Here is a 72,089-nt window from a genome sequence, read left to right as displayed (position 1 = left end):
TGACAACTTTAATTAAAAATTTTGTAGCTTCGCAGTTGTCAATATCAGGAAGGACTTTTGTAACTGCAGCAATTATATATCATGACGGTCCTTCAATAACATCAGGACATTACACAGCTTATTTAAAGTCTGGAAATGGCTGGTCATTCTGCAACGATTCTGTTTTAATTTTCAAAAAAAAATTGCCGTATGACCTTAAAAACTCTTACCTGGTGTTTTTAAAACCAAAATTTTAGGGAAATAATCTCGGGATGTGCTCTGTGGAATTTCAAGAAGTTCTAATGGCTCCTACACAATTTGGCCTTGAGGATAAGTGTAGTTCAGAGACATAACTTCTAACCATAAGACTGGACGTCATGGAGAAATAAGTGCACTTTGAATGAGTTCAGAAAAACTATTTCTTTTTATAAGCTAATTGAAGCAGCCAATCAAAACATAAAGTAGAGGGAATGTAAGTCTGCAATGCTGTCTACTGTTTTACATTGCTTTGTGATTAAAAGTGATGTAGAGAATTAAATAATTGTAGTAGTCATAGAGGTAGTGTAAGTCTGCTTCATAGTAAGCAGTATCAGTGTCATAGGAAATGTAGAACATGACTGAGCAAGAAGGGGAAGATATTACTATTCCAGGATTGTGAAAATGATCTTCAACATTTTAATTCTGAAAGTTGCGGAAATGCCAAATGACGGGATTGGCTTACAAGAAATCTGTGGAAAAGTAAATTTTGCCATGTTCTGTGTCCCTACGCCTCATCCATCATATGTTATGTGTGCATGACCAATATGCATATGTTATTCCCCATGTCCGATTAATGACGCAATTCCAGTTGTGTCCACCTCTAGTATGCTAGTTTCCAGTCCTCGTGAATACTACGAATATCAGGCCTATGTAAAGCTACGTTGCCACGTTTCCCAGTGTGCACGTTATTCCATAATAAAGTCCCCGTTTCCAGGCCTCAAAAGGGCCCGGACAACAGATTCAGCTCCTGTCTCCTGAAGCCCTCGCTGAGGAGCGATACAGCCCCCACCTGTATCTTCGACCCTTCACTTACTTCCTGCCTCGCAGTGCCCGGTGCAGCTTGGCTCTGCCTCTGAGTCTGCCAAAAGTATGTTATAGTTCCAGTTATCAGTTCAGTCCTCCTTCTCTGCATTCCTGAGCTACTGAACTGCATCAATAGTTTCCGTCATTGTCTAGCCTATTCGGCTCCACGTTAGAGAAATACTGTATTAATGGTCATTTAATATTCTTCATCACGCACTACATGTAGAATAATGCATGATCCAGTCTTAGAGTCAAGTTAGCTTTTCCCCTCATGACTTCTAGTTTATATCAACATGTTCCCTAAACATCAGATACCAGATAGGGTTTAGGTACATGTCGCTCCGACCCTCCAGACTCTAGTCTCTGCTCCTAGCACAGAGTTCATAGCCCCCAGCTTCTCCTAGTAATACGTCATTGCCAGTTTTCGCGCACCATCAGGTTAGAGGTCCCGGCTCCTTAGGTAGCCCCCTCCTATGTTTCCGCCCATTCATGACATATTCTGTTACGTTTGCATCACATGTCTATGTATACTCCCAGTTACACCTACTTTTACTGTTATCTCTCGCGACTGCTACACGTCACGCCTTCTGCTCCACCCACTGTTACGCCTACTGCAATGTAATGCTATGTGTTTGCGCTATGTATATAAGTTGATGTATTGTTATTAAAAGTTAGCGCGCTCATCCCAGATCAAGCCCCGGCAGCTGCTGGGCCCCGGTTGTCCTGCCGGGCCCTGTTACCCCTGTTCTATGCAGGTTGTCCTGATCCTGTCCTTATGCTGTAATAAACCTGCAGAAACTCCTACTACCTCGAATCTTGACTCTTATTTTATTGAGCTATCTGTTATTCATTCATTCATTCAAAAATAGATCCGGTATTATTTATTTATATACCACATAATGGCGCCCGAACAGGGACTTGCCCTTTCCCCACGCGTCGGTGAAGCCACGCCGACCCCCTGACCCTCTGCAGTCGTGACGGAACCATACCGTGCACTGGCAGATATTTCTGCTCCAAGTATCCCTCAGGCCCACGGAGGAGACGGAGGAGGCGGTCCAGCATCCGAACGAGACGGTGGAGGAACGCGGCGAGTCCCGACCAGAGCCCAAGCCGAGAGTCCAAGGTCCGAGGTATCCGGAGGCCCACCTGTAACTGAAGTCCGAAGTTCGTCGTCCGTCGTCCAGTCCAGTCCGAGGCCTTCCGTTCCGTGCTGCCCGGTGAGTACCATTGCTGGGGTAGTATCTAGACAGGACCAATCTAAATTGACTCCTGGTCCGTGGGTTGGTGGTGCCCAGACTCACAAACGAAGTGTTCACCTAGGTGGATACGGGTCTTGATGCGTCCCTTTATGGGACCGGTATGTTCCGTACTGTTTCAGCAGTGCATCCAGTAATTCTAGTCTGTTCCGTTCTCGAGAAATTCTGTTCTGTTTCTGTTCTCAGTATTTCAGGTAATATTCTGTTCGAACTGTTATTTATAATGTTCTTTATGTATTTTACTGTTGTGGTATGAGTGTGATGTGATTTCGTGTTTTTATTGTGTATTGTATTGTGTCCAGATTACAGTTCAGTCATGCCGCTCTTTTCCAAGTTACGTCAGTTAAAAACTAGAAAGGGTCTGTTAGAAGAAGCAGTTCCTGTCCCACCCAGGGACAGTCCAGGTCACTTTATGTATCAGAAACATGGCATAAGCGCCATATTGTATCTAGATTTATGGGTAGAGTATACCAAACAGTTAGAAGAAAAGTATAGATGGCCCGTATCGGGTACATGGGATGCCGAATGTATCATGCGAGTAGAAGAAGCATTATGGAAAAAGAAAGCCAGACAGTCACAGAAAGATGCCATCGAGTTATGGCGTAAGGAAGCGCATAGAAGAACTGAAAAGGAAGTCAGAAAGTCAGAGTTAAGTAGAGAATCCCAGGAACGAGCCCAAGAAAGAGAATTAATCGAGATAGGTGAACAAGTCAAAACCGAACAGTCAGACAGACAGAGGCATGCCCTCATTAAGGGTATGTATCCTCTTCTTGCCGAAGGTGTGCCAAAAGCGACCCCAGAGGCATCCAGTAATTTCCCGCCACCATTAGTTCCGACTAAGCTACGTCACAAACCGACCGCAGCTGATATTTTTATTTCGTCCTATTTGGACGACACAGTCCCCGAATATGCAAATCCTGTTCGCGCTCCGCCAGTCCCTGTAAATCAGGCACTTCCTGCTCCTTCAGACACCGGGGTGCCCTTAACAGCTCCCCCGGTCCAGTCCGCCATACAAGTTCAGCCCACGTTACAACTACCGACCCTGTCAGCACGAAGAATGTCAATCGACGATTCCAGTTTAGGGGCCGCAGGAGGAGGTCTTCCTCAAACCCCGCCGCCACACAAGCGTTTAACATTACTCGAATTACATGCTCAAGCGTTACAGCGCACGCCCAAACATCAGTCTGTTACAGAAATCAGGCAAACCCTTAACGAATGTGTCTATGATCCAGTTCCAGGCGAATATAATATGGTTTTATATTCCTTACGTGTAAGGAGGGTGACCGAGTATCTAGTCACCTTGCCGAATATGAAAGAAGATCTAGACAGAATATATCGTTTCATCCGTACAGGAGATGATCCAGAGAGTATTGGCGAGATTATGTCTCAAAGGAAAGCCGAGATCCAGCTCATGATATTAAAGTTCCTGATCAATTGTCTAATAAGAGAACAAGATTACCCGTCTAAAGATTCCGCCGAAATGAGAATCCTGACAAGGTGGAGTGATAATATAGCCGAGGGTAAGCACAAGACCGTCGGTGCTATGGAGAGTATGTACAAGAAAATCCGTAAAGAAATAATAAAGATACACGACCAGCGTAAAGCAGCACAAGTAAGCGAGAAAGAAAGTATCTCTGATCCTGAAGAGGAAGACGAGAATTCCGCCAGAATAGCGTATGTAGGAAAATCTAGATTTCCAGATCGCCATTTACGTCTAGAACCCAAGTCTACTTTCCATCATCCAGCACCAGAACAAGGTTCTCTAGAACAAGTATTTCAAGCTACCGATCACATTCTGAAATCACGAATCGGTTATAGTGAGTTAAGTACCATGCATGAACAAGAACTAGCCCGATCAGCAGTCCGATGGATTACTGATTCTACCACTTTTCCGGACGAAATAGTGGCACAAATGTTTCTGAAACTGCCCCCAGCCGAGCAACGACTGGTGGGTATGTATATGATCCAGCACCTCATTACTCTGTATGAGGGTCAACATTCTGATCCAGGTCCGTTGCATGATATCCTGAACGAGTTACTCCAGTATAAATGGAGAGGTCCAGGTACCGATTTAATTAGTGTCATTCTAGAACAGCGCCACAAATATAGAACGTCCCTGAATCCGCATTTTGTTCATGTCTCACCCCCAGAAAGTAAATCATTTTACATAGACAGACAGAATCCGTTACGAGAAGTCCACCCAGTCAGAGGGACGGGTGGCGAAATGCAACGAGTGTTTGTATACACTCCGATTTCAAAGATGGAACTTCTTGAAATGAAGAAATTAATTCCCTGTCATGACAAAGATCCAGCAGGGTTCCATAGAGAATTAAAAGACATGCTCCGTATGGGAGAATACACTTACCCAGATATCATTAAAATGTTAAAGGTCCTGTTACCCGCAGGGGTGTATGAAAAGCTAAAGGAAAAAGAATGGGAGGTGGGAGAGAAAAAGATCGATTGGGCAGCTCTAGAAGCTGAAGACAAGGCACGAGTACCAGGTACCGGTCTTGGAGATAAATGTAAAGAATTACCAGAATTACTGATTCAAGTTTTACCCAGATTATTGACAACGAGAAAAGAAGACTGGGATGCAATCTCAGCCTGTAAACAGAAACAAGATGAAGATATTAGTGATTTTTATTCTAGATTTGAAAAATGTTTTAGTATTAACAGTGGTCTCAAGACAAGTAGTGAGTCATACCCTCACCTTTTTGTTACCAAATTAGTCGAGAATTCAAGCCCACAAATTAAAAACCGAGTTTTGAAAGTCGAAAGCACCTGGCAAGCAAATACTCCGTCCCAAATGCTCCAGATGCTCCAGTATCACCAGAATAGAATTAGGGAAGAGCAAGAACACGAGAGAAAACGTATGAAAGACACGAAAATGAAAGTGCTAGTTGCACAATCTGTTCTTCAAGACAGTCAGAAGAGGGGTCCGAATCAAGCCAGTCATCCTGCAGCTCCCGTTAAAGGGAACTGCAATTATTGTAAACAGCCAGGTCATTTTATAAACGAGTGTGCAGTTCTGAAACATAATATAGCTACTGGTAAGACTAAAGAAAGACCACGTCCGCCTAGACAAGAACAAGTTTCACAGATTCCTCAGTCACAGAATGCACAACAGACAGTTTCCGCACCGCAGCCTATTGCTGCAACACAGCACGTTACATCGCAGATGTACCAGTATGCACAGTCTGAGTATCCAGAGTACCAGCCATATTCATGAAACAGCCTAGAGAGGGAGGTAGGCTTGCCTCTCATCGAGATACCTGTAGATCAAGAGGGTCCCTATGTTCACAGTCAAGTATTAGGGAAAGACAGAAAGTTTTTGATCGATACAGGGGCAAGTAGGACCACAATTAGTCACGCCGAAGTTCCAGGGGCTCCGCTCTCAGGCTCAAGAAATGTTTCCCTTGGATTTTCAGGAAAGCCAATAGTTAATGAGATATCAAAGCCAGTCACTCTAGAAGTAGGTCCATTGTCCCGTACTACTGATCTGTTACTTACTAAGTCATGTCCAGAAAACCTATTAGGTATTAAGACACTGAAAGAATTAGGTGCAGTTATTTGCTGTTCCCCAGAGGGAATACGTCTGTTCCTACGTGACTTTAAGGGTCACTATGTATTACGAGATTTTGATTCAAGATTGTCTAATGTTCCACAGCACTTATGGGCGCAAGGTCCAACTGATGTTGGTTACATGAAAATCACACCCCATCGTGTGACTCTCAAACCAGGTGTAGTGTTACCCCGAATCAGACAGTACAGATTGCCACCTGAGGCTGTAGCAGCCTTATCCAAAATTATTGACGAGCTCATGGCTCAAGGAGTAGTTGTAGAAACTGACTCCAATATATGCAATTCTCCGATCATTCCAGTCATGAAACGTACTGATCCAAATGCACCCCCAGTATATCGATTAGTGATTGATTTACGAGAGCTTAATAAATGTATTATTCCTCAGTACCCAGTTGTCCCAGATATTTCTTCCCTGTTAACCGCTATTGATTCCGAAGCCATGTTCTTCACTGTCATAGACCTCAAGAATGCATTTTTTAGTGTTCCAATTCATCCAGACAGCCAGTTTCTTTTCGGATTTTGTTTGAATGGAAGGAGCTATATGTTTACACGCGCTCCTCAAGGTTTCACAGAAAGCCCTAGTATTTACAGTCAAGCACTCAAGAGACAATTAGACAACATTCACATGCCAACTGACACCGCCCTGCTCCAGTATGTCGATGATCTACTGATCACAGCCCGTTCTGAACGTGACTGCGAACGAGCGTCACTTACAGTCTTGTATTTCCTTGCCGAGATGGGGCACAAGGTGTCACCTTCGAAGCTTCAATTCTGTGTCCAGCAAGTGGTATACTTAGGACACTTGCTGTCCAAGAGGGGTAGGCAGTTGACACCCGACCGTATCCAGTTAATAGCGAGTCTTCCCCAGCCCAGAACCCAGAAGGAGGTACGTGCCTTTATCGGCCTTACTTCTTATTGTAGACAATGGATTCCCCAGTATGCATTTCTAGCCAAGCCACTGATACAGTTAACGACACAGGAGGCAGCCGTATCGACTGTCCTCCCTTGGACATCTGACCATACACTTAGTTTCAATGAGTTAAAGAAAGCCCTATGTCAAGCTCCAGTTCTAGCTACACCGAACTACAGTAAGCCTTTTACACTTTTCGTTACTGAACGCGAAGGTACAGCATTATCTGTTCTTACACAAGATCAAGCAGGACAATACAAGCCCTGTGCTTATTTTTCTAGCACATTAGATCCAGTCGCCCAGGCGTTGCCTGCGTGCCTCAAGTCAGTTGCAGCCACAGCACTAGCAATCAGACAAAGTGATTCCATAGTTTTAGGACATTCCCTGACAGTACAAGTTCCACATTCAGTAGAAGTTCTTTTAAACCGAACACAAACACAGCACTTGACAATTGCACGTTTAACAGGTTATGAATTGACTCTGTTCCAGCCACACATAGAAATTAGACGCTGCAACGTTCTGAATCCTGCTACACTGTTACCATCTGTTAATTCAAATCCAGACACACATGACTGTGTGGAAGTAGTTAACATTACGACAAAGCCAAGACAAGACCTGACAGACATTCCGTTACCAGATCCCGACCTGACACTTTATGTGGATGGTTCATGTATGAGAACTAGTACAGGAGAACTAGTCGCCGCGTATGCCGTGACTACTGACACCGAAGTTATTGAAACACACCGTATTGACACCCTGTCCGCTCAAGCAGCAGAGCTAGTCGCTCTGACACAAGCCTGTATACATGCCAAGAACCTGAAAGTTAATGTTTACACAGATTCACGTTACGCATTCGGAGTTGTACACGACTTCGGAGTGCTCTGGCAGGAGAGAGGTTTCATGACTTCTCATGGAACCAAGATTCAGCATGGTCTCCTTATTCAAGCTCTGTTAGATGCCATACATTTACCGACATCTATTGCTATCATGAAGTGCAAAGCACATACGAAAGTTACTGACATTATTTCCCAAGGTAATGATCTAGCAGATCGCACAGCCAAGCTTACAGCACAGACTCCAGACATTCCAGTCAATCAGACACACACTCCAGATCCGACTATATGTATGACAGTTAAGGACCCTACTCAAGATGTCATAGATATCCAGTTACATGCTACTCCCGATGAAATCAAGAAATGGTCTGAACAAGGAGGGGTCCAGACAGATCAAGGATGGTTAACGAAGGGTAGAGCCACATGGTTTCTCCCCGATTCTATGGTTCAAGTCATTATCAATACCGCACATAGTCCAGCACATTTAGGAGAAAAAGCTATGTTAGACAGTATCCAGAACATTTGGTTCAACAAGCATTTACGAGCTGCAGCCAAGCAGAAAGTCCGTACCTGTATGATATGTTGTCAGTTTAATCCAGGTAAAAGTGTCCCGGTGGAACAAGGTGGTTTCCAGCCCCCTGACCACCCTTTTGAGGTCCTCCAGATGGATTATATTCAGATGGAGCGATGTCGAGGTTTCAAGTATGTCCTTGTAGTTGTATGCGCTTTGTCCAGGTGGACAGAAGCATATCCAGTTCCAGATTACACAGCCGCGACCACTGCCAAGCAGTTGGTTCGTGAATTTTTCCCTAGATATGGACTCCCTAGAGTCGTATATTCTGATAACGGCCAGCCATTCTCATCTGAACTGATGAAGCACGTTTCCCTTTTGTTAGGGTACCAGTGGAAGTTCCATTGTGTACGCCATCCTGAAGCAGCCGGTCTAGTCGAGAGACATAATCAGACTCTGAAAATCCGCATAGCCAAAGTCTGTAAAGAAAAAGGTGTGGACTGGCTAGTAGCTCTGCCAGTCGCTCTGTTTTATATGCGCATGGTCGCACATTCCAGATCAGGTCTGTCCCCGTATGAGGTCGTATTCGGCCGCCCCCCTAACATGTGGGGTACTCCTAGACCCCGAAGTATTACCGATGTTTCATGTAATATGCTGACAGATTACCTAGCTTCCTTGATGTCTGCCCTCAACTCATGTCGTTCACAGGTTGCCGCCGCATTTCCAGACAATACCGAGGTGGCACCGCACGAGATCGTTCCAGGTTCCTTGGTGATGATCAGAAATTTCGACAGATCAAGTCCGCTGGAACCACGTTGGAAGGAGCCACGTCAGGTCCTCTTGACCACCCGTACCGCCGTCAAGTTGGAAGGCAGAAAAGGATGGATCCACCTTTCTCATGTTAAACTTTTCAATGGATTAAAACCGGTTTCTAAAAACATTTCCCAGGATTCCCAGGATTTTAAAAACTGTCAAGACATTGTTTTAAAGGACTGTCCCGCAAAAGACATTACTACAACCCCTTCCTTGTTAGAGAAAACTCCGCAACAGGAGTATAAGTTAAAGCTCAGGTCTAGTAAAATAAGTCAGTCAGTTTGATTGTATAAGTCCTCCCCTAGGTGAAACGGTTAGACTGTTTCTGACATGTATAAAATAGACCCCCATAGTGAGAGAGTCAGTAATAATTCAATTCAATGTATCGCTTTTCTGAGTTTCATATTATTCATCAGCATTTTGATTTCCTGCACCAGCTATGCATTCTATCTGTATTTTCCAGTTCCTCATACTAATATGTCTGCTAATGCTACAGTAGAGCACACGTTTAGTGATCTGCCTCCTCACGAATATTCATACCGCCTTGCTATGCGCAACAACTCATTTATCCGTATGTTACATTACTCACACCAGACCAGCAATGCCACTAATTGTTGGGTGTGTGGTCGACTTCCCCCTTTCCAGACACCGAAGGGAGTCCTGCCACTTTTTCCTTATCCATTCTCACACAATGGTTCGTGTGGAGCATGGTCCACGTTAACGTCATCCTCAACAGATATGTCTTTTCTTAACAGTATATGTTTTCCAGACAAGCAAGGTTTCCCCCACAGAACAGGTTTAGATCTAGAAAATGAAGTATATAATTTAGGTAATTATTCGTCGAATTTCATGGTCCTGAATGTTCAGTCTGATACTACTCCAGACTTACCTGCTATTTCAGTACTACCAGTCAAAGGCGAATTATGTGTTCGTAGTTATGGTTCCATACATGTAGGTCATAGTGAATGTACTACTGTTATCCAGTACAGTGACAGTGGGAAATCTGTTTTCAAAGCTTCACGTCATTCTTATTTTATTTGTGGTCAAACTGCATATGTCCGTCTGCCCCTCAATTGGGAGGGAATCTGTTACATTGCTTTCCTACTGCCACCTGTTTTCCTAGCTCCATCTGATTATCACAGAAACACACATCTAGTACACATTAGACATAGAAGGGAGTCCCCAATTGTCGATTATACTGAAACTACTCTAGAACAGTATACAGATTTCAATAAAGGTTTCTTCTTCTTTGTAGGACCTGTCCAGAATAGTAAACTGATCCGTAGGTTAACAAGAACCCTTGAAGCTGTAGTAAATGAGACTGCCTCTGCTCTAGGTAACTTAACCGAAGAACAATCTGCTATGAGATTTGTCGTTTTGCAAAATCGTCTCGTCCTTGACGTCATACTGGCCGATAGGGGCGGGGCCTGTAGAGTCATCGGATCTAGTTGCTGTATTTTCATTCCAAATAACGCGCCGTCTGTTTATTCCGCTATAACCAGACTCCATAAAATTGCCCATCTGTTACACCAAGATCCAGGCACCTGGACATGGTCAGGTTGGTTCTGGAATATAATTTCCGCCTGGGGATGGAAAGTCCTGTCCTTTCTAGGTATTGCAGTAGCGATCATATTTAGCTGCTGCCTCTGTATACAATGTGGCCCTGCGATTTGCAGCATGTGTGCTACCTCTTGTATTCCTAGTCCCAAACCCCGTTCTAAATCCCGTTCCAAGACAATTCGAGACGAACAAATGATATTGTATGAAATGATAGACGGTATCATGAAAATTGATGTTTCCTGATGGAAACGTAGTGACAAGGAGGGAATGTGGAAAAGTAAATTTTGCCATGTTCTGTGTCCCTACGCCTCATCCATCATATGTTATGTGTGCATGACCAATATGCATATGTTATTCCCCATGTCCGATTAATGACGCAATTCCAGTTGTGTCCACCTCTAGTATGCTAGTTTCCAGTCCTCGTGAATACTACGAATATCAGGCCTATGTAAAGCTACGTTGCCACGTTTCCCAGTGTGCACGTTATTCCATAATAAAGTCCCCGTTTCCAGGCCTCAAAAGGGCCCGGACAACAGATTCAGCTCCTGTCTCCTGAAGCCCTCGCTGAGGAGCGATACAGCCCCCACCTGTATCTTCGACCCTTCACTTACTTCCTGCCTCGCAGTGCCCGGTGCAGCTTGGCTCTGCCTCTGAGTCTGCCAAAAGTATGTTATAGTTCCAGTTATCAGTTCAGTCCTCCTTCTCTGCATTCCTGAGCTACTGAACTGCATCAATAGTTTCCGTCATTGTCTAGCCTATTCGGCTCCACGTTAGAGAAATACTGTATTAATGGTCATTTAATATTCTTCATCACGCACTACATGTAGAATAATGCATGATCCAGTCTTAGAGTCAAGTTAGCTTTTCCCCTCATGACTTCTAGTTTATATCAACATGTTCCCTAAACATCAGATACCAGATAGGGTTTAGGTACATGTCGCTCCGACCCTCCAGACTCTAGTCTCTGCTCCTAGCACAGAGTTCATAGCCCCCAGCTTCTCCTAGTAATACGTCATTGCCAGTTTTCGCGCACCATCAGGTTAGAGGTCCCGGCTCCTTAGGTAGCCCCCTCCTATGTTTCCGCCCATTCATGACATATTCTGTTACGTTTGCATCACATGTCTATGTATACTCCCAGTTACACCTACTTTTACTGTTATCTCTCGCGACTGCTACACGTCACGCCTTCTGCTCCACCCACTGTTACGCCTACTGCAATGTAATGCTATGTGTTTGCGCTATGTATATAAGTTGATGTATTGTTATTAAAAGTTAGCGCGCTCATCCCAGATCAAGCCCCGGCAGCTGCTGGGCCCCGGTTGTCCTGCCGGGCCCTGTTACCCCTGTTCTATGCAGGTTGTCCTGATCCTGTCCTTATGCTGTAATAAACCTGCAGAAACTCCTACTACCTCGAATCTTGACTCTTATTTTATTGAGCTATCTGTTATTCATTCATTCATTCAAAAATAGATCCGGTATTATTTATTTATATACCACAAATCAAAGAGTTATAAATGGGTCTGACAAGATTTGGCCTTGTGGAAACTTGTGGTAGAGAGCAAGAAGTCATTTATTGCATGTAACATGTTTTTAAAAACGATGGAGATTTTCTTTCAGAAAGTGGCGGGCTGAAAGTAATAACAGCACAACAGAGTGTAAGCTGTTCATAGGACATCCTTTGACGTCATGGAAAGTAAGTTAACTTTAAGGAGTTCTGAATTCTGATTTGTTATGTTGTATGGGTTTTTTAAACACAATCATTTTGATTGTGTTTTTTTTTCCCCGCTGTTATATGATGAATACCTTCAAGTCACTGTTTTTAGTGAATTTTGATACATTCTGAGAACAGCAAAAATATAATTAATTCTGTACTGTTTGCATTTATGATGTATATGTAGAACTGTGTAGGAGGCATGGAGAAGGTGAGGCTTCTGTAAGTGTCAAAGTTGTTGCATGCAGTGCTGCACTTCTGCGTATTCTTTCATATGCTGGACTACATCTGCACAATGAGATACCTAAGCAAAGGAAACACAAGTGATGTGATTGTGAAATGAGCAAAATAAATTGCACGTATTTCATTTACATCACCTGTGTTTCCTATCATTATGAATCACATTGTGCAGATCAAGTTTAGGTCTGTCCAGGGAAACATAGGAGGTTTGGACTTTGTTCAAGAGTGCAGTGGACATGACTCACTTCATTGGTAGACCTTCACATGTATTATGTCCTCTGTTCTCTTCAACAACTCGAAATTTCATCTGCAACCCTGAGTAGGCCTCACCTCAAACAAACCTCTGGATAGGACACATCTTATTGGCATCCTGAAGTAATCATTTAAAATTTTAGTGTCTTGCGACACTTTTCTGAGACAACAGCAATGCAAAAGATGCACCATGTTTTAAGATAGGCCTCACTTCATCTGCATCAAGATACTGTTAGTTTAAAATGTATATCTTTAGGACTGTGTAGGGGGCCTGGAGAAGCAGAAGCTTCTGTAAGTGTCAAAGTTGTTGAAAAACTGTTTGTCCTTCAATCTTTTCCCTTGTCTTTTGTAATTTTTAAATACATGTTTTAATATTTTTCAAATGTTTGTTCTCTCTTTCACAGATTGAAAGTATAAAAACAAAAAGTGAGTAATTTAACGACAATTATAAGGTAAATGTTTTGTACTCTTTTCATTACATTTCTATCACATTTAACTTCTATTAGTTCCACTGCTTCATTTCTTTAACCCTCAGTTTCCTGCCTTTGCTACTTTCCTCATTCCTTTCTCTATTACCTACTTACTCAACTCCTTCCACTCTTTTTCTCAGTCCCTCTCTTCTCATAGTTCCTCACTCTTGTTCACTCACTCCGTCTCTATTACTCTTAGTGTCTTTGACTGATCACTCTATCACTACTTGTTCATAATGCTTTCTCTGTGTAGTTGAAGCACACTAAGGGGCATATTATGAACACAGCCAATAAAATTATTGCTCTTTTTATTGGCAGAAAACTGGTGCAAAAGTGGTTTTAGCGGCAGTTTTCTGCCGCAAAAGCAGCTTTAGCGACACATTTCTGCCAATAAAAGCTGCAAAACTTTTATTGCCTATGTTGATGATATGGCTCTATGTTACTTACATTTCTTTGCTGTTTCAATTAATCTTTTTCTGTTATTTTTTGTTTTCTGTTTTCTATTTTTTCTCTCTGTTATTCCTCATGTTTTAATCTTATTTTGAACATTCACTCACATTCTCCAAGAAACTCTTCTTTGTTAATGTTATACTCTCTTTTTTTTTCTTTCACTTCGTTATCTATTTTGTTTTTCACAATTATACCCTCTTCCGTCTTTTCTTCGGTAAATAGATCTATTAAACAGTATCTCTTCTTTACTCCCTATAGCTGTCTTTCTTTTAACATCACTCTCTGTTTACTTTCCTTATACTTACTCTTTTTTTATTTTTTATTTTTTTTGGTTAGCTCCCGGTCCGCGTACCGGGAAGCTAACCGGGAAGCGAACCAAAAGAAATAGAGCTTGCCAGAGTGCTGAACATTCTAGCAATTTTTTTTGAAAGGGAAGGTAGTTCTGAAAAGAACTTTTTTTTAAATATTTTTGTTGTTTTATATTTTTTTTTATTTTTTGAACATTTTTTGTTTTTTGTATTTTTTGAACGATTTTATATATTTTTTGGTTTTTTTTGGGGGGGGAACAACAAAAAACAGGCATTGAAAAGGGCTCAACAGGAGCAAAAAAAAAATTACTGGGGGCGGTTAGGGCAATTATGGTGTTCATACGCCAGGTTTATAGCATTTATGCTCATGTTGCCACATGCTAACAACGCACGACAGTGCATACAAGAGTGTATCATGTGGCCAAAATGTTCTTGTATATTTGGCACAGTTTCCCGTGCCTCTGCTGGTGTCAATGAAATGGGTATTCTTGATCTGGCCACAGGAGTTGATCTTGGATTTTCCTGCAAATTCCGTATTTCCGCCCGGCTATAATTGAGTGGATGCTTCCTTGTCATGTGCCTGTGCATTGTATGATTTCCGTAACTATATTTCTTATCCGTCCCTCTGGATAATTTTTCTTTACAGATGAGGCAGGTGACATACCTCGCATTGACTTTTTTTTGGCCAGGAGGGATCGAATAAAACTGCCAGATGAAACTGGCTTTCTTATGTGAAACCCGGGGCACCTCTTCTAAGAACTGTGGTTCTTCTCCCTCCTCTTCATCCATTTCTTCCTCTTCCTCCTCAGTGTTGGTCATCACCTGGGGAGGTGGTCCTCTCTTCCCATGAGGAGGTGGAGGTGGTGGTGGGGGTCCACCAGCTGAAGCTACCAATGAAGCCATTTCTGATATAGTAATGAAGGTCTTCCTCTCACAATGATGAAAGTCAGAGTGAGGAAAGAAGGAGGGGTTTTCATCATTTGGGAAAAACAATACTTCTCAACCAATGAAAAGTGTTATTTTTAGGTCACCTGACCTAGCCTTACATCATTATGAAACCAAAAGTGAAATGAACCAATGAAAAGTTTTATTAACAAGTCACATGACCTCTCACGCTCATGTTACGCGCTGCGGAACGCGCCCCGGTTAGCTTCCGGGTCGCTGAGCTTCGTGCCTCGGTCCGCGCCCCGGGACACTTCCGGGTGCGCTAACGCGGTACGTCACAAGACGCATTACGCGGCAACGCGATACGTCGCGCTTTCGCGACGCGACGCGGATCACTTCCGGGGAGCTGCGTTTCGCGCCTCGGTCCGCGCCCCGGGGCACTTCCGGGTGCGCTAACGCAGTACATCATAAGACGCATTACACGGCAACGCGATACCGTCACTATGTTGATTTCTTACCGGTTCGCGGACCGGGTCGCGGCATCAAATTGAGCTAACGGGAAGCTTCCCGGTTCGCGGACCGGGAGCGAAACAAAAAAAATATTTTAAAAAAATTATTAATAAACATATAAAATATATTTTTGGATTTAAAGAAGAATACATTTTACAGCTATAGATATTAGCTTTTAAAAAACCAATGAAATTCACTGAAAAAACCATAGGTTATAGACCATATAAAGTTAGGAATTAGCATTTACAAAACCTTGAAAATTCACTGAAAAAACCATAGGTTATACACCATATATAGTTAGGAATTAGCATTTAAAAAACCTTATTTTACTCACACAAAACCATTGAAATGTCATTTGAGATGTCATCAGTGATGTCATCAGTGATGTCATTTGAGATGTCATCAGTGATGTCATCAGTGATGTCATTTGAGATGTCATCAGTGATGTCATCAGTGATGTCACTGACCATGTCATGAATGATGTAATATGTGACATGATCAGCAGTGGATTGCGGGTGCGCGATATATAGTTAGTACAACTAACTATATATGGAATTTCAATGGTTTTGTGTGAGTAAAATAAGGTTTTTTAAATGCTAATTCCTAACTATATATGGTGTATAACCTATGGTTTTTTCAGTGAATATATATATATATATATATATATATATGACATATATGTGTTATTCTGTTTTATTAAGATAATTTTAGAAATCCTGATTTAGAATTGAGCATAGACAGTATGTCAATTTAGACCAGCGGTGTACCTATGGCAGACAAACAATATTTACCTTGTAAGAGTGTTAAGCTGTTTGAAAATATCGGTTAGATAAGCTGAACTTACATTTATTAAAAGTACATTGCAGTAAGCCCTCCATGTGTGCACGGTCGCATCACTAGAATGGTTCTGCCCCTTCCACCCCTCCCCCTTGAAGTAGGAAGTGGTGTTATATTTTGTTGCGTGATTCAGTCTTAATATAACAGAATGTCCACCACCGTTCTGTCGGCTCGATGTCACCAGCTGAGTATTAGAAGCCTGGTGAAGAGCTGACCCAGAATGCCGGGTGCTTCAACATGGTATAAAATGGCGCGACCCTCGGCCTAAAGCCGCGTCTCTGTTCCTAATCCTTATTGAGCGCTGTTGCTCTGCGTGACCTTCCTGTACAACTAACTTAAGGTTGTTTAAGTATCACTGTGGAAATCTCTACAAGGTGCTGATCCCCGCCCCGCGACTCCAATGACCGCGTCGCTCTGTGTGCGAGGGCGCACGCGCATCTGAGGGCTGGTAGTGTGGGCGTGCATGCATAATGTGTGCACTAGGGTTTTCACGTTCTCACACTGGTGCGCCAGTATCTTCACAGTGGAGTGGTGTTAAATTGAATGCGGGTCTTTAAACAGACATTGTATGAAGTACTTTAATTTAAAAAGTCACTAATACCGTGTGGTCTGTACATTTCCAGCATGTTCACGATTCAAAGGGGAACGTGGTAACCATGTAGTGATACCGCAGAAGTGAGCCTAGATACTGTACAAACAAGCATTAGCATAGCCAATAGGTCTCGCCTTTGGGACCTGATAGGTGTTTAGCCATGCAACATTTGATGATGTTGCACCAAGGATATTGTGCTGGATAACTAAACACTTATAAGGTCCCAAAGGCGAGACCTATTGGCTATGCCAATGCTTGTTAAATAAAGCAAACACAAGGAGATGATGGACGGAGCGCAAATGCGGTTGCAAAACAATAGTACATGGCATTGAGACTCTTGCTAATAGCGAGAGTCGCAAACGCAATTTTGCGAATAAGTGACTCGCGAAATAGCGTTTGTACATGCCTAGACTCTTTTTGCGGTCGCAAATGGGACGAACTCCTGTTTGTGATGGCAAAAATACATTGTACATCTGGCCCTTAATCCCCGTTCTGTTCCAATATCTCCACCAGCCAAAAATCAATAGGTGGAGCATATGGGTTATTTACAACATGTATGTACAACATGTCTTGCCCTGGTGTCAATGCAGTGCCCCCAACCTTTTTGGAGAGTGCAGTCCATTGCTTGGTGCCTGCATTTCCCATGCATGTAGAAATCAGTAGCGCACTGCACATGGCCGTGGAGTAGAAGAGTTAGTTGCTGGGATGAAGTCTACTTCCTTGTTTCCAGTCTGTTCCTACCCACTTACCTGGAACTAGTCCTCCAACCATTCTAGGCCCTTTCTGAGCCAGCTCTCGCCTCAAGGCTCCAACCTTGCTCTCTATCCTCCTTTTTCCTTCTCATCCTGCTGTCTCTTTCCCCTCACTCTCACTCGCTCTCCCTCCACCGTAATCATTCTTCTGCCTGTTTTCTGGTCTTTTTCCCCCATTTGTGCCTCTTCCACTTTTGCGCCTTTCTCTCTTTGGTGCCTTTTTGAGCAGTGTCTCTTTTGTGTCTTTCTCTATATTGTACAGTTTTACCTCTCTATTGGGCCTTTTGCTCTTTTGTGTCTTTCCGGCTTTTACCCTGTTTCAGACTCCCATAGCCCTCCTACTGCTCATTTCCCCCATCACCCACTCCCCCTGCTCCTTACTTGCTCCTCTATGTCATCTAGCTGCCTCTGCTTTCTGCTCCTAGAAGCCCCACCCCTCCAGGCTTCTTCTCCCCTACCAGGACCTACTTAATGGCGTCCCTGCACGCCCAATGAGAAGGTGCCTAGGCCCAGCCCCCCCACCCACTTAATGGGGACCAGTCCTCCAATCAGCGTAGGCCTTTCATACCTGACACCTGCCGCGAGGCTTCTGCCTTGCCCTCTCTCTCCTCCTTCTTCCTACTCACCCACCTGCCTCTCTCCTCACTCTCTCACTTGCTCTCTCTCTGCCATAATCACTCTCATGCCTGTTTTCTGCGCTATTTCCCACATTCATGCCTCTTCCACTTTTGCCTTTCTCTTTTTGGTGCCTTTTCTTTCCCTTTGTGCCTCTTCTCTAGATTGTTCAGGTTTTTCTTTTATGCCTTTATGTGCAGTTTCACTTTTGTGCCTTTTTGTGCAGTTTTCTCTCTTGCACCTTTCTCTATATTGAGCAGTTTTCTCACTCTATTGGGCATTTTGCTCATTTCTGTTGTTCTCTCCTTTAAGCCTTTACCTCTGTTTCAGGCCCCTTCAGCCCCCCCATACATTTATTCCACCTCACGCCTCTCTCCGCTCCTTACCTGCTCCTACCATGTTGTCTTCCATTCTCTTCTTCCTGCTCCTAGACGCCCCGGCCACACCCCTCTCATGCTCCTCCCTCCCTCCATGGACCTACTTAATGGTGGCTGCTGTGCGACTGAGCAGCAAGTGTGTCGCTGCTGCAGTTGTCTGTATCTCAACCATACCCAGTGCCAGGAACTTCGGCCCGATCACCCCCGAGTTTCTCCGCAGCCTTCCTTTGGCCGCTCAAACCGCTACTGCGGAACTGCACCACACAGCACTGTAGGAACCTTCACTAGCTCTCACTGACAGTTCTCCTTCAGCCTCACAAACACACAAACACCACACCAACAAGCCACACCACACACCACCACTGCCACAGCAAACCCATACAACAACACTCACTTGCATGCATGCTGCTCAACACACAATCCTTCAGCAAACATTCTACCGAAATCTGGGACTTACTGAGCAGCGACGCACCAGACCTCTTCTTCATCAAAGAAACCTTTCTCAACTCCACATTAGCACCTGACATCACCGCAGCAGTTCCTACAGTCTACAAGATCACACAATGGAATTGCAACCACAAGCCTGGAGGAGGACTCACAGTCATCTTCAAGGAATCCATCAAGTGCTCCCCCTTGGTAAAAAACGACACCCCATGTATGGAACACCTGCACTTCAAACTACAAATCTCTGACAACTTCACCTTGTAGAGAACCCTCGCCTCCCGACCACCAGGACACCAAAACACCTTCAACAACTTTATCACCAACTTTGTGGCCCCATTCACCATTGACTCAGAGATAACTTATTGATCAGCAACCTCAGCTTCCTCCTGGAAGGCAGAACTGACCACTGCTCCACAACACTCCTCAAAAGCGTGGGCAACATCTGTCTCACCTAGCTCATCCCAGGACCCACACACACTGCAGGACATAAACTGGACCCCATCTTCACCACCATCAACTACATCGCCACCACACCTCTCACATGGACCATCCGGTCCATCATTCACTTCCAGGTCGATACACTGAAACTCAACCACCCACCCACCTGCACCAACCTATCAAGCTACAGCTGGGGAAAAATCTGCAAACTTGACTGACTCAGCAACCTCATAACGGATCAACCCAACCCCACAAATTGCCTCATCAAGGACATCACAAACTTCAACAATTCGATCAGGAACTGCGCATACTCCCTTTATCCATCAAACCCAACAAACAAAGAAGATCTAACAGATAAGCCAGCTGGTACACGGTGGACTTCCGAGAATCAACAAACAAAGGAAGTACGAAGTTCGTCAGTGGATCACCAAAAAATATATTTGAATCAATTTGGTTTCCTGAGTGGAGATAAAGGGGCAGGTGGTGCTTCAGGAGGAGTGATATTCCTCCTTTTGGAACTAGGGCCCTCACACACCAAGCAAGCTAGGTGTCATGCTTCATCATATGGGCCGGCTCCTCGTCGGGTCGGCGCTGCAATACCTGACAAGTTCCAGTAAAGGGGCTCTTTATCGGAGATCTTTTGTTCCGGCCATGAAGGTGCAGTGGGGGTAAGGGGCCTAGTAAGTGTAGATGTAAGTGAAATTGTTCAAACAGATGAGGGAATCCTGGGAAACATTTTATTCTGATAGGACCCCTGTCTGATTAAAAGAAAAGCAGGGGTAGGAGACTATCAAGCTAGAATGAGTCTAGAGGGTCAACATGTTTCACGCCTTGGTCAGTCCAAGTGATCTAGTGGCGATTCATCAGGACCGTTGGTGGTTACTATCTACACAAGTGGTATGGTGGAACCTACCTACCACTGTATGATGGTGCGGGATTGTTACCCGTATACTTGATGGCACAACCTAACTGGTTTGAGGATTGCACTTCATGAACTGCAGCGGAATTCAGACATCTGAACTTGAATGTCAGCTCCTTGTGGACGTGTTGTGCTGCACCTACCCCGTTCCGAAGCCAGGATGGCTAACCAAGGAGTGATATCTGGGCTGGACTGTTCCCATAAAGAACAGGGTCAAGACTGATTTGCATATGGTTTACATTGTCCAGCATTCTGTCCATCAACTGTTTCTTTTGCATATGTTGCCCTCAGTGGGAAAGGTATGCTCAGACCTGGGTCCCATGCTCACTACACCACTGGATTTAAGCTAGCCTGGCTGATGAAGGGTGATGCCCAGAAACAGGTCCCAGGATGCTTGTTTCTGGTCCAGGGAGGAACCTGGCTTGGAAGTTTGGGCTGGACTATTCCCATAAGGAACAGGGTCAAGACTGATTTGCATATGGTTTGGTCCATACTGGGGTGGTGTGGTGAGCAAAAGAATGATGGATTAAACCCAGATCCTTATGACTGGGGGTGAATGTTTGCATTGTCCAGCATTCCGTCCATCAATTGTTTCTTTTACATATAATATGTGTTACAAAATCATCAACTGCACTACCACCTCAGCCAACACCAACAGCTCGCAGGAACACCTGGCCTTCCCAATAAAGATCCCCTGCACCAATAACATTGGGGGTAAAATGTAGTTTATTAGGTAATAAAAACTTTAAACGTACAGCATACAAACGGCCACAATATCATGCCCAGATAAAAGTAAAAACAAATACAAAAACAGACTTAAAAAGAAACACAATTAAATTAACCATAACAGTGGTTGGGAAACAACGCTTAGGCCTCGCTAAATTCAAGGCACATCACTTGCATTTTGCCAAATCTCCTATTGCTACCTGCCGCCAAAACTGCAAATTTTGAAGCCCAGGACGAAGCCATAAAGATATCGTACTATAAAGTGCTTAGTGCAAAGAGAAAAGGAACATAATACAGGTATGGACTATACAGATATAAAATCAATATAACCATAGCAGCAAGAAGGTAGCAGAATTATTCGAGCAGTGGATGTAGCACACAACTTGTGGGCCTCGCCAAATGTAAAACGTCACATAATGACATATACAAAGCACTAATATTTTGACACGCTCCCATAGATACCTTGCTTGCCCCGTGGTAGCAGTAGATTTTAAGATCTAGGTTAAACATGCATAGTGCAGAGAACCACAAAACGTAATTCAAGTGAAGGCTGTGCAGATATAAATCCTTGTGGTCAAAGCAAAATATGAAAAGCACAGCCCACTGGCCTCACCAGGTTTCAGGGCATCGTATGGTGGCATCAACACTGCACTTTAGATGTAACAGATCTCATGTGGATACCTCCCCCCAGAGTAGCAATATGTTATAACCTGAAACACAGCCACAGTGACATCCTACTGCAAAGTGCATAGAGCGTAGCAAAATGCTAAGCGCAACCATGTCCCTTCCTGACTCTAGTCTACTTGTGTCAATCCGGGAGCCTGGAATAGTGTTCAGCCAAGTTGAAATACTAATTTGCATAGCACTGCAGTTAGGATTTAACAAATCTCATGTGGATACCTCCCGCCACAATGGCAGCAAGTTTTAACCGGAAACATAGCCACATGGGTATTTTTCTATGAGGTGCATAGTTCATGGCAAAGTGCTAAGTGTGTGAATGGAAACCAACAAAAGAGCGACAATTACTTAAGTGTAAATCCGAAAGCAGTAAAGTAATTCCTACCACCTGAGAAAAAGAAAGAATAAGTAGAAAGCGAGGAAACAATGAGTTGTGCAGTTAAGCAGTGATGAAAAAGAACCCTCAGGCACCAAATCAAAGTCGGATGCCAGTTGTCTTCATTGGGTTCTTACAAAGAAAAAGTGATATGGTAACCACAAGTGCTGGAAAAAAGTGAATCTAAAAGGAGTGTGGACTACTCCCAAGATCAGAAAATTATTTTAATAGAGGGGTAGTTCTAACTCCATTAAAAACATTAGTGGAGGCGGACATACATTTGGTCATGTTAATTCAAACCAAGAAGTCCTATACATATAAAAACAACAATGGTTGACATGACATGTTTCTGCTATACAGAGCTATAAATAAGCTCAGCTTTCATCAGGACCAAACAAGAAAAAGAAGAAAGAAAGAAACTCGCTTGGTGGTTGGTGCACACTAAGGCACCAAAGCCAACTACAGCGAGACAACACACATACAAACTTGTATGTAGTCACGGCACAGGAACTTCCTCGTGCGTCCTCCCCAAATCGTGAGAGAAGTGATTTTCGTTTTATTAAGAAGTCGAGCCTCATGGGCGCATGGTTGGGGGCAATTCTTCACGCCCGGGTCATTTTTTCCCTGGCGACCCCCTCTCAGGAACCTAAAAACGTCCAAATCCACGGCCTTTTTTAAAGTGCTAAGTGTGGCCAATTCCCCTCCTGACACTGGTCTACTTATGTCTGCTCGGAGGCCTGAAACAGTGCTCGGCCGGGATGAAATGCTAAATTACAGAGGCGTAAACATGAACTTGGGTTGGGGCGCATTCAACTAATCATGGAAGTAGTTAATGTGCAAAGGGGCTTATGCCTTGCCATATTAATACCTCAGAGGAGTCCCTAACCCCCGTTAGAACATGGCCATTAAGTTGTAAAGTGACAAGTGACCAGCTGTAAAACGCACACATCGATCTTGGAGACCCACCAGGATAGGAGGCATTATCACTTTCTAGCAGCCGGTCAACCAGCATCCTGTGCCCAGCTTTGCCAGGCTGATAACGCCCTTCATGAATGAAAACATAGTGGGGCCCTGGTAGGAACGGACCTTCACCCTAATCTGATCCATACAAATGGCGAAAAATGCACCAAGCAAGTATTCAACTTGAAATTTCGCAGGTTTAAGACCTCTACGGCCGCTGACCTGCAGGTTCTTATTCCTTGGGCTAGAAATTCTTTACTTTGCAGGGTCCTCTGGTGCCAGAGGCTGAGGATATGCAGGAAAGTTGTCTTTGTCCGATGGCACAAACAAGGCCTCTGAGCGACCCTCCTCCTGCCACTTTGAATGAAGTCCAGGGAGGGGAGAAGACCAAATCTCATTGCCATGAATTTCCTCTTGACTGTCGCTAAATATGCTGCATCAAAATAGGACTGTTACTGCTGGGCATCATAGGAGTTTAACACCAGCCACCCCTGTGCTCGCTTAGCTAGCGTCATTTTACCCTCCAATTGACTTTTCAGCCCCACACATTTGTTGACTGCTTTCTTGAATGCTTACTCACTTATATCCAGTTGCATTAGTTCACTAGGGCCAAGGTTCTCGATGTTATCTTGCAAATACTTATTAAAACATCCTTTCAACCTTTGTAGGTTTATTTAGGCCCAGACATGGTGTGCCATCGAATCATTAGGAGCAATCCTCATTTTGTGGCAACGTCTTAGGAAGGCCCCGTGTCTGGCTCAAGATTGCTTTACAAGAGAAATGTCAAGTCTGACTTGTGCTGGGGAGGCAGACCTCGGCCATTGGAACACTCCTTTATATGTCTGTATTATTAGCTTCTCGAAAAAGTTTGCATCTTCATCAAGGATTATCTCACCCCCATAGGATAAAGTTAGGGATCAATTTTGACTTTATCACCATGATGTGAACTTTAAGATTGTGGCCCCAGAGACTTTTAGTTAGAGTAGCAAAGTCAGTATAGCTCATTTGCTTTCCCTCTAATAGCTTCTTTTTGAGCCGCATGGGAGGCCCTCAAGTCCAATTTGAAACCTAGGTATGTATATGGCATTATTTCTTGTGTCTTGGACCTTTTAGGTTGCCATTTTCCATGCTTAGCAATTCGCCAATTTAAAGGGATTACTTTTGCCTTTTTAAGGTTAATCTCCAATCAGTTGTCTAAATACTCCAAAAGCCGGTTGATCAATTTGTGTAGACCTACTCTGTTGTTGCTTGATAGAAGTAGATCATCTGCTTATGTGATGTTGGACAGGGGTACACCACCAAGGCTTGAGGCGTGAGATACCAACTCGTCGAGGGATGGTGAAAGATCCAAAATAAACAAACTCAACAGTAATGGTGCTAACACACTTCCCTGTTTCACACTGAATAATGTACTCAGTTCTCTGGACAGGTGACTCCCGTCCCTGACCTTAATCTTAACCCATGTCTTTGTGTAGAGTAGCCTTATTGCCCTCAAAAGCTTTTGTTGGGTCCCCCAATGTCGTGACTTTCCCCACAGCTTATCACTTGTGGGGCAGTCAAAGGCAGCCTTAAAGTCCACGAAACACATGAACAGTGGCATGCGGGTATCACCCTCCTCATGATCAGACCACAGCCATTAGGTATAGTATCTCTTGGTTCTTTATGAAACCCATATGATTCATGGACAATCTTCCAGCTTCTGAAGCCCACTCTGATAGATCTTGTAACAGCATTGTTGAGAAATATTTGAGGTCCACTTCTAACAAAGCTATCAAACTATAGTTGTTAGGGGAGGAGGCTATCCTTCCTTTACAGATAGGATGGATAGTTGAACCAGCTTTTTGGAATGCTCTCAGAAGCCAGTATGATGTTACAGATATGGAGCAGAAAGTTTTCCAACGTTGAGATGTTTTCTTTCAGGAGAGCTTGGGAATGCCAATAGGGCCAGGCGCACACTGGCACGTGAGTTCTCCATGACCTTGATTAAGGATGAGGTGGAGTATTCCAGTGGGTCGTGACCGTCAAGCATCTCAAGAGCCATGTGGGGCTCCCCTGAGGGTGATACTTGGGAAGTAGGGCCACTGGTACATCCCATGAAGTGTGTTTTCAAATACTTCACCCATCTTCTGCATTTATGCTAGCATTGTCTGCAGCACTTGAGTAATTTTCACTCTCATTGATTAGCTTCCAAAATCTCTTCTGATCATTTTGTTTTAAACAAGGTAGTAGCTTGGCCCATGCGGAAGACACCACAATTACCAGAGGGACCTATTAATCCAGGCTCTTTTAAGGCAAATCGGCTTCGGTTGACTGGTGGTCTTTTTAAGACTAATGCTTGCATCTTTGCAAGATGTATAGGCCAGATATTTTGCCACAGATGCTCTGAGAAGCATCCCCAAGCCTTAGGGTGCATAGCTTTGGGAGAGCATGGAACCAAGCACTTCATCATCATCATCCTCGTTTGTAGGCTGTAAAAGGTTTAGATTGAAATTACTGTTGATTAACAGGTTGACCATTATACAAACTCTTTTCAGCACCAATAGCAGGTCAATCAGTTTATCCACTGCTGCTGATCTTTTTCTAGGACCGATATAGATGTTGACAAAAAAAACAGATTTGCCGGCAGCCGTGCCCAGCCACCCAGACGTAGAGCGAATACCCACGGCTTGTGTTGGTCCTTCACAGTAACCTGTGTGATTAAATTAAAATTCATGGACATGGCCAAGCGCCTTTTGCTCCCCCAAAGCTATTGCTTTTACATGAGAACCTGCTATATTCAACTAACCTAATTCGCTGGGTGCTGGATTGTATCCAGGGTTAATGAACCGCAATTGTGTCAAAGTTTTTCACATATTGCAACTGCGAGGAATTCTCAATTTTTGATGCAAGTCCACCCAGATTCCAAAAGCACATACTCAAGTTACCCTGCTCTGTTATAGATGCCTTTGGGTACATCTCATTTCAATCCTTGCAGTGTTCTGCTGATAGGACTGATAGGAGCCAGCTCCAGCTGTTCATTTCACTTTGCTTGGTCACAAATCTTCTTTGGGCTGCGTCCGTTTGGTCCGCTGATGCTTAGATAGTCAACCCAGTGGGCCCTGGGGGGTGGGGAGGTGACCAGCCCGCTGTGCCTTTCAATATTGATGATGTTGATCAGGTCGATGTTATGTTAAATGGATTTCTAAAGCGCTTAGCTGCCCTAGGGCTTCCCAGCGCTAAATGAGTGAACTGTGGAAGAGAAATAAGTAAGTTAGTTAAAAGTACTGCGGAAATAAGCATGTCTAACTTTTTCCTGAAACTAAATTCCACTTCCACAAATATTCACGTGGCAATGTGTTCCAAAGCTTAGGTGCCAAATGTGAGAAGGATCTACCTCCCCATCTTGCTCTCTTAGTTCTTGTGGTTCTGAGAAGGTGTTCTTGAGATGGTCTTAGACTTCTGTTGGGGACATATGGTATTGCGCCTCTGATTTTTAGGGGACCTCCGTTGTTTATTGCTTAATGGGTTAAGCAAAGTGCCTTAAATTTGATCCTAAAGCGATACCAAAGGCGATGATGGACGGAGCGTTTGAGAAAATCAAATAATCACCCCCAATCAACTGATCTGGGTTTAATCCATCACCATTCTTTAGCTCACTCCACCACCCCAGTTCAGACATGGCCATATGCAAATCAGTCTGACACTGTGTCTCATGGGAACAGTGCAGCCCGAACTGCCAAGTCAAGTCTTCCCTGGACCGGAAACAAGCATCCTGGGACCGGTTTCGGATTCATAATCCTCATCAGCCAGGCTATCTTGAATCCAGTGGTAGAGTGAGCAAGGGACCCACGTCTGGGCATACCCTGCCAACTTAGGTCGAACAAAGCGATACCAAAGGGGATGATGGACGGAGCGTTTGAGGAAATCATACACTCACCCCCAGTCAACTGATCTGGGTTTAATCCATCACCATTCTTTAGCTCACTCCACCACCCCAGTTCAGACATGGCCGTATGCAAATCAGTCTGACCCTGTGCCTCATGGGAACAGTCCACCCCGAACTGCCAAGTCAAGTCTTCCCTGGACCGGAAAAAAGCATCCTGGGACCGGTTTCGGATTCATAATCCTCATCAGCCAGGCTATCTTGAATCCAGTGGTAGAGTGAGCAAGGCACCCACATCTGGGCATACCCTGCCAATTTAGGGCGAACAAAGCGATACCAAAGGGGATGATGGAGGGAACGTTTGAGAAAATCAAACAATCACCCCCAGTCAACTGATCTGAGTTTAATCCATCACCATTCTTTAGCTCACTCCACCACCCCAGTTCAGACATGATCATATGCAAATCAGTCTGACCCTGTGCCTCATGGGAACAGTCCAGCCCGAACTGCCAAGCCATGTCTTCCCTGGACCGGAAACAAGCATCCTAGGACCGGTTTCGGATTCATAATCCTCATCAGCCAGGCTATCTTGAATCCAGTGGTAGAGTGAGCAAGGGACCCACATCTGGGCATACCCTGCCAACTTAGGGCGAACAAAGCGATACCAAAGGGGATGATGAACGGAGCGCTTGAGCAAATCAAACACTCACCCCCAGTCAACTGATCTGGGTTTAATCCATCACCATTCTTTAGCTTACTCCACCACCCCAGTTCAGACATGGCCATATGCAAATCAGTCTGACCCTGTGTCTCATGGGAACAGTCCAGCCCGAACTGCCAAGCCATGTCTTCCCTGGACCGGAAACAAGCATCCTGGGACCGGTTTCGGATTCATAATCCTCATCAGCCAGGCTATCTTGAAATCAGTGGTAGAGTGAGCAAGGGACCCTTGTCTGGGCATACCCTGCCAACTTAGGGCGAACAAAGCGATACCAAAGGGGATGATGGACGGAGCGTTTGAGCAAATCAAATACTCACCCCCAGTCAAGTGATCTGAGTTTAATACATCACCATTCTTTAGCTCACTCCACCACCCCAGTTCAGATATGGCCATATGCAAATCAGTCTGACCCTGTGCCTCATGGGAACAGTCCAGCCCGAACTGCCAAGCCATGTCTTCCCTGGACTGGAAACAAGCATCCTGGGACCGGTTTTGGATTCATAATCCTCATCAGCCAGGCTATCTTGAAATCAGTGGTAGAGTGAGCAAGGGACCCACGTCTGGGCATACCCTGCCAACTTAGGGCGAATAAAGAGATACCAAAGGGGAGTCAAGCTATCCTGGCTGATGACGGCTGATAGCCTTAAACCGGTCGTAGGATGCTTGATTCCGGTCCAGGGAAAACATGGCTTGGCAGTTTGGGCTGGACTGTTCCCATGAGGCACAGGGTCAAGGTTGATTTGCATATGGCTATGTCTGAACTGGGGTGGCTTGGTGAGCAAAAAAACGATGGATTTAGGTCCAGATCTCTGAACTGGGGTGAATGTATGACATTGTTCTGCATTCTGTCCATCAACTGTTGTTTTTCCATTTGTCACCCCGAGTGGGACGGGTATGCTCAGATGTGAGTCCCGTGCTCTCCACGCCACTGGAGTCAAACTACCCTGTCTGATGATGGCTGATAGCCAGAAACCGGTCCTAGGATGCTTGATTCCGGTCCAGGGAAGACATGGATTGGCAGTTCGGGCTGGACTGTCCCCATGAGGCACAGGGTCAAGGCTGTTTTCCATATGGCCATGTCTGTACTGGGGTGGCTTGGTGAGCAAAAAAACGATGGATATAGGCCCAGAACTCTGTACTGGGGTGAATGTATGACATTGTTCTGCATTATGTCCATCAACTGTTGTTTTTGCATTAAATTTGAAACTGGCGTCGATCGGGAGCCAATGGAGCTGTTTCAGATGCTCCCCTACTGGTTCATGAATTGGGACCTTACGCAGAAGTCTAGCTGCAGAACTGAACAACTTGGAGTTGTTTTATAAAGTATTTTGGGGAGCCTATATAAAGAAAATTACCATAATCAAGACGGAAAATCGCCATCGCATGAATTACTATTTTCCTAAATGTGCCTTTTGATGTTAAAAATGTTAAAGTGAATTTTTTATTCCCCTTTGCAGATTGATGTAGTGCTAAAAGAGGAGGAGGATAGTGGTCCTCCTGGGGTGTTACTATCTTTATGTCCCAACTCTTGAGCTGGTCCTTGTTTGCTGTGATTTGTGCTTGAATAAATCGAGAATTGAATGTAACCAATGTGGATTCCAATACCTGCTTACCTTGAGTGGGTAGGAATTTGATGGAGAAAATATCCTTGGACTCCACCTGCGCCAGGCCCGTAGACCTTTAATTAACTTCAGGACAATTGCTCGATTTAAGGTATTGTGTATTTCCCTAGATATGAATTCTGGGATCTACACTAGACTTGTCTTATGACCAGGCTGTTCTATGGGATCAGGGTACATGCCTGTAATCATTACTTGTGTTTCAGTGCTATCTTTCACTTAGGTACCAGGTGACAATATGTTTTGTGCATCTTTTCCTCAGGATAGATTCTGCACTGACAACAAGTCAGCCTGGCACCACTGGGTGTTGTTCTTTGAGGGCTAGGCAGTGATATCCTTCCCTCTTGAGGGGGTTCAGATTGCTAGTGCACCTGAGCATCCACTGGTGGACTGCAGTTGTCTCATGAATACGCTACCGTTTTTTGACCTCCAGAAGTATTTATGGAGCCCTGATTTGATGAGGGACTGCTATGAGCAGAAATAGAACAAGACTTTTGTTCCTCTCTGTCAGTATCAGTTGCAGGAGGCCTGGCAACTTCATCAGAGGTGATGAAGTGGGGCTGTATCTCCATACTGTGCTCAGGACAGTCTGCTTTGGCTGGTTCAGTATCAGTCGGCGGAGTACCTATTCTCCCATCAAGGATCTATTCATGAACCTGCAAGATGGGGAATATCACCGGGTGGGCCAGATTTCTTCCCTTCCTGGTACTTTTTCTGTCCCACTTCTTCATGTGGGGTGATGCTGAGAGATTAGGCGACTTGGTCTTCTTGCTGTAGAGGCCAGTGCTGGACTACTGATCTCAACACGGCCTGGTACACCATAAGTCTCCTTCAAGGGGTAACCTCTCTCGATTCACCTGCACAAGATAAGGGTGCCTGCTCTATAGTGCCAGGTGCTGCTGGGTTGACCATGACATTGTTTTGCACTATCCTGGAGAGCTGCCCATTACTTATGTTGGGTGCGTTTCTTATTTCTCCAGAATTTCTTCTGATACTACAGGTCATTGCACCAATTTGTCAATTATTTCCTTGCATAAGCACATAGCGAAGTTGGTGTCATTCCTTGATTGAACTCTTATTATCAGGACATTTAATTTATTGAGCTTTTCATCAATACCTGACACGAAGAGCGCCAGTGTATTGAGTAGGTCTAATTGAATATCTATTTTGTTGGCATGATGGTTAATTGTTTTGACCATGGCTTGGATTGAATTTAAAATGGCCCCACAAAGCTTGTTGGCGCTTCTGCGGTGAACTTTATATCCTTAGTATCTTCCCATCCTATCTCGCACAGTGGATTTGAATCCCAGGCTCTATTACACAAGCTCTTATTGGCCTGGGGGAGTTCTTGAAGGTTCCCTGATATCGATATTACAGAATTGTTAGCGTGTACGGGGGGAGTAATGCAGCAGGTAGATGTCTCTCTGTATGCTGGAAACAAGTTAATAAATGAATTGGCAATCTGCTTTATCTAGACTAGAAGTGGAGGAGGCGTCCGATTTCAGCTGCTGCAGACCTGTGGACTTGTGACATCGAGGAACATCCTGGACATGTAGGGTAGATGTCTTCCCTTTTCCAAGCAAAACCGCCAGGGGTAATGGGGGGGGGGGGTGTGAGGCCAAATCTGTTTCTGTTATATTATCCTCTAGTTTGTTGTCTGGGATTAAGGGCTGAAATTGTTACCGACGAGCTGACGCAAACTGAAACTGAAAACTACGATTAAGGTCTGTGTACCGTATATCATCGACATTTAGGGGTGCAAAAAAAAAAATCGGACTTTTTTCGTAACTTCACCCGCCCTATATGCCCTGTGCACCCTGGGGAATTCGCTCCCATGCTGCTCCCATCGATTTGGCAAACTTCTTCCATTGATGGAAGTTTGCTATACTTGGTAGAGTAGCATGCCATTTTGGGCTGTGTACTTCTTTTTAAATGAGGCATCTCAGGGCGGAGTGTTGTTAGACCTGTCATCCTTAGGGTGGTCTTCCCCTAACCTTTTGCCAGTTTCCCTCCATTTTTTGCTGTATCTTTTTGTTGGCCTTAGGACTCTGAGCACTTTACCACTGGTGACAAGTGCGAAATTGCATGTGCTTCTCCCCTAAACATGGTGACATTGGTGTATACCTGATTGGAATATTTAGTTTATCTGTATGTCCCTTGTAAAGATGTATACCATATACCCAGGGCCTGTAATCTAAATGCTACTAGTGGGCCTGCAGCACTGGTTGTCCCACCCACCCAAGTAGCCTTTCAAACCTGTCTCAGGCTTGCCATTGCAGGGCCTGTGTGTGTAGTTTACTGCCACTTCGACTTGGAATTTACAACCACTTGCCAAGCCTTAAACTCCTTTTTTATTATACATATGTCACCCATAAGGTAGGCCCTAAGTGACCCTAAGGGCAAGGTGCTGTGTAAGTAAAAGGCAGGACATGTACTTTTATGTTGTACATGTCCTGGTAGTGACAAACAGCTGAATTCATTTTTCACTGCTGTGTGGCCTACTCTTCATAGGCTAGCATTGGGAATTCATTGAAACACCTTTTAAGCTGAAATTCCTGATCAAAAAGGAATAGCTACATCAAGTTTTATATTTTTGGAATGGTGGTTGTAGGAGGCTGGCTTAGAATATGGTGGACACCTTTTTTAAGTGATGCACCTTGCACTAATCCAGTCAACCATTTTGCTTATTTTAGTGGCATTTGATGACCTTTGAAAGCTCTCAAAGTGGTAACTGTGGAGAGCAGCATTCAGGCTTATCCTGAAGGAGTGTAAAGCAGCTTGTTTTACCAACGTTAGTCAAGAGTGCAAGTTAAATGAAAAAGAACTACACAGTGTTTATATAAAAATAATTCTATTTATTAAACAGCAATAACTAACACATTGGTATATCTTCTACTCGGAGATATCAACACAATACACAATAATACTTTGCAAGAATCAGGCAAGTAGCATAAATATACACTGGTATCCAGGGGGACACCAAACCATATATAAAGAAAGTAGAATGCGAACTGCAAAGGAGAACGAGACTTGAACTAGACAACCCAGAGGGGCCTGGGGACACATGGAACTACCTATGGTAAGTGCCCCTGGAACCCCACAGAGGCTGTGTGTAGAGTGGGAACATGGAAGTCAATGGAGAAGTCGCAGTTGCAGTTTTAAAGAAGGAGGATCCTGAAGAAACCCTTTGGAAGACATAAGGATGGAGAGCCACCCCACCCGTGATTGCCCCAGGAACCATGTTACCTGCACCAGGGAAGCCGGGTGCATGGGGGTGAAGTGTCGTCGAAACTTGCCGTAGACAGCAATGGTAGACTTTGAAGAAGATGCCTCTGGAGAAGACTGTTAAGGACTTCCATGGAATCCAAGGGTGGATTCTGGAAGTGAAGAGCCTACAAGCAGAGGTGCAGAGGCTATGACAGTCGGAGGTGACCAAGAGGCATGTAAGCATAATGCCCAAAGATGTCAAGAGGTTCTGAAGAGTCCACAGTGACCTTGTCGCTGTAGCTGTGAGGACGAGATGACACTGAGGAGGACCAGGAGCTGTGCAGGAGCTATCCCATGCCGGGTGTTGGTATCCGGCGGGAGCACCAACAAGCCTTGGTAGCCGTCACTGGCGAGGAAGATGAAAGGGAGAAAACGTTTCACCAGCAAGGTCTATTGGATTCACCAACAGTAGGATAGTCAGAGCAGGCCCGAGCAAGAAAGGGAAGTTCACTGAAGCAATAGAAGTCCCTCAGGAGAACCCACAGGCTGAAGGCACAGGAATCGCAAGAGGAACCTGAGCAGCTCCAAAGATGGAGGCCTCCGGTGCAGAGGATGGAGTCTGACCAAGGAAGATTTCTTCAGGTGCGCTTGATGCCCATAGGTTTGTTGAAGAACATGGATGAAGCACAGGCGGCGAAGAAGACTTGAAGAACAGCAAGACCAGGAGCAGCAGGAGTCTTGGTTCCAGTCGAAGTCCAAGTGTCCAGATGATTGAATAGTGACATAGTTTCAGGGTTGAGTCTTATCCCACAATGAATCTGAGGACTCGGCCACAGGGGAAGTACCCTAAGGAAATGGTTGGAACAATTCAGGTGTCCCTCCCAGAGGAGAGGATACTCCCATGTCCTTAGTCCATTTTGGCGCCAGAGCGGGAATAGCTGACTGCGCATTCAAAGCCTGGAGAATCAACTCTGGGGTTTGTAGAGGTGTCCTGGTCATGCGGCAGCACCTTTACACTTGTACCCAAGCACCCTGCCTTCAGGACTAAAGAGCCTGCCATAAGGGTGATATAGGTTTAAAGTGTAGTGACCTCAGATATAAGGAGACATATCTGTCATGAGAGGTGCACGCACTAACTCACACAGGATGCAATGGCAGGCCTTTAGTCACAGGTTCAATGGACATGGGAGACCCATGGTGTATCTATGCCCTGGGTACCTTAGCACCACATATTAGGGACTTACAAGGGTGCAACAGTAGCCACTTGTGGAATTACCAAAATACCTACCATGTCAATTTAGGGGAGAAAGCACAGTTGCTGAGGCCCAGATTAGCAGGATCACAGCAGACTAGGTCAAAAACACACTGACCCCAAGCAAAAAGTGGGGTTATCTAGGAAAGCAGACTCTTCTTTCCTACAGTGGTGATAAATCCTCTTTAGTGGTAAAGTTGAATTTGACATTACCATTTTAGAAATGCCACTTTTAGAAAGTGTACATTTCTTTGCTCTTAACTTTGCTCTTTGTGTCTGCAGCCGGTCTCCAATACACGTCTGGGCTGGGTGACAGCTACACTTTGTGCACTCCCTCTAGCAGCCACAAACACAGAAAGGGCTGGGTGTGACAGAGGACTCATCTGCATTCTGATAGCCTTTGTGTGCAGGAAGGGGGAGAAGTGGCTTACACTTAGATCAGAATAGACTGTGTCCTGTCCTCACACAAAGGGCTGATTATCCTCCACAGATATCCTGGCAGACAGAGCTGGGTTGAAAGGGATCCTTGTGCACTTTTCACCCCCTACATTAAAGGCACTTTTGGGTAATAATACGAGGGCTCTGACCCTACCAAATCAGTACAATACTTTAGTGTAGTTCCTATAGTACCCCTGAAGGACCTGTGCTTTTAGATAACATACACTGTGGGCCTGGTGGCAGACTGATTCTGAGCACCCCCACCGCGTATGGTAGCCTGTTTTGCATTAGCTAGCTCACAGTGCCACTAGAATCTCCTTTATATCAGCGAGATTAGTTTTTGGCAAACTCAGAACACAACAACCCTGATCCCTCAGACTTGTGGAAACAATGTACTACTTTTCGCTCAGTCACTGGTGCTTGCTCATTTGATCTCAGATAGTTACATAGAAGAAACAGTTGAGCGTGTTTACAATAAGAATTTATTGCACAGTCGTTCTTCTAGTGTAAAATATATGTGCTGCGACAACTATTACACAGTAGCAGAGATATATGATCAGCAGTACAGTGAATAAAAAGGAATAGTACAGTTCTACCATTTTGCAATAGCCATGAACATATATATATATATATATATATATATATATATATATATATATATATATATATATATATATATATATATATATATATATATATATATATATATAAAATATATTTATAAGATAAAGTGCATACTCCTACGATGTCTTTGTAGATGTACCTAAGTGTATCTAGCATGTGAGTACGTGCAAAAGAGACAAGAATCCCGCTAGGATTTAGTCAAACCCCATTACCTGATTAATGAGAGAGTTGGACCTCGTCCTAGTCTCGAGTTGGACACCCCACAAGGGATGGTTAGACTACTCTCAGCTGGAGCGACTGCATGCAGGAGCCTCATCGTCTCTGGTCAGTGTGTCGGCCTGGAAATCTTGGTTCCCTCTAACTACTGATAGCAAGTGGTGCTGTATTTATACAGAAAAGTCCCTTTGTCCCTTGTGTCTTGTGTTAGCTATTGTTGGGTATGTAGATGGCATATGGGATGAACCGTTTACGTAGATGTTTATGCAGGTGGATTCTAGCCCCTACCTGGTTTCCTAGAACGCTTATGAATATTTAATCATACTGGATGAGCACATTGAAGATGGTATAGGAGGCCATTGTTCGGGAAAAACCCTCCTTCTGTACCCAAACCACAGTCTAGATAAGGTTCAGCCCTCAGTGCCCGTTAATATGGAGAATAGGGAACTAATGTAGGTAAAAGATTATGCCTTTATTAGGGCATCTCAAACCATGCCTATATTAGGGCATCTATATTAAACATAGCACTACTGGACCTGGGAAGAATTGAAGTAAAGACTGCTGTGTTGTAGGGATTGGCACTTTGCTGTGACTGACTGTTCTGAGGAACTGCTTCTCTGCTTTGCTGAGCAGCCCTGCTGCTTGCTGATTTCTGCCCTGCTGAGGGCAAGGTCTGGATCCATCTCACTTGATATCATAGTGACTCCAACAGCTTACTGTCTTGCCTCTTGCTTTCTAAAGTCTAAGGGACACAAAAGATGTCCAGCAATCCTGCTGGTGCTGTTGGACCATCTGTGAGTCCTACCCTTGCCTGAGGTGCTCCCTAAAGTCCTGGGCCTCAGACGTGGATTCTGCAGTTGATTTCTGCAAAACCAATGCATCGCCCTTCGATGCCGATGCAGAGGCTGCTCGATGATGATGCTCTGCGTAGTTTGACAACGGCGCAGTGGAATCACTTCAACAGAGCTCCACGACAATGTGCAACCCCCTTTGTGTGGCTCAATGATGACGCAGTAACTTTTAGACGTCCACAAAAGCTTCATCCAAGATATTTCTTCAGTGGAACCTGTCTGGGTCCTGTAGACAGCCTGCCCTCTATCGTGGTTGGCCGGAACTTTGAATTCGCACCAGTCCCTCACGATTTCAGGTAACCTTTTGACCGATAGTAACTTCTAAGCACTGTTTTCATATTAATTCTTTAAATATCATATCCTAACTTCTACTTATTGGATTTTTGTAGTTTTGGTCCTGTGTTACTCAGATAAATATTCTCTATATTTCTAAACCCATGTCGAGTCTTTTTGCAGTGTTTTCATTGAGTTACTGTCATTTAAAAAAGTGTTGCACAAATACTTTACACATCACCTCTTAAGTTAAGCCTGAATGCTCTGAGTCAAGCTACCTGACCACAGGTTAATTTATGGTGTGTATCTGACTTACAAAAACAACAGAAGAGTACCTTAATAACACAAAAAAGCTACATCAGCGAAAAAGGGGGGGGGTCAGAAAATTATTCCACCACCCCCGCCCATGAGTGAATGAAAGACCCGGGGGGTGTCTATTGTAATGCGCACACAGTGAGGAAAAAAGAAGAACCCTCAGGCACCCACACTAGGCAGGTAGCCAGTCATCTTCATCGGGTTCCTGTTTGTTAGTACGTGAATAGTACCAGAAGTAAGTGCTGATTAAAATGAGTCTTGACTACACCCTCAAAAAAACTTTTTAATAAAGGGGTAGTTCTGACCCAATTAAAAACAAAGTGAACAATCGGACATGCAAAAGGTCGTGTAAATTTGAACCCAATGTCCTAAAAAGAAGGTCGACATGGACATGTTTCAGCTATCGAGCCCAAACTCAGCTCAGCATTCCTCAGGACCAGTATATGTTCTTACCTGTGAGGAGGTGCACACTAAGGCACCTACTACAAACCAGGTAGATAGACAAGAAGGAAAATTACACACTTGTAATTGATGCACTGTGATTCTCAGGTGCAAGCACTCTTGTGTCAGAGTGTTCTAAATCTGTAAAAAAACAACATAAATAAATTGCTAAACATATGTGTATCCTCACTTGCAGACATGCTGCCTAAATAAACACATTACAGTTTTTTCACCAATAGCAAACCCCGTGATCCAACAACCAGTCAACGAGTTGGGAACTTTCTTCCCAACTATAGTGCAAAAAAGTAGAAAAAGACATTGCAACCTACTTTATTATATTTTGCAACGCTCAACCATCGAGTATTCTCTAAATTTTGGAAGAATACATGAGTACCGATGCATGACGTAGATATCTACAAGCATCGCATGAACTTCTTCAAATTAACTTAAAAATACAACGAATTTCCTTCGTGACGTAAAAAAGGTACCAAATTGTTAGAAAAATACGTCTTTAAATTCTGCAGACTCTTTTAACTCCCAATGATATTTCAACCTACTTACTCTAAAAAAGAGGCAAACGGACTTCCTGGACACGTGGCAGGGGTAAACTTTCACGTCAGCATCTATTTCGAAATACACAAAAGGATGTATTCAGGTATTATTAAGTATTTATTTTTAAGTAATTGAGGATGTGGACTGAATAAACGGCAAATAGTCGGCAGACTTAACAGGGCACAGGACCGTGATACGATGTCTACTTACTTTCTGGCTGGCGACTCCCCACATCCACACCTAGATTCAGTCACTTCCACGGCCCCTATACACGGATACCGCGGGTTCTGTTGAGATTTAAACGCTGTCACGTTGGACGTGTGCGCCGACGTCAAGTAGCAAGCACGTGATCGTACCCTGTTTAATTTGATTAAAGGGCAAGTGCGCATTAGGACATGTCTCGGCTTTCTTTTCTTTTATTCAAAGAAACACAACTTTATTATTGTCCCACCAATCAAGGGAAAATAAATAGAGACGAACAAAATAATCGTGTATATGTCACGATGTGACAGCACCTTAAGTACAGGTTATATTCTGTACCCATTGACCACCATATTAAAGCGGCCAAGTTAGTACATTCCTGGTACGTTAAACATCATGATTGAGTCCGATCACACATCATACTGAAGTAAATCTTCAACCAATTGGTTCCTAGAAAGTTGAGACTCTTTTACCCATGTTTTTCACCATATATCTATGATAACAAGAACAGAAGAAGGGGAAAGAAAACAGTTTGTGCTTGTTTAAGTAACCCCCATAGATGTAATTATGAGTCAAATGGACTGGAATTTTTTTTGTGTATATATATATATATTTTTTTGAATTGTTATCTATATAAGGTATTTCGAAGTTGTCAGTGTAGTGTGCGCATTCTAGTTTACGCACGTCACGTAGACGTGACGTGCGGCGGCCATGTTGGCGCGCTGCGCGCGCAGCCCCATTAGCGCGCTGATGAAGGCAACGATCGGCAGCACTGGCCGGCGCTCCTTATAACTGTTGTAACTCCGTGAATAAATACTTGTTAAACCCTCATTCAGCATCCTGCACATTATTGAAGGAATAAACATTACAGTGGCGACGAGGTCGGGAGGCTCCAGCTGACTAACCCAGCAGGAAAAAGGAAGAAGAAAATCGAACCCTCCCCCACGTGGGCAGCAACAGGGTAGGCGACCCTCAGATCACCTGGGCACAGCACAGAGTTGCTACACACGGCCAGATGCAGAGGGCATAAAGGGGCACGGCTGAGCCCACCAAGGCACGACAGGGTTGAGGAGCGTGGCAGAGCCACAGCCATCTGAGGGGCGGCGAAGGGGCCGGAGAGGCAGCACCGCACCCCGCGAAAGTTAAGCCACTGCGCAGACCTTCCCACAACACAGTGGAAGGGAAGAACAGCGCTGGCTACCAAAGAGGAGGAGGCGGGGACCGACACTAAGAGTCCCCAAGAAGACGCCATTACAGAAGCGAAGGACAGCACCCCAGGGAGTCCCACCAGCAAAGACGTCAAAACGACAACGACCAGGGAGGTGAGAATGAGCACACCAGCAGGCTATGCAATTGCACCGGTGCAATTTTTACTGAAACCCGGGGACCCCCTGATGAAATGGGAGGATTGGAAAGAATATATTGATAATTTCATAGGGGTCCTGGAGGACGAAAATGAAGAAACATTCACACCCCAAAGGAAGAAACGTATCCTGTTACTGAACCTGGGACCGGAGGGTCTCAGGATTTACAAGAGTCTGGTGCCCAAGAAGAGAGAAGACACTGATAAGGATGTATATGCCCATGCGTTGGAAGATCTGGATGAACGTTATCGCCCCACCATCTGTGTGTCAGTGGACAGGTTTAATTTCCAGCAGAGGAAACAATGGGCTGGAGAAACCATTGAAGAATACGTAGCGGCCTTGAGGAAGCTGGCTGCCCCATGTAAATACGCACTGTGGGAAGACGAGTTCATAAAGGATCAGATCGTGATGCACACCACGAGTACAAATGTCCAAGACAAGTTGTGGGCAAGCGGCGACACCACGCTCAAAGATGTAATGGTCATCGTGAAGAGGGCGGAACTTGCAAGGAGGTGCGCTGTCGCAACCAAGAAAGACGTAGCCACCCCAATGATGGTGAACAGGATACAAGAGGGAGACCACCGTAAAGACCAGAGAGGCAAAGACCCAGCAACCAAAGGAACCAGCAGATGGCAAGGGAAGCAAACAGGCAATGACGGCAAGAAATCATGCTACAGATGTGGCAGTTGGTCCCACGACGCACGCGATAGAAGATGTCCCGCGTTCCGAGCCAAGTGCCTACACTGTGGCATCTTAGGCCACTATGAGAAGGTGTGTAGGAAGAAACATCCCAAGGAAACGGTGAAATGCATCGATCAAGGCGAAGAAGATCTGGAGGAGGTTGCAGAGGAAGAGGTGGTCACCGTCTTATGCATATACGACCAGGTAATGAGTGTAGAAGGGAGGAAATCCACAAAACCCATCCTGGACATGTCTATGGGCGGAATCACCATCACCGTGGTGGCAGACACTGGATCCCCATTTACCATCATCCAACGGGCAGTGTGGGAAGAAACGTTCAGACCCAAGTTGGGCCCGGAGTTGGAAAAACTAGACATTCGGCCGGTCACTTACAATGGCGACCGCATTCCAATGGTGGGGTTCCGCCGCCTATTGTTCGAATTTAGGGGCCGATCAGCATGGTGCAAGCTGTACATCGCAGAAAAAGGACCCTCTGTCTTGGGATGGCTAGACCAGGGCGACCTAGGAATAAAGCTGGATCCAGGAGGAAAGGAGCAAATATTACTCACAGAGCAAGAGGAATGGCCGGACCTGAACAAATGGAAGGAGAACTACCCGAAAGTGTTTGGAGGCACGGTGGGACGGATGGAAAACTTCCAACACAAGATCGTGCTCAAGGAAGGGGCCATCCCGGTAGCTCACAAAGTGAGGAATGTACCGATCGCGGTAAGAGAAGCAGTCCAGAGAGAACTCCAGGAGTTGGAAAAGAAGGGAATAATAGAACCGATAACCTGTGCAGAATGGTTGGCGCCTTTGGTGGTTGTAATGAAGCCCAATGGGAAGGTCCGGCTCTGTGTGGACCTGAGAGAACTGAATAAGAATATTGTTGTGGAGAAATTTCCCCTCCCCAGAATCGAAGAAATGTTGGCCAAGACCAGAGGGGTAAAGTGGTACTCCACTATCGACTTGACCTCGGCCTATCACCAAATAGCACTTCACCCGGACAGCAAAAGTCTCACATCCTTCATCACTCCGTTTGGGTGTTACCAGTTCTGTCGAATGCCGTTTGGGCTGGCCTCGGCGGCTGCAGTCTTCCAGAAAATGATGCACCAACTATTCAGAGACTGCAAGGACGTCCAGTATTTCCAGGACGACATCCTGGTGATGGGGCGAGACAAGCAGGATCACGATCAGAAACTGGGAAAGGTGTTAAAAACACTAGAGAACAAAGGCCTTACAGCGGAGTGGACGAAGTGTCGGTTGGGCCTACAGTCGGTAACGTACCTAGGACACGAGATCGGACAACAGGGCGTTACCCCCAAGTTGGAAAACGTTAAAGCCATCGCTGAAGCACCGCCGCCCAGGAACAAGGAAGAGGTCAGGTCGTTCCTGGGGATGGCGGAGTACTACAGCAAGTTTGTGGTACACTTCGCCTCCAAGACCCACAACTTGAGGCTGTTGACCAGGGAAAGCACTGTGTTCCAGTGGACACCAGAAGCCCAAGCAGAGTTCGAAACTATCAAAAAGGACGTCACAGGAGCTGTTCCCCTCAAAGGTTATGACCCACAAGGCACCACTGTACTGACGACTGATGCCAGCGACAAGGGCCTGGGCGCTGTACTCATGCAAGACAGAGGAAGAGGAGAAATGGAGACCATCAGTTTTGCTTCCAGAGCATTAACGGATACGGAGAGCAAATACAGCGTGATTGAGAAGGAGATGCTGGCGGTCGTATGGGCCATGGCGAGATTCCGGCAATTTCTGTGGGGAACACGCTTTCTACTCAAAACAGATCACATGCCCTTGGTGAAGGTGCTAACATCGAGCGGACACGCCAGCGCCACTCCCAGGATATCCAAAATGTCTCTAAAGTTACTCGAGTTCAGGTATGACGTGGAGTACATTCCCGGGAACCGGAACCGAGTAGCGGATTACCTGAGTAGGGCAGCCGCCATTGGAGCCAGGAGAGGAAGACCCTGCTGGCAGTGGGGAGTTGGTAGCCCTTATAGAAGACCAAGAGAAACTAATCAGCCAACAAGAATGGACAGAGTCATACGAAGAGGACATCGACATGAAGGAAGTAAAAGGGCACATCGTACAGGGATGGCCAGACAAAAGAAACGTGAGGGCGAGCCTCAAGCCGTACTTTGAAGTGCGGGAAGAACTGTCGGTAGGAGACAAAGGGGTATTCATGTACAGGGGAGATAAGGTGATCCCCCCAAGGAACCTCACCTCAAAACTGTTGGACCTGCTACATGAGGGACACCTGGGCATAGGGAAACTCAAGGCAAGAGCAAAACAAAATTACTGGTGGCCAGGCATGGACATAAGGGCTGAAAGGCATGTCAGGGAATGTCCACAATGTCAACGGGCGGACAAGACCTTAAAACCCTTGAGGCCAGCGATAGGGAAGTTCGACCCTCCTTCAAATCCGTGGGAAGAACTATCTGTAGACATTTTGGGACCGGTCCTAGATGACCAAGGCACGCAGAAATATGTGTGTGTGCTCATGGACCGATATTCAAAGTGGCCGGAGTTGAGAGTAGATGAGTCCATGGACACGGAGAACATCATTAAGTTTCTGTCAGAGACTTTCACTAGGGAAGGAATACCAAAATCGATCTTGAGTGACAATGGGCCCCAGTTCACGTCAGAAAAGTGGAACAAGTTCATGCAAAGAAATGGCATCACTGTCAAACACACGACAATCTACCATCCGGCCGGTAACGGCTTAGTGGAGAGATTTAACAGGGTAGTGATGGGAGCCATACAAGCAGCCATATCAAGTGAACAGAACTGGGAGAAGGCACTAGAGAACATGGTATGGGCCTACAGAATAACTCCCACTGGCACGGGGTATAGCCCATTCCAAATATTGAGAGGACGTGAACCATTCACGCACGACAACAGGATTTGGAAGGAAAAGCTCATCACCAGTGAATGGTCCCCTGCAGTGGTGCGGGCCAACCTGGAAAGAGCACAGACAATTTACAGCAACCACTACAACAAACGAAGGAATGTCAAAGGTACAGGCCTGGAGAAAGGAGAGTGGGTAAGAGTAAAGTTGGCCACTCTACAGAAGAAAGGAGACAGCAAGTACAGCAAGCCGATGCAAGTTGTGGAAGTGTATGATCGAGCGGCCCTGCTGAGCGATGGGAATGTGTGGTCCCAGGACCGCATGGCCAGGTGTAACAAGGTTTTGGGCTGGGAGCAACAGGGAACCGAATGGGAAGACAAGGAAGGTTCGGACGTGGAGAGGAGGCAAGATGCCTGTGAGCAGCAAGGCGGAGTAAGAGCCGGAACGGAGAGTGAAGAGGAAGAAGAGAACGGAAGTCAAGGAATAGAAAGGGACAGGTTGGAGAGAAGCATGAATGAAGATGGAGCTGTGAGTGAAGGAGCAGTAGGCCATGAGATGCAGAGCCAAGAGACTATGGAGAACCCCGTCAGGGTCACAAGGAGTGGAAGGCAGGTGGTAAGACCCTCCAGATATCGAGATTTCGAATTGGACAATGAACTGTAAGTGACTCAGTAAAGCTTGATAAAAAAGGGGAGATATGTAGTGTGCGCATTCTAGTTTACGCACGTCACGTAGACGTGACGTGCGGCGGCCATGTTGGCGCGCTGCGCGCGCATCCCCATTAGCGCGCTGATGAAGGCAACGATCGGCAGCACTGGCCGGCGCTCCTTATAACTGTTGTAACTCCGTGAATAAATACTTGTTAAACCCTCATTCAGCATCCTGCACATTATTGAAGGAATAAACATTACAGTCAGCACATGCAGAATCATTGGTAAATCCTGGGTTTAATTGTTTCAGCGGGACTTCTCTCAAACAATGGAGAGAGTTTATAGGTCGAAAAGAAAATGACACGCAAACACACTAAGAAGACTGCACCACAAGTATTTATCTTATTAAACATGTAATTAGTGTGTTCATAAATAGATAAAGAGAAGGCCGTCATAGAATGTCAGTCAGTTTGCTCCAAACTGTACTAAGAACAGAGTAAAAAAAGGGGAAGGATTTAGCGGCGCATCACCGACCCCCACGGTATATACGGTATATCATCATTTAATCCACAACGATGTGTAGATAAACGATGAATCCATCGCTGTTCTTTCTCAAAGATGGAACTCTCACTGCTCTGTTTCAGTTGTTCAATAATGGTCCATCTTATGTCGTCTGGTCCATGTCCCTGCTCCAGAAAAGGTGTTGTCAATTTCGTTGTATTTTTATGTCACCTCACGTTACTGCGGTGCTCCCCTATACGTAGTTTTATTTTGCGTGTAGTCATGCCCACATACTTTAAATTGCAGGGGCATACAATCAAATAAACCACGTTACTGGAGTTGCAATTCGTATGGCTTCTGAGTTGCCAAATCTTGCCTTCTTCCAAATCCAGTGTCTTGGCTGCTGACGTCAGATGACAGACACTACACCCGCCATAGGGGTAGTGACCCACAACAGGGGGCATGCCCCAAGCAGTAAGTACATTTGGTTCTCGTGCTGCTTCCTTGTTCCTAGGCCGGGTATGTACCAAAGCGTCCTGTAAGCTTCTTTCGCGTCTGTAAGAGAAAAGTGGCTTCTGCCAATCGCGTCCATTGCTCGTGAGAATTCTCCAATGTTTACCAATGCAACGAGTTACAGCATTGGAGATATTGCTGTACATTGTCACGCAGGTAAGTGGCACTTCTGACTCATTTCCCTTTGTAACGTCCTCCAATAGGGCTTCCCTGTTCTGGTTTCTAGCCCTTTTGTAACTTTTTTTCAGGATCTTTGTCGGATAACCTCTGGATGATAACTTAGCCGTCAGATCTTCCGCCTGTTTTTTATAATCAGTCACATTACAACAATTCCTGCGTATGCGCAGGTACTGACCATAAGGCAAGTTTTCCCGTAAAGGGTGCGGGTGAAAACTTGAAAAATGAAGCAGGTTATTTTTGCTGGTTGGTTTGTAATATGTCTTAGTTGTTAAGTGATCCCCAGTTTTAGTAATTGTAACATCCAAAAATTCAATGGAGTCTTTGCTGTACTGATGTGTGAATTTAAGATGAGGGTCACAGGTGTTCACCCACTCAAAAAAGGCCAAAAGGCTTTCTTCTGACCCTTTCCAAATTAAAAGCACATCATCAATGTACCTCTGCCACAGGATAACATTGAGAGTGTATGGGTTTGTATTCGCCAGGATGTGGGTTTTCTCTAAATTGTGGACATAAAGTCCAGCAATGCTTGGGGCAAATGTACTCCCCATCGAGGTACCCGTCTTCTGTAAAAAAGATTCGGTCCTGATATTGAAAAGAGTTATGTTTTAGGGCTAGTGTGGCACAGTCAATAATAAAGGTGCGTGAGGTGTTATACCCCCAAACTGTGTGTTCCAAAACATCCGCCAGGACTTTCAAAGTTGCATCCTGAGGGATGCATGTGTACAAACTTTCTATGTCTAAAGAGACAAGAAAGCAAGGCTCTTCAGGCATCCTCACAGTCAGAAGCAGAGCTAGCAAACTCTTTGTATCCTTAATATAGGTGCTGGTGGCCTGTATGAGTGGTTTGAAGAAAAAATCACAATACTTTGAAAGTGGTTCTAACAATGAACCTAACCCAGAAACAATGGGCCTAACAGGGGGCGGGAGACGATTTTTGTGAGTTTTTGGTAGACAATAAAAATATGGGATCTTTCCTTCTGAATTTGTTAAAAACTCCGCTTCATGTTTGTCAATATAGCCATCATGTTCAGCTGTCGTAACCAAATCCATGATCTCATCCCTTAGTGATGTAGATGGATCTTCAGCGAGTACTGAGTAATTCCTGGTATCGTCAAGTAGACGTCTACATTCTGCATCATAGGAGGGGATGTCCTGTATAACGACACCACTTTATCAGCACTCTTGATCACAATGTCAGGGTCCTTCTGCAGAGACTCAATAGCCTTGAACTGTCCTGCCGTAAGATTTTTAAAAGGGGTGGGTTCTTCCATGAGTTCTACGTCACGGAAAATCTCAGCAGGGACTAAATGTGTGGGAGGTGTGAAAGTAGATTTGTTCCTGAACTTCGTGTCACTACCTCGAGTCTCGTTTTCACCTGCATTTTGATGCTCAAAAAAGGATTTTAGTCTCAGTGTATCTGACTTACCCTGACTAGAGGGGTGGTCCCTACTTGTAAGGGTGCAAACCTCTGCCAACGAGGAACCCCATTTCTAACAGGTGTCTCCTGCTTTTTTTTCTTGGGCCAACTTGTGCGCGGACTCTGGTCTTTCCTAGCCTCATTGTGCGTTCAGTCGTAAGAATTTGTTGTGCAGATGGGGGGGAATCAGGGCCGGTTATCGATGCTGTGTTTCCCTTAAATGACACATGGATGCCCTCGTCTGTCGCTTGGCCTATGCTTAGTTGTCGCTTGAAGTGATAGAAGGGGCAAGGGTGATGGGGGCGGGAGAAAACCCAACACCACAATTCGTACCTGAACCTAGTCAGGCTGTTTCCGCAGTGCATGAGGCTCTACCTACTGTTATTGTACTAACTGCAGCTCTCCTCTCACCCTTCTCATGACACCCTATAACCAGCACGAGCACTTACCCGAGAGCACAGTGCACGATACAGGACCTTGCCTCCTAAGGTACCTCGTTGCCTTGTTCTTTTTCCCTTTCTTATTCTTTGGCCCAAGAACTGGGCTAAGGGCTGATGGCAATGGCTGGCTGTAGACTGGCAACGGGCTGACGAGGAGTAGCTGAGGTAGGTTAGTAGACAATGGTGCTCACAGCGGCTTCGGGAGGCACGCTTTTAGTCAACTTGTGGCTCATCTCTCCCATCTACCTCAGCCTCTAATTGCTTGCTGCGATTTTCTGTTACGGTAGTCAGGGTGGATGTGTTAAAAGCAAAACGACAATCAAGAACATTACCTGCGCCATCTTGTCTGGTGGAAGTTCCTACGTGCACATAAACTGCTGTCATTCTGACCGACCGCATCCATTTTGTATTTTGTTGGTCACCTTTGTTTTACCCTGCCCTTACTAGCATCTCTCTGACCCTCTGACTGACTTGGTATGTGTGCTGGGCGCTATGAACTCTATTGCCACAACAAACCTCAGCACCACTTGCTGCCATAAAACTCGTTCTTCCTCTCATCTCTGTTTACAGGCAAGCCCTTGGCCATTCTATCCCACCCTGCACCTGGTCACACAACCATGGTTTACTGCACTGCCAACAGCAAGACTTGTTTTCACCAACAATGGGACCTGTTTTTATCAAGAGAACGCACTCTTAGATCTGGCCGGTCTCACATGTTTTAGACCCTGAAGCAAGGTCCAGCTGCAAGATAAGATTGTCTGTTTGACCTGGGTGGGAGGAGAATTACTGTTGGGCTTGTGTGACAACCTGCCCGGGGCGGGGACTCCAAGCTTGTGTAACCATGTTGATGAAACAAATGCATTGTGTAAAACCTGTATAAAAGGAAGAGCCAAAAGAGATGCAAGTAGAACACCTCCCTCAGACATCCCGGTGTCTGCAGTTGACGTAGTCTCCTCATGAGAAATAAACCTTTTTCTTGTCTTCCAGTTTCCAGCACTTGCCTCATTATTTTGATAGCGAACCCAAGGTGAATTAAAAGGTGAACCCTGCACCGGGCAGCATTGGGGGTCTTAGAAAACTCGCTGCTTTTCACAGGTGCCGGGGCCTTGCTCCACATGGCTCACTGCACTTCACACTCCCAATGCAACAGCCTCATGGTTGAAGGGGCGAGGCCGGCAGACAAGAGTAACAGGACCGCGCATGCCTGATACTCAAGGCAGCAACTAGTGTCCCCTGCCATGTCTCTCTCTCGGCAATGGATTATGTGCTGTGCACTACATCCATGTGATAATCACCAATAACATAGGTGGCGCCATCCTCTATCAACCCCCTGAACCTAGCTGCACCCTCACCGACCTCATCCCCGTGGACGCTAGCCTCCAAATCCTTCATCCTGTTCAGTGACCTCAACTTCCACCTTGATGATGAAAATGACACCAACTCTGCCAACCTCTTAGAAGACCTCAGGATCCTGGGGCTCACCCAATGAGTACACAACCTCACTCATATGGTGAGACTCCTCCTAGACCTCTGCAACATCACGGTTGGCATCCTATCCCCAGGCATTCCATCCACTCACCTGGACAGACCACCACCTGATCCAATTCAACATCCAACTACCCAACAAGACAAAACCTGACAAAATCCAGACCTCCCCCGACAATGGAACAAAATCCTCAATGAAACATGGTGCTCAGAACTCCTCGCTCCCAGCCCACCAACCTAGACCAAGATGTCTATAACTCTGACAAATAGATAACCACCTGTACTAACTTCCTGGTTCAAACCAACTCCAAAGCTCAGACCACGCCCCACACCAACTAGTACACCAATGATGTTCCAACTCATTAAACGACACTGCAAACATGTAGGACGGCACTGGCCTCAACAGTACTGCCGCCGATGGAGCCCCATACAAATCAGCCCTCAAGGTCTACGACCCCAAACATCTAGCCCTTTCCTCCTAGGCAGATAGAACAACCAAATCTCAGTGAAAGAGATCTTTGCCGTAGTCAAAGAGTTCACATGATAGCTTATCAATTCCACACATTTCACCCTATCTCAGAACCTATGCCCAAACTCTGCATCCACTTCTTGGAGAAAATCAAGACCATCTACAACAAGTTCTCCCCTCAACCAAATCCTGTGACTTTTGACCTCTGCTCCATAGCAACCAGCACCAAGCCAGGACCCTCTCTGACCTGCTGTATAGAAATCTCCACCACGTAAACCACCACCACCATGCAACCCATCAATTCTGGCGCTCCCCCAGACTCCTCACTTCATGACATCTTCGCAAGAGGAAAGGACGCCATTTGTCCTGCACTCACCTTTACACTCAACCTATTGCTTTCCACCGCCACCTCCCTGGACCCCTGGAAACATCCCACCATACGACCTCTCTTTAAGAAACATCTGGCTTACCCACTGACTGCGTTTAAGAATAGGTCCAACTCCCTTCTTCTCTACCCTGCCAAAGTCTTGGAAAAACTGGTCAACACACATTTCACCAGTTACCCTGATGCTAACCTCATCTTCAACCCTTCACAATCGGGCTTCAGAACCAACCAGAGCAGAGAGGCAGACCTCATCGTCGACACGGACGACAGTCACCTCATCACAGACAAGGGAAATACATCAAATCTCATCCTACTGCACCTCCAGCAGCCACCAACATCTCTCACCCTATCCTGATACAGAAGCTCTACAAGGCTGTAATCAGTGGCCTCCTTATTTCCACACTGGATGATCTCAAACAGTCAGCCTTGTCCCTTTCTAGTTAATACCATCAAGCTAATCAACGACTACATGACCCCTCATGTCATCATCATCTGATCCCAAAGATTCAACATCGTCTCCTATTCAGATGACATGCAACTGAGCCTGTCACTCCCACAACACTTGCCCACCATATAATCCAACTTCGTCATGTGAATGTCCAGCATAGCAGACTGGATCAATATAAACTTCCTCAAGTTCAAAGCCGACAAAACTGAAGTAGTACTGTTCGGCAAGCACACCTCTCTATGCTCCCCATGCTGGTGTCACGATCTAGGACCAGCACCCATCCCCACCAACACCATCAGGAACCTGGTCACCATAATCAACATCCAAATCTCCAGGTCCAGCCAAGTCAACATGATAGCAGCAACATGCTTTTAGACCCTTAAGATGCTCAGGAAAATATTCAACTGGCTCCTACTGGACAGCCAGAAAACAGTAGTAACCCAAGCACTCATCACCAGCAGACCAGACTTGCAGCAATGTCCTCTATGTAGGCATCTTTACCAAGCTCACTCAACCTCCCTTCCTAAATACACATCTTCAAGCACCAAAAGCACCTCCACTGGCTCCTCATTCCACAAATGTGCAACCTTCAAACTACTCACCCTCATATGCAAGGCACTGCACAACTTGGGCCCAATATATCTCAACAATATTGTACAGTTCCACATGCCATTCAAACACCTCAGATTGCCTGGCCTACTCTTTGCCCATATCGCCGGCACTAAAATAGGAGGACGCTACTTCTATCACGTAACCCCAAGACCTGGAAGAAGCTCCCCTCCCCATCCGAGCAGCCAACTCCTGCCTCGAATTCAAAAGCAAACTGAAAACCTGACTCTTTCAATAGGGTTTTCTGTGTCTGGATAGCCACTCAGGTGATTAGTGCACCATACAAACCCTGATAACCTAATATAACATCTGTTCCTTGTGTGACTGCCTCCGGAGTTAATGTCTGTGAATGACGGTCTCTTTCGAGTTTTTGCAAACTGCCATGTTGAATAACTAACTGCATTTTTGGATGTCCATGTTATACTAATATGTTGGAGGTCTCTCACATTTGACGTACCCCACGCTATTTCTGTGCCAGCACTGCGAAATGAGAGTTTTCAACTAAGCTAGCTCAGCATCAGAGATCTCCTCTTTTGCATATTTCCTCAAATTCATTTTAGGTCTTGCCTAGGCAGCGCTTGCGCTGTCTCTTAGAGACATGCTGTATTCAGGTTTTGGGCATTAAGCTCCGCCCACTTTCTGCCCATCTTTTTCATTGGCTCCTGTTACTGTCCTTTGTAAATAGTGGCTTTTCATTGGTTAATAGGCTTAGTAGTCCCTCCTTAGTACCTTCTTTTATCCTGTTGTAACCTCCCATGTGGACTGCCCCTGTTACATGTGTTGTTACTTTAGATGTTTTAATTACGGCCTGGGAACACTCTCCCCCAATGCTTTTTTTAACTAGCACAGCATGCCTCAGCAGCAATAATTGCGTCTGCGCCTCTCTTTTGTTATTTGCAGTTCGTCAAACTCGATTTTGCCTTTGCAATCAAGTCTATCTAACACATTTTTTTAACAACTCCTTTTATTGCAATGAAAAAGCAGATTACAGCAATGACAGCAACCATTAGCAGACAAAGCATTACAAAACAGCAATGACAAAGGGAGTTTACAAGTATTGTCTAATGTTCCAGGTATTAACTACTGCCTTCCATCCCTCTTGGCAAGGCCATCTGCATTGCCCCTGTTACTCCACACCACTTGGGTCAGGTGTCCCAACAGGTATACACAGCATCCTCCTCTTCTTATTCCATCGTCCCCATACCCTCGTCCATTTATGTTGACACCCCCTATCCTCATAGACCACCTTCTCCACTCCATGTCAGATTTGGGGAGGAGGCTGCTCTCCACAGTCTTGCTATGTTTCGCTTGGCTACTGCGAAGCCAAAGATAACCCAAAGTTTATCAGCAGTTGAGAGATCAGTTACCTCCCATACATTTAATAAACACAATCTTGGTAAAATCTCCATGTCACCCCCACATGTGTGCATCATACATAATACCACAGCCTTCCAATAGGGCTGGAGCACTGGGAACTCCAGCAACAAATGGTAAAATGTACCCTCATGACCGCACCCCCTCGGGCACTTCATTGACTCAGCCCTCCCCAACTTGAGCATGGTCATGCATGAATAGTAAATTCGGTGTAGAATTTTCAACTGCAACAATAGAAACAAGAGTGTATAGCTACTTCTCTAGGGGACGCCAGCACCTCCTGCCACTCATTGTCATCAAGTTGCCCCAGGTCCACCCCCCATTTGTCTCTAAAGTGCAAAAGGGGGCCCAGGGAGTTAGGTTGCATGTGAGGGACATTGCTATAATTAACACTTATGCCAGACCCTGCAGGAGGTCCTGGTGTCGGACTTAGAAATCCCATTGAGTTGGGTGGGGAATTTTAATTGTGTGCTCGCTTCGGACCTTGATAGGTTCCCGCCTCGAGGGGGCACGAAGCCGAGGATGACAGTAATGCTTGGGGAGGTTATGGAGTATATAGGTGCCGGGGATGTTTGGTGTCAGAGTCACCATGCCCAGAAAGTGTACACCTGTTTCTCACCCACTCATAACACTCACAGCCGGTTAGACAATCAATCAATCAATCATGCCATTTGTATAGCGCACTACTCACCCGGGTGGGTCTCAAGGCGCTTGGGGGGGGGGGGGTATGCTACTGCTCGAACAGCTAGGTCTTGAGTTGTTTCCTGAAGGCGAGATGGTCCTGGGTCAGCCGAAGGTGGATGGGGAGGGAGTTCCAAGTCTTGGCAGCCAGGTAAGAGAAGGATCTTCCTCCGGCGGTGGCTCTTCGGATGCGTGGTACGGCTGCGAGGGCGAAGCTGGTGGACCGTAGCTGGCGGGTGGGCGTGTAGAAGGTCAGGCGGTCGTTGAGGTACTTGGGGCCCAGGTCGTGGAGCGACTTGTGTGCGTGGGTGAGGAGCCGGAACGTGATCCTCTTGTCGACGGGGAGCCAGTGCAGGTTCCTCAGGTGGCTGGAGATGTGGCTGCGTCGGGGGACATCCAGGATGAGTCGGGCGGAGGCGTTCTGGATGCGCTGGAGTCTTTTCTGTAGCTTGGCTGTGGTTCCGGCGTAGAGGGCGTTTCCGTAGTCCAGTCGGCTGGTGACGAGTGCCTGGGTGACAGTCTTCCTGGTCTCGGTCGGGATCCAGCGGAAGATCTTGCGAAGCATACGCAGGGTGTTGAAGCACGATGAGGAGACGGCGTTGACTTGTCTGGTCATCGAGAGGGAGGGGTCCAGGATGAAGCCCAGGTTGCGTGCGTGGTCGGTTGGCTTGGGTGCGGTGCCCAGGGCTGGGGGCCACCAGGAGTCGTCCCAGGCGGAGGGCGAAGATCCCAGGATGAGGACTTCCGTCTTGTCCGAGTTCAGTTTCAGGCGGCTGTCCTTCATCCACTCGGCGACGTCTTTCATCCCTTCGTGTAGGCAGGTTCTGGCGGTGTCGGGGTCTCTGGTGAGGGAGAGGATCAGCTGGGTGTCGTCGGCGTAAGAGATGATGTTGAGGTTGTGCTGGCGTGCGATGGCTGCGAGAGGTTTCATGTAGATGTTGAAGAGGGTGGGGCTGAGTGAAGATCCTTGCGGGACGCTGCAGATGACTTCGGTGGCCTCGGAGCGAAACGGGGGGAGGCGGACACCCTTTGTGTTCTTCCGGCGAGGAACGAGATGATCCACTCCAGTGCCTTCTCTTGGATACCGATGTTGCTGAGGCGCTGGACTAGGGTGCGGTGGCAGACCGTGTCGAACGCAGCGGAGAGGTCCAGGAGGATGAGGGCCACTGTTTCCCCCTTGTCGAGCAGGGTCCAGGTGTCGTTGGTGGCTGCGATGAGGGCGGTCTCGGTGCTGTGGTTGGCTCTGAAGCCGGACTACGAGGGGTCGAGGGATCCGTTCGTCTCGAGGAAGGCGGTCAGCTGTCTGTTGACGATCTTCTCGATGACTTTAGCAGGAAAAGGGAGGAGCGAGATGGGGTGGAAGTTTTTGAGATCGGTGGGGTCCGCTGTAGGTTTCTTCAGGAGGGCGCTGATCTCGGCGTGCTTCCAGCTTTCCGGGAAGGTGGCGGTGTTGAAGGAGGCGTTGATGATGTTCCGGCGTTGGGGTGGGATGGTGGAGTCGGCCTTGTTGAAGACGTGGTGTGGGCAGGGGTCGGTCGGTGATCCGGAGTGGATGGTGTTCATCGTGCGGGCTGTGTCTTCGGTGGTCATCGTGGTCCAGGTGCGAAGGGTGGCGGTGGGGGGCATTGGTTCGACGGTTGGGTGCGTGGGTGGGGCGCCGAAGCTGTTGTGGATGTTTGCGATCTTGCGGTGGAAGAACGAGGCGAGGGAGTCGCAGAGGTCTTGTGACGGAGTGATGTCGTTGGTGCTGGTGCTGGGGTTGGAGAACTCCTTGACGATAGTGAAGAGCTCTTTGCTGTCGTGGGCGTTGTTGTCCAGTCGTTCCTTCAGGGATTTCTTCTTGGTGGTGCGGATGAGCTGGTGGTGCTTGCGGGTAGCGTGTTTGAGGGCGGTCATGTTGTCGGTGGTCCGGTCGAGGAGCCAGGCTTTCTCGAGGGTGCGGCAGGTCTTCTTGGAGTCCTTGAGGTCGTCGGTGAACCAGGATGCCTTCTTGCTTCTGGGTCTGCTGGGAGGGTTCTTTAGTGGCGCGAGGTCGTCGGCGCAGGCGGTCAGCCACTGTGTGAAGTTGCGGGCTGCTTCGTTGGGGTCCGTTGTGTTGGCGGGTGGGCTCTGGCTGAGGGAGGTGGTAAGCTGGTCTGCGGTGATCTTGCTCCAATTCCTGTGAGGTACCTGTTGCGGGTGGTGGTGGGTCGTGGATCTTTTGAAGCTGAAGTGGACGCAGCTGTGGTCGGTCCAGTGGAGTCCGGTGGCGTGGCTGAAGGTGATGTACTTGCTGGAAGAGAAGACGGGATCAAGCGTGTGGCCGGCGTAGTGGGTGGGGGTGTTGACCAGTTGCTTGAGTCCGAGGTTGGTGAGGTCTTCCAGCAGGTCAGTGGTGTTGCGGTCCTTGTTGTTCTCCAGGTGGAAGTTGAGGTCCCCGAGGAGGATGTAGTCAGTGGAGGGGAGGGCGTACGGGCTGATGAAATCTGTGATGTCTTCGCTGAATTGTGTGCGTGGTCCCGGGGGTCTGTAGACTAGGGTGCCTCTGAGGGTCGTCTTAGGGTCGGTGTGAATCTGGAAGTGGAGATGTTCGGCTGCGGCGAAGGAGTCGTTGGCGTCGGTCGTGATGCGGATGGTGTTCCAAGAACAAGGTTATGTTTAAGGAGATGGTACTGGACAGAACGCCCACTCTAGTGTTTGTGACCGAAACTTGGGCCAAGGATTCTTCCGACCCTGATTTAATAGAGGCTGTCCCTGAAGGGTACTGCCTGGCCAGACTCGATAGGCAGGGACGAGTGGGAGGGGGGATAGCGATCCTTCACAAAGATCACCTACAATGCCACACAGTACCCATAACCGATTTTCCTGACAGTTTTCAAGCATTTTATTTTACAATAAAGGAAGCGCAACGCCCCTTCTTTAACGGTATCTTAATTTATCGACCCCCTGGCTCGAGAACCCACTTCACGCACCACCTTCTCCAATCTCTTGAACCCTATTTTGGCCGAGACAACTTTTCCATCCTGGGTGACTTTAACTACCACCTAGAACGGCACGACCTTTCTGATACCTCCTGTCTCATTGAGGCTCTAGAATCTTGCAGGCTAACGCAACGTGTTACGGGAGCCACACATCGTGCAGGACACACTTTGGATGGCATCTTTTCCAATGACCCCCGTTTGACTACCAAGGACCCGATCCATCTTTCCTGGTCTGACCATCTGGCGGTCCCTTTCCTTTTGAAACATCATAGGGTGAACTCCTGTAAAATAGGGAACCACACAATAGAGACTACCAGAAACTTCAGGAATATTAATAGCAATTCCTTCGTGCCCTGGGCTGCAAGCCTTGCTACCACTGGCCTAGATAGCGTACAGACTGCAGTCGCTCACTTTGATCAGGTCACTACCGAGGCCTTGAATAAACTGGCCCCAGTACAATCTCGGCGCCGCGCCAGAAAGAGACCTTCTGCCCCCTGGTTCTCCGACTCCCTTAGGCTTCTTAGGCAAGAAGTGAGGAGAAAGGAGAGGCTATGGCATGCTAGTTGGGACCTCAAGAACAAGGAAGCTCATAGACTTCTTGTTAAAAAATACAAAGCTGAAATCGTGCAGGCTAAACAAGAATACTTTGTTACCGCGACTTCCTCGCTCTCCTCTCCGAAGGAGCTCTTTAAAACTGTTGACTCCCTGGTCAGATTGCAAGCCCCTGACCCTGTCATTCCTTCGCAGGATCTTTGTGATAAGATTGCCTCCTTCTTCCATTCTAAAATTCAGGATATCCACCTGGCCCTCGAGGAACAAAGAGCTGTTCTCAGTGCATCTACACCTAGGGTAGAGATGAGCCTGATCACCACAGAAATCTCCCCACCATGCACCCTGGACTCTTTTCCCCCGCTGGCCTTGCAAGATCTCGAGCTACTGCTAGCCAAGACCAAGTCTGGTTCCCCTCTGGATACCTGCCCACTGAAAGTCATCAAGCAGTGTACGGAGACCCTCTTACCACCGCTGCTAGAGGTAATGAATCTAGCCATCAGAGATGGTATTTTCCCTGTAGAGTGGAAGAAGGCGGTAGTAAAACCCCTGTTGAAAAAGGCCTCTCTGGATCCGGGGGTCCTAAAAAACTTCCGGCCTATCTCCCTACTCCCTGCCCCAGCGAAGATGCTTGAGACACATCTTAACAAGCATCTCGCTGTCTTTGTGGAAAGTTCGGGATGCTTAGACTCCTCCCAGCATGGATTCAGGAGAGAATTCAGCACCGAGTCAGCCCTCACCATCGTGCTCGACAAGATCCGCACGACAGTAGATGAGGGCCAGACCTCTCTCCTGGTCCTGCTAGATCTAACTGCGGCTTTCGATACCCTCTCCCCCTCAGTACTTACATCGCGGCTGAGGGAGGTGGGGGTGAAGAACGCAGCTCTGGATCTTTTGACCTCTTTCCTCACGGGGAGGGAACAAAGAGTCAAGCTTGGGGAGTTCCTATCTCCATCCCGACCTGTGCTATGTGGGGTTCCTCAAGGGTCAGCACTTAGCCCGACCCTTTTTAATATCTATGTTACCCCACTAGCCAAATTAATAAGATCGTTCGGGATGGAGGTAGTCTCGTACGCAGACGACACTCAAATCCTCGTCTCTTTTCCCCATTCAGATGAACTAATCGCCTCCAAGTTTAGATCGTGTATGGAGGCGGTTGGTCAATGGATGATCCAGAACTCTCTGAAACTGAATGGGGAGAAGACGGAGGTGATGGTGTTTGGGGGGAAAGAAAACATCTGGTCAGCCAATTGGTGGCCCGACTCACTTGGAACATGCCCTTCCCCCACATCTTCTGCTAAGAATCTCGGGGTGCTAATAGACCCTGCCCTTGACTTAGGCAGCCAGGTGAGCAGAACCATTTCCACCTGTTGGGGCCTGATTCACACCCTACGAAGGATCAGGAAATATCTCTCTTTCCAGGCAAGAAAACAAATAGCTGTTGCTCTCATCGGCTCGCGTCTGGACTACTGTAATGCGCTGTATGCTGGACTTAACAAAGGACAGCTGCAGCGCTTACAGGTAGTCCAAAACGCCATAGCCAGATTTGTCCTGGACATTCCCAGACGCTCCTCGGCCACTGCAGCCAGGAAAACGCTGCACTGGCTGCCGGTAGAACACCGAATCCGGTTTAAAGTTCTATGTATGACCTACAGAGCCATCGCCAAAAAGAGCGACACTGGAATAGGATCCATCATCTCCCACTATGTCCCCCGAAGGAACTTGCGTTCCTCTGGGAAACTGCTTCTGGCAGCCCCCCGTGTACGAAGAGCCAAATGGGGTGGCAGAGCCTTCTCCACTCTTGCTCCTAAGTGGTGGAATGAACTTCCTCCGGATCTGAGATCTCTCCCGTCCTTACAGAACTTCCGTACTGCTTTAAAAACCCTTCTCTTTCAGCAAGCATATGTGTAGGGCTTCATGTCTTTTTCCTGATCATTCTCTGATCATTTTTGCTAGGCGCCTTGATACCTGCGGGTTATTGTTTTGCGCTCTATAAATCTCTTTTCATTCATTCATTCATTCATTCATTCATTCATTCGTTCCTGTGGACGATGGCGATGCCACCTCCGGTCTGGTTGATGCGGTCCCTCCTGATGATCTTGTACCCATGGCGATGGCGATGTCGGGTGCAGAGGAGGCGTTCATCCAGGTTCCCGTGAGGAAGGCGACGTCCGGTGATGTAGCGTCGAGGAGGTTCCAGAGTTCCACGGAGTGTCTGTGGACGGAGCGGGTGTTGATCAGGATGCACTTGAGGTGGTTGCTGCTGGTGTTTGTCTTGGCGGGTGCGGGGCAGGTTCGGAGGCAGGTGAACTTGCAGGTGCAGCAGGTGAAGGGTCCGTGGGTGCGTCTCGGGGTGGCTCGGCAGCAGGCGTGGGTCCGGCCGGCATTGAGTGCGTTGAGAGTGGCGGCGTCGTAGGTCAGTCGGGTCGTCTTGCCTCGGCGGGGAGGGCCAGAGGTCTTGGCGCTGGGCGCGGGCCAGGCGCGGACGGGCTTACCTTTGGCGCTCCTTCGGCGCTCAATCGGTGCTCCCGCTGCGCGCGTCCGCTGCGCGGTCGCTCTGGGGGCGTCATAAGTAAGGAGCCGGGAGGGAGGAGCAGCTGGGTGGCGGGAGCAGGGCGGCGAATGGAATCACAGGGGGGCGGGGCCGCAGGGAGGCAGCGGCGGGAAATTCCAAGAAGCAGCGGGCAGCGGGAAATTCCCAGGAGCAGCGGGAAATTCCCAGGAGCAGCGGGCAGCGAGCGAAGGAATCTGCAGGCAGGAGGCGGCAAAGGCAGGCAGGAGCGGCAGCAGTGAGTGGGGCGACCAAGCCCTGTGGAGGGCTGAGCAGTCACACCAGACAGAATCCTAGTGGCAAACCCAGACACTGCTATGTCCTTTGAGGTGACATATCAGGCGCGCGTCTTATCTGACTATTCCCCTGTTGCTTGCGTGATTGACTGGGGGGCCCCAGCTCGTCGCCCCCGGACTTGGAGATTACCGGCAGAGGTGCTCGAGGTCCCGGAAGGGAAGCAACACATAGAATCTGCCATAATCGACTGTCGACCTAAATTGGGAGGGACCTAACTTGTCACAGGCTACGAAGTGGGAGGCGCGGTGGTGAGAGGGGCCTGCTTGGGTCTCACAATTGGGGTCCGTCGGCAACTCCAACAAGAGCTACAAGACGGAGAACAATGCCTCCTAGAGGCACAGACTCATGACGCTCCAGATGCAGCGGATGGGGCTAGGGAACACGTCCTCCGGGAGCGCGTACATGACATTTGGGACAGACTTGACAAATACACCCTTAAACTATATAAACAATGCCTCCATAGGGAGGGGGATAAATCGAGCCGTTTGTTGGCCTGGGTTCTCTGATGAGAACAGGCCCCTGACGCGATCGTGACTCTGCGGGAGCTCAATGGAGGACTGGTCCACTCAGAGGTGGGACTACTGCGAGTGCTGAAATCCCACTTACAAATAGCATATACCGCAGACCCAGCTGTTGGTGTGTCAGCTTATCTCCCATACCTGCCCGAACTGACTCTTCGGTCTATCCCTGAATCAGCAAAGAAAAATCTAGAAGAGCCCCTTACACTGGGGGAGGTGACCTCCGCGCTGCGATGCTTACCAAGAGCTAAGTCCCCGGGGAGTGCCGGGTACCCTCCTGAGTTCTATTATGCATTTGTGGGCACGCTTCCCCGCCTCCTCTTACAGGTGTATCTTGAGGCCTTTCAGCGAGGGATGCGCATTAGCCCTCATCCTACCGACCGATTACGATGATTAACACGGATGTTAAAATTCTGTGTAAGTTCTTGGCAACCCATTTAAGCCCATACATGCCGCATTTGGTACATGAGGACCAATGTGGTTTTATACAGGGTAGAAACACGGCTATGAATCTGCACAGGCTTCATCATGTAATGCATGAAGTACGCGGTCTGGAGGAACAGCTGGCACTGGTCTCCATCGTCCTTGCCAAGGAATTCGATATGGTGGACTGGGGGTACCTTTTGGAGGTCCTACGAGCCGTGGGCCTGGGACCCAACTTCTGTCGTTGGATTCGCACACTGTACATGGAACCCCGCGCGAGGGTTAAACTTGGGGGCGTGTGCTCAGAAGACTGGCAGCTCAGTAGGGGCACTCATCAGGGGTGTCCCCTTTCACCTCTATTGTTCGCCCTGGCCATAGAGCCTTTTGAGGTACGGATCGGGGTGGAAATGGATCAGTGGGGCATTAGAGTGGACAACACAAGCCACATTATCTCCCTATATGCCGATGATGCCCTGTTTTATTTAGCCTCTCCCTGGGACACATTACCTGAACTGCTGCGTCAAGTGGACAGATCTGGTGAGGTGTCTGGATTGCGGCTTAATCGGAACAAGTCATTGTTTTTCCATTGGGTGAACTAACCTCGGTACCCCTAGAAGATCTTCCGGACCTGGGGCTGCGCTGGGAGTGGGAGAGTTTCCAATACTTAGAGATACAGGTGGCGCCAGCGGATACACAGGTGTTGACCAGGAACATAGACCAGGTAATTACGTCCCTACAGCGCTTTGTGACTTTTTGGAACACCCTTCCACTGTCATTGATGTGTAAGGTGGCCAGCTCTAAGATGGTGATGCTGCCCAAGACCTTATATACTCTCCAGAACTCACTATGCCCATTACTGGCGCAAGTCCTCAAGACCCTGAATATCATTCTCACTACCCTGCTCTGGGCAGGTCGGCACAGTAGGGTAGCCCTTAGCACTATTATGTGTAGTTATGAGGAGGGCGGCCTGGAAGGTCCGCTCTTTGGTTTATATCACTACACCGCCCAATTACAACCGGCAGCGCACTGGCCAACTGACGCAGACAACTGTGAGAAACGCCTGCTGTCGGGCAGGGTGGATACCCTGGCACTCCAGGGGGCGCTGATGCGGGGCATGGGAGCGGACGCGACTCACCCCTATCTGGTGAGACATACAGCCGACATGTGGCAGCGGTTTGTGGAGAAGGTTTTAAGGAAAGCCCCATTGCATAGGGAGCTACAAATCTGGATACTGGCACCATTCACTGATATGGGAAGACACATGTCCTTTCAATCCTGGAGGGAGGGTGGTTCCAAAGTTCTTGCCGACCATTTTCCTAATGAAACTGTCGGGAAAAAATCCTTTTTAAGCCATGCAAATCATTTAATCACCACATCTGCAACAAAAGAGAGTACAAAATGGTGTATTGCACATGCCAGGCTAATTCGACTAGGAGAGTGATGTGCTATGAGTGAAGCACAAGTCAGTCTCAACTAACATACACTTCAAGTCTACTTCTTATAATACTAATCTTGGAATAGATCCATATTTAATACAATGTTCACAATAGAAAAAGCTTCCTGCTTTTCCGCTCTGTGTCACCCAGATTACATACATTTATTTAAAGAACAGCTCTTTCCTGCTGTTTGTGACTTCTCACGCCAAACTAACAGACTACAATGGGAAACATTCTTGCTGCTCTGAATTTCCTGTTATCTATCCTAGGCAGGACGTTCTCAGCTCGAATACAATGAAGAGGAAAAAACACAAACCAAATCGCATTTAGACCTTTTTTTGAAAGCAGGCCTTAGGTCATTTCCAGATACAATTGTGCAACTTTAACATGCACGTTTAAACAGCATTATACATTTTATCAGTCTTTACATAATATTTCACAGTGTGTGGGCATGTGACAGATAAAACTGAATAATTAGGTCGTAAATCTAAATTAGGGTTTTGATTCCTTTTTTTCCCCTTTCTAGTCGATTCTTCGACTACTTCCTCACTACCCCTGTGCATTTCTTCCAATTCTATATTTTGCATCTCTTTATTGCTCCTTATAGGGAACATACCTCCCACTTTAGCTGTAAACCTCTTGCAACATGCTAGGATAACCTGAAATACTAGGCACATCAATAGCAGCAGAACTATTACAGGCTACAAGGCCTTAGACAACCCCGACATCCAGGACGGCACCCATTCAAATGAGCCGGTGAACCACTCATCTGGAGTACCCCCCTCTTCCTTCATCTGTGTATGCAAATTATGCAAAGTCAATATGGCCTGAGTTAGATTTCCTTCATCTTCATCATTCGCCGGTATGAAAGTGCAGCATACTGAATTAAGTTTTTTACATACTCCTCCTTCGATTGCTATCATTAAGTCCAAAACATATCTGTTTTCCATCACCATAACTCTGATTGAACGCAGCTCTTCTTTAATTGCATTAAAGCCATCTTCAGTAGCATTTATGGCCTTCATCAGCTCCCAGCGGGTGATCTGAACCCAGTGAGCAGTTGCTTTTGCTTGAAAGAGAGGTATCAGACTTCCCAAAAATGTTTGGGCATCATTGAACAACCTATACTCTTTGGGCACATCCTGCCACACTGAAGTTCCAAAGTACTCAGCCATCCTTTTTCTTCTGTGATGATGCAGCAAAGTTGATTCTTTACTCAGGGAATGCAAATGTAAATCTTTTATTTCTTTTGCTGGTATTACCATAGATGGAGTATGTAAAGTCACCAAAGTGAAGATTCCGCTTCAGTTGGGGGGTAATTGAGTGTATATTCGAGCTCCACACTGCCAGTATAAATCCATAAGGCTGGAGGTACCGCCCTGCATATGAGCATTGTAAATAGTTGAACTGCAATTGAGATTCTGTCCCACTTTAACAATCCCATTTCCCTGAAAGCAAAGAGAAAATCTCATTAGTTTCACAGGATGACGTTTAGTTCCAGTCCATGTATATCTCTGTATGTTTTCATCCCATACTTGCTGACATGATGCTTTTATATCATCAAATCTCAAAGGATTTTTTGTTTCTTTGCCATTCCATAAAGATACGGCCCTACATGAAAACCTAGCTCCAGTAAACCATGTATTATTGGCAAATACTGATGCTTCAATACTTAATACTGGCCTAGCTGCGCAATCTGGGGGCAGTGGCTTGGCAGAATAATTAATACAGGTGGATGGTGGATTAGATCTCCCTGGAACACCTCGTTCCAATACGGCTTCCTCCCAATTTGCATAACTATATTTCTGCCCTTCTCCTTTCATTCTGGATATCTCTTTCATTATCTCTGTTTTATCTGTCAACATTTGCAAAATTTCAGGGGTTGTATCAAATCTGGTTGCATTAACTCTGTCGGTCATATGACTAACATGTGTTGGCTGTAACTGTACTTTTATCCTACACAAGAAAAGATGCAATAAACACTTTGTCATATTAACAGGCACTTCTTTAGGATACACTAAAGGTGGTGTTTCTATGGCATGGGCAATAAGAGAACATACATAACAACTATCATTGTGTGTATTGGTACCTATATCATGCATGCTTTTCAACCACAAATTATCAAATAGAGAATCATGCAGAGGATGTATATCTGTTTCATTCAAAACAGCTCTGCGAAAGCTTAATACTTCTTCCCTATGGGTAGGATCTTTTGGATCTACATAACACATAATACAATAGCAAATTATCAGAGTAATAATCCTAATCACTGAACTCATTATAATACTATGAAAAATATAATTTAGCTGTTTCTTCATTTTATAATTTGTTCTTGGACCATTTCCTCCTCCACTCCTTGTGGGAGTGAGGCCAAAAATGGAATAATGTCCATTACCTGCATCCAGTTCCGCATCCCCTCCACTTTTACTGCTGTTGGCGTGCTCTGTGTTACTTGGTAGGGGCCTAGAAACTTAGGACCCTTCCATGTCCTCACAAAGATGTGCACGAAGACCCAGGAACCGATGCTGATGGCTGTAGACAAGGGCAGGGGTGGTGCAGTACTGTTGGCCTGTTGCAGCTGAACTTGTTTAGAATAAACCTGTACAGATTTTGTTAAGGCAGACATGTATGCATTCATTTCTTGCCAAACACTTTCTGATGCAGGCCATCAGAACAAATCATTTGATTTTGTTTAAAAGAAAAATTAGAATGCCTGGAGGCGTGGCTTGGACAGCAAGCATGGCGGACGCAGCCTAGTGGATCTCCGTCCTCGCCAGCCGACTATCCGGCGAATTATCCTGTTCCCCCGCATCGCACAACGGCCCCGAGAGTAGCGCTTGGTGCAGGGAGTAGCGGAGCCCACATCGGTGCCTTTTGGGCCGATTTAGCGCACCTGGAGACGAGTGAGGGCGGGGGGACGTTGTGCGGCCTTGGCGGCTCCTGGAAGCTGGGACGCTCGAGTTTCGCGACCCCGGGAAGCATCGCGCAGAGGCGGCCAAGACCAGGCTGACAGGCGGCAGACAGGCAGCGACGGAGGGCCGCGTCTGGCCCTGTGCATCTTGGGGACACCTTGGCCTACACCTGGGGTGCCCTGATCTTGCTGCAGCGACCCTGTGAGAGACAGTGGAGCAACGAGTCCCGACTGGAGGACGGAAAACGAGCTGTCGGAGCAGAGCAACTCGGCGTGGGCCCCTCCTTCCTCCTTGGCCCCGGTGAGGTGAAAGACTGAGTGCAGGAGTGGTGGTAATCCTGGGAGGTCGATCGGCGGTGTGGAGGCCTAGAGCGGACCTCGATTTTCGCGACGCCCAGCAGCGGAGGAGGCCGGCCGGACGCCATCGTGGGGCCTGACTGGCCCAAGCATTGACGCGGAGAGCCCTGCAGAGCGACTGGGAGGCGGGAGTCCCGGTGGCCAAACAATTCAGGTACGGGACAGGGGGGCCCCCTGGACAGTAGCGGGAGGATCAGCGACACACCAGAGGAGGGTCGGCGGTGGCAGAGATCGGGCTGGGGGGCTCCGGGGCCCCGTGTGTGCATGCTGCTGCCGGGCCTAGACCTCGAAGGGCGCAATAGGGGCCAATAGACACTGTGGTGAGATACCTGGCCCGTTTGCTCGGCGGTCAGACCGGACCGCGGTGGGCCCCCGGCGTGGAGGCATAGTGGGCGGTGATCCGACAGTGCCCGCGGGGCAGCCTAAGACTCTGGTGCAGTACACCTATCATGACCCGCGGGGCAGGAGGCGGCGGGGGAGGCCCTAAGCAGGGACCCATTGACAAGTATACGGGGCCGGGGGGCAGTGTGGGGGCCTCGGGCGGCTCCCAGGCAGCCGGGCCAGACAATGCAGCACTAATGGCAGCTATCACCCAATCCCGGGACGCGTTGGACGCCAAAATTGGGGCGGTGGGTTCGGATGTTACGCTCCTTCGTCAGGACCTGCGGAATGCGGTCTCCCGCATCACAGAAGTTGAAACCCGGATATCTGGAGTAGAAGATGATGTAGTGACCCTCAAACGCAAAGTGGCTGCCCTAGAATCCACGCAGAAGGGCCTGGCGCTTCGGGTGGAGGACGCAGAAGGACGCGCCAGGCGCAACAACCTCCGCTTTGTAGGACTACCTGAAGGCTGTGAGAAGGGAGATATGGAGGGCTTCCTAACGCGATGGATTGAGAGCTGGGTCCCGCCTGAAACCTTGTCCAGATGCTTTGTTATAGAACGGGCACATCGGGCCCTGATGCAAAAACCGCCGGAGGGAGCGAGGCCGCGGCCGGTGATTGCGAAGCTTCTCAATTACCACGACAGGGATGTGATCCTTAAACAGGCCAGAGTGTAAGAACCCCTGCGATATGAAAATCACACGATTTTGATCTTTCCAGACTATACTCGCTTGGTGCAACAGCAGCGCCAGTCCTTTACAGCGGCCATGGCCCGGCTACGCGACCTGAAGATACAGTATGCACTTCTCTATCCGGCCCGCCTGAGAGTTTCAATCTCGTACGCACTTCTTTGATCGCCCAGAGGATGTATTTCTATGGACAGATTAAATTAGACCGGTAAAAGTGCACTCTCCTACGGGGCGAGATTCTGACTCCTCACATGATGATGCGCAGACGAGATCCTCCCGACGTAAGGACAATTGGAGATCCCGCTCCCGACAGCGGTCTGTATCAAGCACAGCTTTGTATGTTGGTGGGGAGAGCGAAGTGCTTGAGCCAGATACGGGACCAAATGAGTGCATGAGGGGCGGTTGTGGATCGGGGGGAGTGAACGGGCGGGGGGGTTCCTTTCAGGTAAGGGTGGGTGGGAGTGGATGTTGGGCGAGTTAACCACAGTTATGGGGATCCATTGGTGGGGTGGGTTGTCGGCCTCACGTTGGAGGCAGAAGCCGCGCTGCACCACGACAGGTACTTCATTGTTTTATGAGGTATGGGTGGGGAGGGGGGGGAGTTCTGGGGAGTTGGAGAATGTTGCCTTGGGGGGGGACTGCACGGCTCTGATGCGATCGGGATGGTGGCTGGTAGCACACACAGATAGCGAGTGTCATGTAAATGTAAATGTACAGGAATTTTATATGGCGCAAATCACCAAGCGGTTTCTAAGCGCTTGCTTAGGGAACCCGTCCTGGTATTCCCCTGTGAGATAACCCCAGCAGGGTATCCGCAAGGTGAAAGCCAGGCATCCCGCCGCGAGGGGCCGTTGTGGAGATTAAGCAAGCTATTGCCCAGAGTCGCAGAGTGTGAACCCGTGAATCGAGTAGGCACCGGAGCGAGAATTGTCGAGTCCATGGACATTTTAGGACTCAAGACCCCGCCGAGCCAGGAATTGAACCCTGGTTGCGGACTGACCTCGGCTTCCAGGTCTGCCTCCTCTAACCAGTGAGCCACACTTCTCCTGGTTGCGACAGGTCCTTGATGTCGACCCTGGATAGAGGGGCCGTTGGGCCTGGGGCCACACTTCGGGTCCTTAGCTGGAATGTAAGGGGAGTGTTGGACAAGATTAAGCGGGGAGCGGTTCTGAAACAGGCTAAAAGAGTGGGGGCTGATGTTGTCATGCTGCAGGAAACGCATCTCCTGGGGACTAAGGCATTATGCCTCCAGCGCTTTGGCTATAGTCAGGTTTTCCACGCTGGTTTTGCCAGAGGATCCAGAGGTGTGGCTGTCCTGGTGCACCGCAGGGTCTCTTATGTACACTCCGCTCACTGGCGAGACCCGCAGGGCAGATACATCTTTATTCAGGGTACACTTGGAGACGAGGAGGTAGTGTTTGGCTGCGTGTATCCTCCGCCCCCCTTGCAGTGGTCCTTGGTTGAAAAGATATTAGCAGTGTGGGCGGAAATCCCGAATGGGTTGGCTGTCATTGGGGGGGACTGTAATGATGTGATGGATCAGGCGCGCGACAGGTACAGGCCCGGGGGGGGGGGGGACAGTCGCATCCGGGCATACCAAATTACCAAATTACATGACATGACCCGGAATCTGGGATGGGTGGACACATGGAGATATATACGAGGCGCACAGCGTGAATACACCTTCCTTTCGGCAGTCCATCGTTCATTCTCGAGGTTGGACTATATCTTCGTCCCAGTAGCAGTTCAGTGTAGGGTGGAGGCCGCGGATATCTTGTCGCGGGGACTGTCTGATCACTCTCCGGTGGCGGCCACGATTAGTTTGGACCGCAGGAAGCAGCAGTTTCGTTGGCGCCTGTCAGTTTGGCACCTACAGTTGGGGGATTACCAGGCCCACATGCGAAAAGCCATAGCACAATATCTGGCTGAGAATACTGGCACCGTGGCGACTAAGGCGACGCTCTGGGAAGCCATGAAGCCCACGTTGAGGGGCATAGATATAGCGTGGTGTGTGGCAGCCAAGAGGCGCCGCAGGGAGGCTCTCGATCAGGCGGAGGCGACAATATGGGATCTAGAGCGGCAAAGTGGTCCAGAAGGGGAAGGCAGAGCGCTGGAACAACTGCTGTTAGCGCAACAGTCCTACGCTTCATTGCTACTAGACGAGGCGCGGCAGATGTGGCTGGCAACCCGCAGCAGGGTATACCAGTGGGGGGATAAGTCTGGGACGATGTTGCACAGGTTGTGCCAGAGCCAGTTCCAAACCCAGACCCCTCCGAGAATGCTAGATGGGTCTGGCGCCCTGATAACCGATCCCATGTCACTTTCGGAAGGCTTTGCGAATTATTATGCCGCCCTGTACTCCCAGCACGAATGCATTGGTGAGGACTTGATTGACAAGTTTATAGCGGACCTACCTCCGCGGGCTCTTTCAGACGAAGCCCGCGATTGCCTGGACAGACCTCTGACGGAGGACGAGCTGGGGACCGCTCTTGGGGAACTGAACGCGGGGAAAGCCCCCGGCCCCAACGGCTTCCCCAGCGAATTCTTTAAGAAGTTTCATCTCCAGTTGGGAACCCACTACAGAGCAGTGGTGGAGGAGGCGCGGGAACTTGGCTACATGCCCCAGGACTGGAGACACGCTGAGGTGGTGGTCTTTCACAAACCCGGTCGACCTCCCGAGGAATACGCATCGTATCGCCCGATCTCCTTGTTAAATGTGGAGGCCAAAGTCTTGGCTAAGGCTCTGGCCAACAGATTGTTGCCATACATCTCCGATCTCATACATCCGGACCAAGCCGGCTTTATGTCCAAACGGGCTACGTGGCACAATATTCGGCGGGCCAACGTCGCGGTTGCGGCGATTCGGTCCTCCGGGATGCAAGCGGCGCTGTTCCTGGCGGATATGGACAGAGCGTTTGACTCCCTCAGCTGGGCATACCTCTTCTCCCTACTACCGCGGCTGAATTTGGGGCCGGTTTTCTTGTCATATGTGAAGCTGCTCTATACCGACCTTACGGCCTCGGTTCGGGTGGCGGGGGCCGTGTCATCGACTTTCCCCATCCGGAGGGGCACCAGACAGGGCTGCCCCCTCTCGCCCTACTTATTCGCCCTGGCTATGGAGCCCCTGGCCGCCTGGGTCCGAATCGACGCGCAGATGAGGGGTTTGAGTGGTCGGGCGACCTTTCTGACCGCATTGCACTCTATGCGGACGAAGTTCTGTTTTTTCTCACGGACCTCAATAGGTCTGGGCCCCGCCTCTTGCGCATCCTACAGATCGTTGGTGAGACGTCGGGCTTATACATGAACCCACGTAAATCTACTCTCTGGGTGCTGGGAAGGGGTCCACCGGTCGGAGACTGGGCCGCAGAGCTCCAGAAGGCCGCTGGCGGAATTAAATATCTAGGGGTGTTCCTGACCGAGATCCCAGCTATTGCCTGGGAGCGCAATGTGGTGCCGGTCTGGGAACGGACCCGGGCGGACATTAAGGTGTGGTCCCGTATGCCGCTGACCATCTATGGCAGATCGGCCATCTTCAAGATGGTGGCCCTGCCCAGGCTGTTATATCAATTGCAGAATCATCAATACCCGATCCAACCCGCATGGTTTCAGCGAGTGAACACGGTCCTGGGACAGTTTCTCTGGGAGAGTGGCTCTGTAAGGGTGGCGCTGCGCACGTGCTTTCGTTCCACATACGGAGGGGGGCTGGCGACCTCCGACGTTCTCTCCTATTACCAGGCGTCCCATTTACTAGTCCTGAATGATTGGTGGTATGGGGACAGGGGAGACCCAGCCTATGCGCTGGAGCGACTACTAATGAAACCGCACACACTGCACACGCTGCTATACGCGCCAAAGATACACGGGGCCTTGCCGGTGGCGACGCAGGTTGTGTTCGACGTTTGGCGGCGAGCGCTGAGGCGAATGGGATGGTGGCGGACTCTGACCGAGGAGACTCCCCTCTGGCGCAATGGCCGCCTCCCGGGCCTGGCTTCCTTGGCGGGATTTGCGGGATGGGACGCCGTCGGCATTTCTAGGTTGGGGGATGTCATGGCCGGGACGACGCTTAAAACATTCCAGGAGCTACGAGTAGAATATGACATGCCACATACGCAATTCTTCCGCTACCTGCAGTTCCGACATGCCCTGGCTCCGAATGTGGCGGGTCTAATGTCCCTCCCTGAGTTTAGCCCCTTAGAGGCCTGAGTCTTTATGGGTGAGCTGGCTACTAAAAAGATTTCCCGCATTTATCAATCCCTGATCATACATTGCTCCTCTGACTTATGCTCCCTTAAGGAGAAATGGGAAGTGGATGTTGGGCCGCTGGAGGAGGAGGATTGGAATGAGGCGCTGGCGAGCTCTAGAGGCGCGGCCATTTCGATCCGGCTCCGGCTGATTCAATTCAAATACTTCCACAGAGTGTACTATACGCGGAAGAGGTTGTGGAGGGCGGGACTCATTGCGGCCCCGGAGTGTACCAGATGTGGGAGTGAGGAGGGTACTTTCCTTCATACAGTGTGGAGCTGTGGGCGACTGAATAGGTTCTGGTGTGGGGTCTGGAATGGATTGGATGAGGCACTGGGCTGGGTGCTCCCGCGCACGCCACGCTTGGGTCTGCTGCATGTGCTGGAGGGAGTGGGGGGCAACCTGTATAAAAGACATTTGCTACTCTTGGGACTAACAATAGCCACGCGAGACATAGCGAGGGTCTGGAAGGATCCACAGCCCCCGTCACTCCTTGTTTGAAAAAGAGGCCTTGACTTCTGTATGGGGATGGAAAGGCCCATATTTCTGGCCCGTGGTTGCCCCAGCAAACACTACAAGATATGGAAGAGGTGGGCTGAATACAGGGGTCTTTGGCTAGAGCCGCCGACAGAGCGGGATCCGGATCTTGGCGTATGATTGAACTCGCTGATTGGATGGGTGTGCGAGAGTGACGTGAACGATCGAAGGCCGTGCGGGGGGAGGGATCGGGGTCGGGGGGAGGGGGGTAGTTGGGGGTGGGCTCGGGGGGTTGGGTGGGGGGACTTGTTTACTGTGATTGTTCCCTTTGTTTGACTACGAAGATGTGACGGATTGCATTCCTGTACAAATGTATTGATATCTCGCAGATACCTCTGGGGTACAGAGATCTGTGGCTCCTTATGTGATCTGTCAATAAAATCTGTTTTGAAAAACAAAATTAGAATGCCTACCTGTTACGATTTGGTGAGGGGTCAAATGATGATCTTTTGAAGGGGCATTTCTAAATGCATACAGAGCAAGGGGAAGGCAGTAAAGCCAATTCTTTTTCAATGTCTCACAAATTTTTGACACTTTGCTTTTCAATAAGCCATTCATCAACAATTCCATTACTCTCTGGGTGGTAAACTGAGGTAAACTGGTGTTCCACTCCTAATAGTGTAGTAATTTGCTGAAATACTGTGTTAGCAAAGTGTTTTCCATTATCACTGCGAATCGCCACCGCCGGAACGCCCCACCTAGGTATGACCTCTCTCACCAGGAATTTCGCTGCCTGGTCAGCATCACACCACCACTAACAAATACCTATATCCATTACATTTTTGGATCATATCGACAAAATCTATGTGTAACTCTATGAAAGGACCTATTGGTCTTGGAATGGAGGATGAAGGCATTTTTGGTTACCTTTAGACCTTTAGACTACTGATAACACACATTACATGAAGCTAGAAATACATCAACTAATGGTCCTAGATTAGGGATAAACCACCTTTTATTTAATTCATCCATCATTACTCTTTTAGAATTGTGTGTTGGTAAATGAAGTTGTCGAAGGGCTGTTTTAAGTAATGACTGAGGCATTATAACTTTACCTGAAGTTGCTGATCTATAAAGAAGATCTGGAAATCCAGTCACTCCTCCCCCCTTGATTTCCAGAGATCTTTCTCATGTTGTGGCACTGCATTTTGAATGTCTAATAATGCCTCTGTAGAAATATTCTCATAGTGTATCTCAACCTCATCATCTGCATCTAAAGTGAGCATACTGCATGTTTTCATTGCATATAAACTAGCTTCCTTTGCTGCTGTATCAGCAGCTTCATTTCCCTTAGACAACAAATCTGTTCCTTTTGTGTGTGCCTGGCACTTAATCACTGCTACTTGACATGGTATTTGCAATGCAGCAATAAGGTCAGCTAAAAGATGTTGATGTGCTACTGGTGTCCCATCAGATTTAAGAAATCCTCGCCTTTCCCATCTCTTTAGCCCTGAGTGAACTGTGGAAGCTACAAATGCTGAATCAGTGTATATTGTTACTGGCTGATCCTGACAAGCCTGTAGGGCCGTTATCAATGCTTTTTTTTTATAATTCTTTTTATTGAAAATGAACATACATCAGCAAAAAATACATTACAGGGGATTGTTCACCTTGCAAACTTCAAAGAAGATGGTTAAATGATATCCACAATGTACACAGGAGAGGAACCTCACTGGGAGAGGTGGTCGTCCTGAGCAGCATTCCGGGGTGGAACACAAATCTCCCCCCGGTAGCGACTCCAAGGGCCCCAGACCAACGACCATTTCCTAGGGTACCCCCTAGCAAGATACACTGTTTTTTCCCTAAACATGCACCAATCTAAATTGCTTTCCCAAGCTTCCAGGATAGGTGATTGAGTGGCCCCCACAATTGAGCAATGCTAAGGTGGCCCATTGCGTCTGAGAGGAGTTAAGGTCTGTGGGTTCCCATATGTTCAAGAGGCACCTCAGTGCCTCAGGGCGAAGGGAGACACGCAGTACTTTGCTGATTATGTCATGCACTTTGAGCCAATAGGTGTTAATATGGGTACACTCCCACATGATGTGCATGAATGTGCCAGTAAGACCACATTGCCAATTGAATATTCCAGTGTCCGCCAACCTCATGCTCACCAATCGAGGCCCTGTGATATAAATCCTGTGCATGATCTTCAGCTGGACTAATCTCAAGCGTGCTGGAATTGACACTACTCTGGGGGATGACACCTCTGTCTGCCAATCTTCATAATCTAGTTCTATCCCATCTTGCACCCACCTGTCCCTCAACGCCCGGAGCGGGTCTGCCATGTGGTTGATTAGTTTTTTATGGATTAACAAGATTGTCTTTTCAGAGAGGTGGCCGTCTAGAACTCTGTCCTCCAATGGAGAGGCCTCTGGGGGATCAGTGCCCCTGGGAAGAGAGGACTTAAGTGAGTGTTGAACTTGGACATAATGAAAATATTCCGCATCTGCCAGCTCATATTACTTCTGTAATTCCTCAAAGGACTTAAACACCCTTCTCCCACACATCCCTGGTGGTAGAATTTCCAATAAGGTCTCATCTGACAAATCCCTAAGTCTTCCAGAGA

At 47.4% G+C, this 72,089-nt stretch overlaps 1 pseudogene; it reads right to left on the bottom strand.

The window, feature by feature from the left end:
* Positions 1 to 60,801: 60,801 nt before the first annotated feature.
* On the bottom strand, positions 60,802 to 63,044 carry LOC144828237 (syncytin-B-like; annotated as a pseudogene).
* Positions 63,045 to 72,089: the final 9,045 nt, after the last annotated feature.

This window comes from Lissotriton helveticus, chromosome 4_1 (assembly GCF_964261635.1).
Source record: "Lissotriton helveticus chromosome 4_1, aLisHel1.1, whole genome shotgun sequence".
NCBI lineage: Eukaryota > Metazoa > Chordata > Amphibia > Caudata > Salamandridae > Lissotriton > Lissotriton helveticus.
Note: the sequence above shows the minus strand (reverse complement) of the source record. Positions and strands in the feature narration are given on the sequence as shown.